The 65,754-nt window shown below is 41.2% G+C and overlaps 7 protein-coding genes across 9 annotated transcripts in view; 5 read left to right on the top strand and 2 right to left on the bottom strand.

Annotated features, from left to right (window-relative positions):
• LOC125303617 (solute carrier organic anion transporter family member 1C1-like) overlaps positions 1–2,475 on the top strand; it is a 24,963-nt gene extending 22,488 nt beyond the window's left edge. The window contains 2 exon segments of the mRNA XM_048257461.1: positions 353–470; positions 2,206–2,475. Coding sequence (XP_048113418.1) covers positions 353–470; positions 2,206–2,434 — 347 coding nt within the window. The 3' untranslated portion in view covers positions 2,435–2,475.
• Positions 2,476–3,657: 1,182 nt separating this feature from the next.
• Positions 3,658–8,772, bottom strand: LOC125303618 (B-cell receptor-associated protein 29-like). Of its 2 annotated transcripts, XM_048257462.1 has the most exons (9): positions 8,676–8,755; positions 8,403–8,569; positions 7,815–7,933; positions 7,517–7,617; positions 7,224–7,371; positions 6,893–7,028; positions 5,033–5,129; positions 4,714–4,814; positions 3,658–4,570 (listed from the first exon to the last, which is right to left on the bottom strand). In XM_048257462.1, exons 2-9 carry the CDS (start codon positions 8,403–8,405, stop codon positions 4,529–4,531), a joined length of 747 nt encoding a protein of 248 aa, XP_048113419.1. In that variant the 5' UTR covers positions 8,406–8,569; positions 8,676–8,755; the 3' UTR covers positions 3,658–4,528. The 2 variants fall into 2 exon arrangements, with proteins under 2 accessions (XP_048113419.1, XP_048113420.1); XM_048257463.1 differs by having other exon boundaries at positions 3,658–4,567; positions 8,403–8,772.
• Positions 8,773–28,614: 19,842 nt separating this feature from the next.
• c11h12orf73 (chromosome 11 C12orf73 homolog) lies at positions 28,615–29,571 on the top strand. The gene is made up of 3 exons (XM_048257633.1): positions 28,615–28,770; positions 29,127–29,269; positions 29,375–29,571. Exons 2-3 carry the CDS (start codon positions 29,162–29,164, stop codon positions 29,462–29,464), a joined length of 198 nt encoding a protein of 65 aa, XP_048113590.1. The 5' UTR covers positions 28,615–28,770; positions 29,127–29,161; the 3' UTR covers positions 29,465–29,571.
• Positions 29,572–30,792: 1,221 nt separating this feature from the next.
• nt5dc3 (5'-nucleotidase domain containing 3) lies at positions 30,793–38,657 on the top strand. The gene is made up of 14 exons (XM_048257860.1): positions 30,793–31,576; positions 32,005–32,189; positions 32,371–32,445; positions 33,325–33,380; positions 33,557–33,647; positions 33,987–34,124; positions 34,995–35,055; positions 35,263–35,365; positions 35,467–35,568; positions 35,873–35,954; positions 36,155–36,241; positions 36,375–36,515; positions 36,708–36,772; positions 36,888–38,657. The coding sequence occupies exons 1-14, from the start codon at positions 31,270–31,272 to the stop codon at positions 37,129–37,131; spliced, it is 1,737 nt and encodes a 578-aa protein (XP_048113817.1). The 5' UTR covers positions 30,793–31,269; the 3' UTR covers positions 37,132–38,657.
• Positions 38,658–39,031: 374 nt separating this feature from the next.
• Positions 39,032–41,210, top strand: LOC125302810 (pinopsin-like). The gene is made up of 4 exons (XM_048256129.1): positions 39,032–39,365; positions 39,910–40,238; positions 40,499–40,744; positions 40,918–41,210. Exons 1-4 carry the CDS (start codon positions 39,032–39,034, stop codon positions 41,050–41,052), a joined length of 1,044 nt encoding a protein of 347 aa, XP_048112086.1. The 3' UTR covers positions 41,053–41,210.
• A 963-nt stretch (positions 41,211–42,173) lies between these two features.
• On the top strand, positions 42,174–46,139 carry LOC125303808. Its single transcript, XM_048257737.1, is given in 3 exon segments — positions 42,174–42,451; positions 42,453–43,514; positions 45,436–46,139. Coding segments are annotated over 3 exon segments (1,476 nt in total). The 5' UTR covers positions 42,174–42,193; the 3' UTR covers positions 45,592–46,139.
• Positions 46,140–47,705: 1,566 nt separating this feature from the next.
• cax2 (cation/H+ exchanger protein 2) lies at positions 47,706–59,454 on the bottom strand. 2 transcript variants are annotated; one of them, XM_048258022.1, is made up of 20 exons: positions 59,304–59,454; positions 58,228–58,377; positions 57,933–58,039; positions 57,322–57,430; positions 57,026–57,142; positions 56,862–56,923; positions 56,328–56,480; positions 55,666–55,854; positions 55,483–55,582; positions 54,409–54,550; positions 53,742–53,925; positions 53,342–53,441; positions 53,065–53,195; positions 52,812–52,849; positions 51,534–51,646; positions 51,249–51,394; positions 51,055–51,149; positions 50,876–50,954; positions 49,977–50,085; positions 47,706–48,281 (listed from the first exon to the last, which is right to left on the bottom strand). In XM_048258022.1, the coding sequence occupies exons 1-20, from the start codon at positions 59,386–59,388 to the stop codon at positions 48,208–48,210; spliced, it is 2,283 nt and encodes a 760-aa protein (XP_048113979.1). In that variant the 5' UTR covers positions 59,389–59,454; the 3' UTR covers positions 47,706–48,207. The 2 variants fall into 2 exon arrangements, with proteins under 2 accessions (XP_048113979.1, XP_048113978.1); XM_048258021.1 differs by having other exon boundaries at positions 58,228–58,380.
• Positions 59,455–65,754: the final 6,300 nt, after the last annotated feature.

The raw sequence follows: 65,754 nt of genomic DNA on the forward strand, positions 1-65,754 counted from the left end.
AGCCATTCAAAGTCTTTGACATTTCATCAAGCTTTGTAAGCATTGTCTCATACTTAGAATTTCCTCTGCCAAAAGCTACACTAAATTTAACCACCGAGGTATGTACAATGCCTGTTGTGGCGGCATTGTTGCATGCATCCATGCATGCAGAATTATATACAATCATGAATAAATAAATGCAGGGAATACACTCATGCATACATACAGTACATCATCACTTGTCAGCTTGTCACTTGAGTGCATCTCCTGACCTCCTGGAGACTCCATGCTCCCCTGTGAAGTCTCCACTGTAATGGTTTGAAATGGGGGACTTGTCCTTACCTTTGCATGTGTTGTCTTTCGCCCTGTACAGCTGGAATACCTGCCCCCATCTATTTTGGTGCCATTATTGACACCACCTGCTTGAAGTGGGGACAGAAACGATGTGGTGGCCGTGGGGCGTGCCGAATATACAACACAACAGCCTACAGGTACTCTTAACACCTGTCACAATGACACATGCCGAAAATACAACACGACAGCCTACAGGCTATTCTTAACACCTGTCACAATGACACATGCCGAATATACAACACAACAGCCTACAGGTACTCTTAACACCTGTCACAATGACACATGCCGAATATACAACACAACAGCCTACAGGTACTCTTAACACCTGTCACAATGACACATGCCGAATATACAACACAACAGCCTACAGGTACTCTTAACACCTGTCACAATGACACATGCCGAATATACAACACAACAGCCTACAGGTACTCTTAACACCTGTCACAATGACACATGCCGAATATACAACACAACAGCCTACAGGTACTCTTAACACCTGTCACAATGACACATGCCGAATATACAACACAACAGCCTACAGGTACTCTTAACACCTGTCACAATGACACATGCCGAATATACAACACAACAGCCTACAGGTACTCTTAACACCTGTCACAATGACACATGCCGAATATACAACACAACAGCCTACAGGTACTCTTAACACCTGTCACAATGACACATGCCGAATATACAACACGACAGCCTACAGGTACACTTAACACCTGTCACATTGAGAGAGCCCTCCGGTTCTCTCTCTCGTCTCTGTTTTTTTTTTTTTTTTTTTTTTTTTGACTCTGAAGAAGACACATGGGCGTCGAAACGTTAGTCAGTTTGCTGTTTGCTAGACCTTGGATCTCCCTTTTTGACTTCTGCGTCCTGTTCCGTGAGCACCAACCAGGCTGAAGCCCAAGTGACCCCCTTCTACTAAAAGATGAAAAGGATTCAAATCAAGAAGAATTGAAATGTATTATTTCACTTTTAATTCCAAAGAATGGTCATATCTTATCACATTCCAATACATTCTAAGGACATTCTGGAACTGCCTAGTAACTCCCATGACCTTTACAAACCCACAGACTGAAAAGCACGCTCAGTAAATCTATACATCTACACGTTTCCTATTCCACCAATGTTTTTTTTTTTTTAAATGAGCTTGAAAATATTTTGTAGAAAGAATAACCAAGATAAGTAAGCATATGCAAGAACAACATCATACTAGTGCTGAATATCGTTGTGGCCCTCTGATGGATTCAGTCAGCACTTGGGGACAGGCCAGAGGTCCCAGGCGCATGGCACCATTTGTTATGAAGTAGTTCGCTGCATGGCTACACCAATATTGTGCAATGCAATCTTAATCTTTGGGTTAAATATTTATGAAAGCCTTGTGGTTTGAATTAATAAATAACTTCTTCCTGGAAGATCATGGCTCTGTTTGAATTCTATATGAAGCCATGACCTATGTTAGCATCTCCCAGTGCATGGACCGCAAAGGCCAAAGGCTGGATCATATGAAGCTTAGACATGGTTGTTAACCTTCCATATTATGTTCATATAATATGCTCATCATCGTAATTATATAGTTGCACATAATCGTCCCAAAACAGGTAGTTGTTACTGTGTTTTTAAAGCCTTTTTAAAGAGACGCCTTGCTCTGATTAATGTAATCTGGGGGTATTCACTTTCCTCTGTCATGCATTATGCTGCATGTTCTTATCCTCACACAAACAATCTCATTGCCAACCGACTTACAATGAAACAATGACCGTGGCTCTGGGTCTCAGGCATAAGTCAATTCTTCCTCTCCCCTCTCAGTCTCTTCTCTGTCTCTCGCATTCTCTCTCTCTGATGTTCTTTCTTTTTCAGGATAGTGTATCTGGGCCTGACGCTGGGTTTGCGGACCGTCTCCTTCTTCCTGTGCATCCTGGGCTTCATGCTGCTGAGGCGGCACGTGCGACGCGAGGAGCAGCAGGCGGCGCTGACCAATGGCGGTGCAGAGACCGAGTGCCTCAGGAAGGAGGAGAACCACACGCTGCACTGCGAGCAGCTCCTGTGGACGCTGGACTGCAACCCCGACCGGGAGACGCGGCTGTGATGGTCAGCATGGTTGCCACTCGTCCATGTAAATCTGTTTTTTTGGGGTTTGTCTGTATGTTTATTTTTTGTTTGTTTGTTTCTTTAAAAAAAGCCAGTGGCCATTCTGTACACACGCAGAGCAAACATTTTATATATTTGTACCAGACCCTTGTAGATTTATGTGAAATAAACAAACAGTGTTTTTAAAATGTGATTGAAATTCTTGAATGTACTGTATATGCTGTATTTTCAATGGATTTACTGCCTATTTTTTTAGCAAACAATTAATAACGTGATTTGTTTGTTTTTGTTTTGAGTATTTTTTGTAAATGTGTTTGGTGTAGATGCTGATGTTTTTTATATTTGGAAGACAGTGTACAGGGTATAGTGTTTACTAAACTTACTAAAGATGCTCTGTTTTTTTTTTCCTTGGGTATGTTTCTTTCAAAGATACAATTCATGCAATAGTCTGCCAAATATCTCCTTACCATGTAGGTCATAGTCTGTAACTGCTTTTCCAGTGTTTCAAAGTCTTAAATGGGGTATTAACACCAACAAGCTTAACAGGACAAGAGTAAACTGGGTGAGTCATAGCTACTCTCTAATCTAAACACACAAATTACATCATCTGGCAATGGAGACACAAAATGCTAAAATTACATTGGATGTCTTCTCATTCAGCCAACACCGTATGCTTAGCTCAAGAATATTAGCTAGGTGTGAGAGGTTCATAACTTTTAATGTCGGGGTGGGAGGTTTGGGTCTGTTTACACTGATTTATAATTGGGAGCATTCTCCTATATTATGATGATGCTTACTGGTGTGTTCCCATTTAGCCCTTCGGCAAACACTGGTAAAGCTTGGAGCATCATTAGTAACAATAAGACAACCTTTGAAGTATTGCTAAATGTACGTGTGTGTATGTGTGCGTGCGTGCATGTGTGCCTGCGTCTGTGTGATGGAGAGAGATTGAGAAAGATGTACAATGCGATGTAATCAACATGCACTAACAGCTCAGGAATCCAGTTCATTTTCCTGTATAAACACTACTGTTAGCTATTATGGGATGGTTTTGCTTCATCTCAGCTCCAACAAGAAACTAAATATCTTGACATTACTATCTTGTCAGGATTTGCCTAGCAAAGATCTCTTTACATATTATATACACATACACATATTGTACACACATACACATATTATACACTGCAACATGAGTGAGGTTCATAACACAAGACATAATAACTTTACAGGGCATTTTAATGTATGTTGTTTTCTCTCTCTGTTCCTTGTTGTTTTTATTTTCTCTGTGTTTTGCAGATGTACACTTCTGTAAAAGGCTACAGGATTGTCTTTGTGTTCTTCATGCACTGTGTATGAAAACGCCATTGTTTTTTTTTTTATCGGCCCATTGCAGTAATTTTTGTATTCATTTACTTGATTTTACAGTATGTTGAACCACCGTTATGCCTAGTTGAAATTCCATTTTTAATACAATACAGTCTTGCAAAAGGAGTTACCCTGTTCTTGCAGTTCTTTCATTCCCTATATAACATCATCTCAGTGCTGCTAGTTCCTGTACACTGACAGGACATGGCAGGACTCACAGGCTCTGAATGCGTGCCATATGCAAGTTGTTTACAGCTTAATGCAAACAGGCATTGCTGTTTGCGCCATTGAACATTGGACAACTGCTTCTGGACAACTACACTGAACAAACAATTTCTGTTTTAATTACACTTCAGTACAGTCATTGATTTGAAAGCATTATTCACTTGGTGAAGCATAATGACAATTACTCTGATAAGGGCTATGGGGCTGCCACAGAATAAGAATCAAACATCACAATGATTCGTACAGAGAGGAGGTATATCATATATCACCTATATTATAGGTGATTTAATATATAACCACACACAGAAGCGTTTAGATTAGAATATCGCAAAATGTCTGATGATACAAATGGCACCCAGAATGGGATGTGGTCTACATTCAAGTGTTTCCCATGCTAACCGTTAATGTGTAAGAAGATAGTATACTCACTGAAAGAAAAATTGGGTTGTAACAAAAATTAAGAATAACTTCCCAACATTTGTGGTTCACTAGGGTTTCTGGCCTATTGATCTTTTTTGTCTTCGGATCCATTGTAAAGATTCTGCTGTAAGAGAAGGAAAATAATATAAACATTTGCTCTCTCTCTATTTCTTCTGTCTGTCTGTGAATGTCCGTGTTTGTGTGTGTGTGTGTCTGTGTACTTCATGCTTGAATTTAAATATTAAATCACTCTATAAGCCACTGCACCTGCAGTATCTGATGTTCCTTCAACAGTCGATCATACTCTCTAGTGAGGCCCTGAGCTTGTTTCTTCACTGCCTCCACTTCAGTGCGAGACCTCCGCAATGCTGGGGAGAGAACATTTAAATCATTCAGATCTTTCTGATGAAACCAGCCGTCCACTGACGTTGCATTTGACTCCTTCATTTAAAGCTTTCATCTAGTGGCATAGATGAAAGTGTATTGATGGATGATAAAAACATATTGTTTAGTTTCTGCACATCAGAGCCAGGCCAGCAGCAGCTGTATTTGGTCATGCACCACCCTGAGTCAGAGAAACACTCACCGTCATCAGCAGCTTTGAGGTCTTTCGTTGCGCTCTCCACTTCCTGTCTCATCAGCTGGGCTCTCACGGACTTTGCACTCTCCTGTTCCTGCAGGGACTGTTGGGGGAAAAAAGGGGAGGGGGGGCATGGGCGGAGTGGCAATCTGGCATACCGGGCATTTTCCCGGTGGGCCGACGCACCTTTTGGGCCGATAGAATACGCTATATAATTATTATTTTGGCCAACGATCGGCCCATTTGAAGGACAATCAGCGGCCCATTGGTTACATTTCTATTGACACTGGACTGATCCAATAACAGCTCACGTCAGGCCCCACCCCTCCCATTTTGGCTCAGAGCAAGGATTCTGTGCGCATCAAAAGTTAATCAAAGTTGCCTACACGAAATTGCGGCGGGTGCCGGTAGTGACAATTGTGAAAAATGAACACCAATGTATAAGCTTCAAAAATACCATATTGCAAGTAGGCTAGCATATGCAGTAACATGTTGAAGTTCGTTGAGTTTACAGAGCAGAGGGACAGTGAGCAGGTGGTGGAGAGTGCGAGCCTATTGAGGCTACATGATAAGAACTCACTCACTGGTGGAGCAGGTAGGCTATGTGTGACATGCCATGCTGACGATGATGATTATGATGACTTATTAATTGCGATAATGTAATGATATGGTAATGATAGTAAGGCCGTGCTGTGATTACAATAACAAATAGTGCAACTTACATTTTCTAAATGAATGATTTGCAAACCCGGACAGCAAAAGAGTGTCAAATCGACGTTAATTGTATGTCAGATTGATCAGTTTCCGTCAGACACCCAAAATTCAACATCTGCATGAGTGGTGGATGGTCTCTCAAAGTAGAGAAGGTTTCTATCTTGGAAGGGTTATCATGTAACCCATGGGCTAAAAGACTGTAGACTGACGGAAATGTAGGCCTAAGCTACAAAACGTAGTCATGCACAAGCCAACTAAGCTAGGCTATACTATACGATAGGCTACTGGAACTGGAGGACACTAAAGATAATTAGTTCATGTAGCTATAGCCTACTGTTCCAAAATGTAGCCTACCAGCAATGTAGGTAGGTAGTAAAGCCTACAGCAGTGGTTCTCAAACTGTGGTACGGGTACGGTACGGTACGGATACGGTATTTTAATGTCGGTCATAATGGTGGTACTTGGAGAGCCAGTTGTTTTTGTGGGTGGTACTCATTATGAAAAGTTTGAGAACCACTGGCCTACAGGAATAAAATATTTCCAGCCCTGTTTATTTTGTGTTGTTTCATTTGTCCTACAGTGATAACTGGTATAAATTACATTAATGTCTTCGACAATCTGGGTAATTTAACTCTTTACACATAGGCTTCAGTATTTTTTTGGTGATGCTGTCAATTGAGCATTGATTAGTTTAAATGTAGCCTATTGAATAATTTGAAATGATACTTTGAATTCAAGCAGAAACTCTTCTTTAATAATTGCTTGTATGGCCTACTTAAATATGGAGATCATGGATACAGGTGCGTTGGAGAAGACCAGAAGTTGACAACCATGGAACTCAAAAGACTCCAGCACACTTTACTTTATTATAACTTTATTTATGAACTATACATTTCGATCCTAAGGGGCTTGGGTCGCATGTTTTGGTTGGGCTTGTTTTCAGAGACCCCTCTTGCTTGTTTTTCTTTCGAGATCTGTCAACACTACATGCAGGCATGCTAACACTTGCACTGATGTTGTGGCACAGGTAGACTGCGAAAAATCACATGAGCACAACATCAGGCTGCCTCTGCACAGTGGCACTCATGTGCCCTCACTTAAGTACAGTTGTAATGTAAAGGCAATGGGACCGACTCACTGAGCCAAACTTACGTCTTTCAGTTTCTGGTTTTCCTCCATGTATTTCTTGGCAGCCTGGTTGGCACCTTCTGCCTGGGCCTGCAGTGCAGCTCCGGTGCCCTCAGCTAGCGCCACCTGGTGAATCAAGGTGATGATGCGCCGCATGATGCTAGAGCAACACCAAACATCAGGACCATATGTCAGAGATTGCCATGGAAACAGTATGTTGTGGCTAGCCAAATAACTGACAAATTGCACCACTCTGTAAATGTCTGGTTTAAAAAGGTATGGTATTTCCGAGGCGTACTTGTCGATGATACAGACTGTATAAAGCAGTGGTGTGAGTAGCATCTGAGTCACTCACAGCCAGTGAAAGAGGGAGAATCCAGAGATATAGAGATTCCTCTGGGCCCTAAAGAGCATCATGTGCACATGGTCTGAGAAGTTGGGGTGCAGCTGGGAATCTGTTGACGCCTCCTCGGCTGAATACTTCCTGACTTCTCTCAAGGCATCTGAAAGGTTGATGATTAAGGTAAAGGAAACAATAGAAGGGCTCAAGATAAATATCATCAACAGACAAATTACTGTGAACACACCAGGACACACATATGCCAGACAAATAAATTACTATTTTGAAACAGTAGGTAGGCTACTTACCAAGAAAAAGAACTATGAGGATCAATATCATGGCAAAAAAGAATCTGTTCCAATAAGGTGACATCACGCTCCATATGTTCCACTTAAATATTTTCTGCCATCTATATCAGAAGTGATAAACAGCAGATATTGATTTGTAGGCCTCTGACTTTGCTGAGATATTACAAAAATATTGTAGGCTATGGTTTAACCCAATATTTCACGAATGTAAACAAAATATTGCAGCACAAAACACTACAAGCAATGAATTAACAAGACAATAGGCTATATGAGCAATGAATAAATAATCAGACAGGACCTCTGGGCTGATAGGAGGGGCAGGCAGAGGATGAGAATGAACGCTATCTCAGCGTAGAGGAAAAGAGCCACCGCTGTCCATTGTAGAGTCATTCTCTTATACACTCTGAGCCCGAACCACTGGCAGAAAATTGCGACATGTCATTAAGGTTAGGTTGGATACAAGGTGAGAATGTAACTTTCATAAACACTGACCGAGCCCTCAATGTGTAGCCTAAGGCTACGCGTTAGACCACCTGTTTGCAACGTTTCACTGTCCATGGTTATTTTTAAACCTAGCCTACCATGCAATCATTTTGTGTTTTAATATTCAACATAGCTTAAGCCTACAGCCTAATATCTGAACGAAATCAAAATCAAATAGGCCTAAGTCTGATCTTTCTTTAGGCCTAGGCTACTTTACATTTGAGTTGACCTCCTCAAACGTAGGCAAAAAAACGTTCGTGCAGTCAATAGGCTAATCAAGAAATCGTAGGCTATGATTAAGGTTTAAACCTTCGTGTAGCATCACTTGGTGTCTAATAGGTCAACGCCATCTAACAAAGTCAGATAAACGTGACATAACAGCCTAAACCATCTAAAGTCTTACCATATATAATGCGCCGATATGAAGACGGTAGGAAACAACTCCATTCAAGTCACACCCCCTCGGTCACTGCGACGCGCGGCAGGCAAACGCAAATATTAGTCTAGTAGTCCAGTAATTTAGGATTTTAAAGGTAACTTTATCCAGCACATATCAAAGCAACCCAGGAACTGAATGATAAAAAAAAACATAGAAAGCCTCTTGTTATACTACTGCCTAAACAATGAAAGTATGCTACATAGAGTAAAGTGTTAAACTATTGCGTGAATAACTGACCGACAATATAAACATTTCTTGATTGATAACCTGATATACCTGACTATAGCCTGTCTGTAACATTCTTACATTTTAGTCTACATGTATTAAGCTTTGATTCTATAATGGCCACTAGATTTTCACTTGCACTAAATATAGCAACAACATCCCAAGCTTCTTTAAATAGCCTAACTTGTGAGATGTAGGTCACTCCACTTGGTCATCAGAGCACTGCAGTTGCCATATTTATTTCAATGAATTATTTATTTGATGCAAATAGGAACTAGATGATCATTATTTCTACATAATTTGAGTGTAGGGGCGAGTAGTTCAATGATGTTCATTGAGATTGAGCTAGCCCTCAGCACAGAGGCTGGTTGTGGTTGTAATTTAGGCTGCTGTTGATGTCAGGTTCCTCAAAAATACTCAAACACTATCAGGTCCCAATTGTATATGAGCCTAGCTAGCTGATTTGGTCATATCTGACTAGTATTTCTGCCACTGAGAAAGAGTTGTTTGTTGAACAAACCATATTCACAACTATAGGCCTACCCAATGCATTTTCCACCTTTCTGAAATACAAAGCTCCAGAAAAATTGATGGTGTTTTTAGACAGACTGCAAGTGGAAGCAAAATACTGCCACCTTGTGGGGGGAAAGTAAGACTTTTGACCAGGCCTGTAGTTTCCATAGCCTGTTTCAGCATATGCAAAAAAATAACACTTGCAGTATCCAAAATTATAATAGTGTTTCATTTCCTGTAAATACAAAATCATGTGTTTTCATGAGTAGGCTATGGAGTCCTTTATGGAAGCAAGCAGGCCTTTCCATGGAGTCTGCCATGTTGCATCATCATCACCTTGCTACAGGCTCAAAAGGACAACATAAAACACTGGGTGTAGAGGGGACCTTTCACTTTTTTGGTTAAGTTTAGCTTTACTAGCCATAAAGAATTAATTTGCGAGCTCACACAAAATAAAAAATAAAAAACAGTAATAGCTGTCATGCAGTTGCCACCAGTGCTTTACCCATTCAGAGTGCAGAGTATTGAAATGTTAACAAAAACATTTGTACTGTAATGTATATTGTTGCCATAGTTGAAATTATACCATGATATAGATTTTAGGCCATACAGCACAAGTCCCAATATGTGCCTATGTTTCACATTCCATAGAATATGCTGCCTACAGTTAGGCTCATAAGGTTTTGAACCCATGCTAAAATTGACTAAAAAGAGGAATATAAAAACATTTTTTGGGGGAAATTGATCTTAATGCCTTAAGTAAAAAAATGAGGAAATATCCAACCTTTAAGGACACCAGTTTTCTTTGTGAATGAATAATGTATCATAAACAAATAAATGTTCTTCCTTAAAATACAGGGGTCATAAGTATTCACACTCCTATGTTAAATTCCCATAGAGGCAGGCAGATTTTTATTTTTAAAGGCCAGTTATTTCATGGATCCAGGATACTATGCATCCTGATAAAGTTCCCTTGGCCTTTGGAATTAAATAGCCCCACATCGTCACATACCCTTCACCATACCTATTGGCATGGAGTTGTTTGGTGTTGTAGCCTATTAGCTGGTTTGATGTAGCCTGATTAGCCAGACCCACATTAAAATGACCAGACCAGACCATTCGCAATGCTCAGTCCGAGGGGCGGGATAATCGGTTGTCTTTCAAATTCCCTCTGCACGCAAATGGATAGCGCTACAACTCATGAGTCCCATGCGTTTTCCCACCAGTGGAGCTAGTTGGCTAGTTCAAACTTTTGCCAACTTAAAAAAAAGCTTAACTCGTGTCACGCTGTTCGCCAACAGCAAAATCCACCTTCTTTGTTTTCAAGCAGCAGGGAATTCACGCCGAAGTGTTTCAATTCTGCCATCAATCATTATGTTAAGCCCGCCTAACAACTCTATACACGATGTGATTGGCCCTATCGAAGTTTAATTTTTCCAGCTCGCAAGCCAATGGAGAGTTGCTAGACTAGCCCGGTCAGCAAATTAAATTTGCTGCCGCTAGGGTGCGTCAAGACAGAGACTTTCTAATGAGGAGACACAGCGCTCAAAAAATCCTCCATAGAACTGCATGGGGTTAGTTTGTAACGCCAATATGGCCGTTGGTCTACACATATCCCACCCCTTCCTCTCCAAAACGTCGACATGTGTATACATTGAGCCAATCATGTGGTGTGATGTGACTACATTGAGCCAATGTACTATGTACTGTGTTGTGCAGACATCGTGCCAATCATGTGTTGTGAACTCGCCGCTGGAGCAAGATTGGTGTCTGAAGCCTTGTGCACGCGCATTTCTGCCGAATAGGATGCCCGATGAGTACCCAAAAATCGTTGCAATATGACCGCCGAGTGGAGGGACTTGCCTAAAAGGACTTTGGTCTAGATTTCTAGGCTAGGTTTGATGCTCATTGACCTCAATGCAAATCCATCACCTCCACCATACTAGGTCATCCTGTGAAAGCCTCATCAGTGATCATGCTAAGGATCACTGTCCCCAGCCAATACCCTCAACCCCCAACATGGACACCACCTGGTCAGGAAATGCTGAACCTGCATTATACCCCTCCCCCTCCATCCCTTCCACTTGTTTGTCTGTATCCAGTAGCCAGGTGAAAATGCAGCTGAGGAGACTTAACCAGAACAAGGCTGCAGGTTCGGATGTTATCAGCCCAAGGGTCCTGAAGGTCTGTGCGGAACAGCTCTGCGGTATTCTGCAGCACCTTTTTCACCTCAGCCTTAGCCAGGCTGTGGAAGACATCATGCCTTGTTCCGGTCCCGAAAAAACCTTCTCCATCTGCCCTCAATGACTACAGACCGGTTGCCTTAACATCACACATCATGAAGGTAATGGAGAGACTGGTTTTGGCCCATTTGAGACCAGGTGACCACCTACATGGACCCATTACAATTTGCTTATTGTACAGAGGTGGGTGTGGAGGAATCCTTAATCTTCCTGCTTCATAGAACACATTCTCATCTGGACAGGGCTGGCCAGATTGTGAGGATCATGTTCTTTGATTTCTCAAGTGCTTTTAACACCATACAGCCTATGCTGCTACGTGAGAAGCTGCAAAGGATGCAGGTAGACACCTCCACAACTTCATGGATTACTGATTACCTGACTGGCAGACGACAGGTTGTGAGAATGAAAGGGTGTGTGTCTGAGCAGATAGTCAGTAACATAGGAGCAGCACAAGGGACTGTGCTGTTTCCTTTTCTTTTCACACTGTACACCTCAGACTTCCAGTTCAACTCTGAGAAGTTCTCAGATGATTCTGCAGTTGTGGGGTGTGTCAGTGATGGTGAGGAGTATAGGCAACTGATGGACCACATTGTGACATGGTGCAGAGACAACCACCTTGTCTTGAATGTGGCTAAGACAAGGGAAATGGTGGTGAGGAAGTAGAAGTTGTTGTGAACTACAAATATTTGGGGGTTCTTATAGACAATAAACTGGATTGGAGGTACAACACTGAGGCTGTGTACAAGAAGGGTCAGAGCAGACTCTATTTCTTGAGAAAGCTTAGGTCATTTAATGTGCGCAGCAAAATGTTGCAGATGTTTTATCAGAGTGTTGGTGCAAGTGCAATTTGCTTTTCTACCATCTGTTGGGGCAGTAGTGTTACAGCCAGGGACACTAAAAAACTGAATAAAATCATAAGGAAGGCTGGCTTTGTGTTGGGGACAGCTCTAGAGCCCCTGGAGTTGGTGGTGGAGAGAAGGATGCTGCACAAACTGTCAACTATTGGACAATACCTCACATCCACTACACAACTTACTGGTCAAACAAAAAAGTGTTTTCAGTTAGAGGCTACGGCAACTAAGATGTAAGAAGGACAGATACAGAAAGACTTTTTTACCCACTGCAATCGCTATCAGCCAGCGCAGCTGATGAGACGGCCCAGGAAGAGATTCCTGGAGCCACAGATTCCAATGACACAGAAACAGAGAGCAGGGCAGTGAAGAAGGACAAGAGTGTGAAGAGGAGAGTTTTTGAATGGGTTAATAAACAATGGGAAGAGTCCTGGCAGAAGAAGGAGGCCAAAAGGGCTGAAAAGAAAAAGATAGAAAAACAAGAAATGAAGGAAATGGAAGAGTCACTGTGGTTTGCCGAGGACATGGGTTCAAGAGGATTTACACGGTTTGTAATTAGTCTTCATTTTTGTAGAGCTACAATATACAATAATTTGCCACATTTGAAGAATGTTTTCTGAGCAACAACTGCTTGATGGCAGTTAACATGTACACATGTTTGAGATCAAATCTTCATAACGCTTTATAAACTAAAGTCTTTCTTCTTATTTTAAGGAGCAGTTCAGAAATACCCAGAAAGACTGCGCTCCAGACAATACAGAAGGTCTATAAACATCGGCATTTTTATGATTCTATCTGATTATCGTAATTTTTTATTACTTTTACTTTATTACTCAAAAATTACAATAAACACTATTTTCACATCATTTTTTGGACTGGTTTTATTTTGCTGTCACATCAGGATACAATCCTGATAAATGTTCATAACTGTTCATGTGGGTCCATACAAAGTGTGAAATAGCCAGCTTGAACAGGCCAGGACAAATGGCCATAACACTCAGAGGGAGTGTCAAAAGGTTGGCAAAAGCTCCCAAGACACAACATAGATCAAGGAACTTGTTATACAGTCTGACTGGAAACGTCCTAAAAGCCATTTTCAAGAGAGCACAAAAAGAGCACACAGCCCACCTTATGCTAATGCCACTTATTCATCCTCAGAAAGTGTGAATCCAGTGAATGAATATATCCAACACCTTTAAGTTGACCCTTTTGCTGGCCACCCTAACACAAAGATAGATGGACAGCTCTATAATCCCCATGGGGTAGTTTTCAGCACAATCACAAGGCACTTTGTCGTAGGGACTTAGACATAGACATCAGACATATAATCACACGAGGGTCATTCTCTTGCATGCCAGAGGACATTCTTCCCACCCACACATACCAACACCATCCACCATAGGTCTGCCTAGGCCAGCTAGACAATTAGCTTATTTTAACTGCCTATACAAAATTTGGATCTATTTTTTGGTCAGAAGAGGTGGGCAAAAACAGTGCCTATGGTAGCAATTTAAATGAAGAGGCAACCCTCATATGAAGACTTGCAATGCAATTAAAACAGGAGCCTGTTCCAAATTTCTCTCAGGTCACCTTGAGCCGTTCAACATTCACACCAGAGGGGACACTGGTCATGGAAAACTGAGTTGTGGCACCATCTAGTATGTCGGTGTAGTGGATGAAGCATTTTCTGAGGTCTCTTTTTTTCCAAAACTCTTCACACCTTTCACACAGCTGCACACAAACACATGTACAACAGCACACATCTTGCATGTGTCCAATCACTACACTCTATTGTGATGAATAAAAAACTCAAGGCCTTTTGCAGCGACAGTATCAGAGTACATTGTATAGAGATATCTGACATAACTGGTACAATATATAGCTTACTGTAAATGCATAAATAATATGCTCAAATGTGCTTTTCAGTCGTCCAAAACACTGTACACACTGAATGTGCCTTTGTCATGTTCAGTGCTACATGCCCTGATTGGTAGAGAGAGTTGTCAACCTTTTTGTGTTTGAAAGGGGCTATGTAACAAAAAATATATACGAGCATGACGCCATTTAAATCCAGACATCTTTGCTCGGCCTTGATATATTCTGTTAATTTAGAGACTTAGCATTATTAGTTATGCTCCTCAATAAAACAAATAAAAGGGTTCTTCACTCCATTGTCATTCAAATCATTGTCTAGGTGTAGGTGATCATAAATTGAATAGGAATTAACTTAAACGATTATTTCATAGGCTACTGTATGCCATAAAATCTCTCTACCAATGCATTTCTCAAATTATTTGAAATGCAATGCACCAGGCTAAAATGTCTCATTTTATCTTCACTTTGCACATAACTGATTTGACTAGGGTCTGTTTGTGGATAATAACAAGTGTAATTTCTCATTTGGGACCAAACAACATCAATTGGTGCAGTTGGTCCATGGCCGACTTCCTGAAGAGCTCCGTCAATCACTGAAGAAGAGAAGATCAGTTAATGAACCCTTTGAACAAATCTGCACAAATGAGGATGCCAGCACTGTTGCTACTTCAAGGTATGAATCTCTGTGACACTGCAATCGTCATTGAAAAATCCATTTCAGCATCATGATTGACATTTTTTAGCACTGTACTTCATGGATTTTAATATCATGAAACGTTTTGCACTACCTACAGGGCTGAGAGCTCAAGTACACCGAAAAGAGGCGAAAGGGGTGGTGTGGGCCGAGCACATGGCTATACTGTGAAGCCAAAGGCAATGAACAACAAGCAGGGCAGGCAAATGGACAAAAAGAGGCAACAACCAAAGGACCTGCCAGACAGAGGAAGGTTCAAGGTGGCCGACCATGTAGACATTCACCTGCAGTACCAATCTGACAGTGACGAAGAGTCCATGAACTGCTGGGGATGCTGGATCAAACTGAGGACTCTGCTGAGACTCAGAGAGGGAAGGAGGCAGCCAGAGGAGGGCTGGTACAGGATGGGCATGAGGGCCCAGGAAGAATGGGAGCTGCAGAGAAAGATGGAGGTGGAGAGGCAAAAAGAGGTGAAGAGAAAGATGGAGGTGGAGAGGCAAAAAGAGGTGAAGAGAAAGATGGAGGTGGAGAGGCAAAAAGAGGTGAAGAGGCGGCAAAAGGCAGCACAGCTGCTGGAGATGAGGAGAAAAAGGGAGAAGGAGATGGAGAAAGAGCTGCAAACACTGAAACAGGTAGTGCTGCAGGAGTGGGCCAAGACAACCAGTCAACAGACCTGGAGACTGACCAAGGAAGAGATTGAGGAGTTGCAGAGGCTCTGAGAACAGGAGGGAACACTTCATCTTAAGATCCAGAGACTGCCAGATAAGAAGGCCAAGGCTGAGGTGTGGACCTCCTCGGACAGTGAGGACATGAGTGAGGATGAGAGAGAGCAGCAGCAGGGACTGAGGGAGAAGGAAAGAGAGTCCCGCCTGAAACAACAACAACTGGCGAAAATGACGGGCAGCGAAGCTCTGAGCAAGCCCCAAGGTCAGCCCAACTGGCTTCTCACTGAGCTGAGGAGATTTTGGGAACAGCAGGACAGGATACTTTTAAAGTTCCAGAGACTCAGTTCAGCAAAGAGAGTGAGGATGGGAGAGGAGAAATGGAGAGGCTGACGCAGAGAGAAAGATCATCCCACCTGGAAGATGGAAAGCTACTGGGAGACGTGCAGCATCTAGGGAAACCAGTCACAAAGACCGACAAAGTAAGTGTAAAGCCATTTAACAATAGCGATAGAAAATGGCTGTTGAGATGTGGTACAATACTTTATGTTATCATTATATATTTTCTATATTAAAGCCACAGACTATATGATTGTTAAAACATAATATGGATTACTTTATATTTTAGGAACAGATGGGGAGAATCGGCAGCAGTGAGATCAGCAGAGAAAGGATAAGCAACTTCTCGCTGGAGGGAAGGAGAGAAGTTATGGCCGAGGCAGACAGAACTGCTCAGCTGGAGAAAGTGAGAGAGATGGAGAGGCAGAGAGAAACTCTGAGATATGAAGAGAGGATGAGAGAGTTGGAGAGACTCATTGACATTGAAATGCACCAGGTGAGAATGAGAAACATGGAGAGAATGAGAAAGATAGAGAGGAAAAGAGAGAGAGAGATAGAGGAAGAATGGATCAGGCAGAGAGAGAAGAAGCAAGAGGAAGAAAAGAAGAAAGATAAGGAAAGGGAGTGGTATCAGAGACAAAAGGCACTGGAGACACAAATTGAAGAGCATCAGCTAAAGATGCCGCTTAAAGACATGGAGAAACACTATGAGGAAAAAATGGAAACAGAGAGAGTTTGATGAAGAAACCCAACAGTTTGAGGCAAAAATGTTGGAGAAGGAGCAAATACTCGAGAAACAGAGAGCAATGGCTCAGAGAAGAGAGGAGGAACTCTTGGGACATATTGAACACTTGGACAAAACTCACATGAAGGCACTGAGACACACTGAAACAAAAATGAAAAAAAAACCCTGGATATTGGATCAGAGGAAGAGAGAGTCAGACAGGCTGCTATGAGGGAGAGAGAGGGAGAAGAAAGAAGGCTGGAAAATGAGTGTGAGAAAGAAATCCGACGAGAACAGAAGAGACAGCAAGAGCTGAGGGAACAAATGGAGCAAAACTTTGTGATTGAGAGAGAGATGGACAAAAAGAGACAAGAGGAAAGATGGAGGGAAAATGAGGAGAAAAAACAGAAGGAATGGGAGGAGAAGACCAGAGAGCTGGAGAGAAAGCTAGAGGCCAATCAGGAGATGTTGAAACTGGGAGAAGAAGAGCACAGCAGAAATAAAGTGATGGAAATGGAAAGGCAGAGAGAGACTGAGAGGGATGAAAGAAGAGCAACAGTGGTGGAGACACACAGAACAACAGAACTGGAGAAAGTGATCGACAAAGGTAAAGAATGGATGAGAGAAATCAAGCAAAAGGTGGAGAAAAAGAAAGATACAGAGAGAGATTTGCAAGAGGGAGAAAAGAGGGAAAGACAAGTGAGAAAGAGGGAAATTGAAAATGAAGAAAAAACATCAAATGAGGAGAGGAAACCAACCGTTGAAGGGATGGACTGGCTGAGTGACATGAGGCAAAAAGCAGACAAAAACAAAGATGTCACCCAGCAAGAGGAACAGATATTTCTGCAGGATACCTCAACAGGAAGAGCAGAAGACTCTGAGGTAAAACCAATGGAAAAAATGACATTTTAACCCAAGGGATGGACTGGCTGGGAGACATCAGACAAAAACAGGAGAAACTGGTGGATTCAGGAAGTGAAATAACGATCAAGGAAGAAAGAAAACAAAGAAGAACAAGTAGAAGAACACTCACAGAGGGAAAGAGAGAAACTGAGCGACAACACGGGAACTGGAGGATGACTGGCTTGGAGATGTGGGCCGTCAGAAAGGTGAGGACAAATGGAGTGAGATCAGGAGGAAACATCAACAAAGCAGAGAGCAGAGTAGACAGGAGCTGGAGAAGCAAACTGAACCAAATAAAAGCACTGTGGTGAGAGCAGGAGGACGACGTGCGGCACAAACAGATGCTGAAGAACAAAGACTGACTGAGGTGAATAAAGCAGAAATAAAAGAGGTAAAGAACGTTGGAGATGAGGGAATGGACTGGTTCGATAAATTAAAACAGAAAAAGGAGAAAGGAAGGAGAGAGAATTTGGAAGAAGAACAGCAAGTTATAGGTGAAGAACTATTCATTCAGAAGAAACGTATCCATGTCAAGAAAAACAAGAGAGAAAGAGATGGGGATAAAGAAGTGGAACAACAGCACATGAAAGGAAAATCAGATGACAGGCGTAGAAATATTGGCAAAAATGTTGAAACAGAGAGAGTTATAGATCAAAACAAAAGTGAGGAGAGGAGTGAGCCTAGACAAAATCGTCAGAGGAAGTTCAAGGAATCACAAGAACTTGAAAAGCAGCAGAGGCAGGAGGCAGAGATGCAAGTGACTAAAGAACCAGAGCTGGTGAGACAGACAGAGGCAGAACGCAAAGCCACAGAGAGAGAGCTGTGTGAGAAAAAGGCACCGTCCATCAAAGAACACACAGAGACTCAGAGACAGAGCCAGGCAGAAAAGCAGAAAGAGAGGGAAGAGCAGCTTGAAATGGAAAAGCAACAAGAACTGTTGCAACAAACAGAGATGGAGAGAGAGAAAGAGATTGCAAGGCAGAAAGAGAAAGACAGACAAATAGAAAAGCAGCTTGGAATGGAAAAGCAAAAAGAACTTGAAAGACAAAAAGAGATGGAGAGAGAAAGAGATTGCAAGGCAGAAAGAGAAAGACAGAGAGAGGCAAATAGAAATGGAAAAGCAGCTTGAAATGGAAAAGGAAAAAAAAAAAAGGAAAGACAAAAAAGGAGATGGAGAGAGAAAAGAGATTGCAAGGCAGACAGAATAACATGGAAAAATATGGACCTGGACCAACAAAAGATGACCCTATTCCCAGAAAATTATAAACTTGTGGAGTTCACTAGGCAGAGATCTGAATGCCAAAACACAATGGATAAAGGAGCAATCCCGTACCCTGCAAAGGTGAGAAGACCACTTTATCAGCCTGTCGTCCAGCCTACAATTAATCGAAAGCCAAAACCCCACCGCGGGAAGCCAAACAATCCTGAACAGTCACCTAAGGCTCTGCCTGTTACTGAGCCAACACCTTCTACAAAATACCCAAAACCGACCTGTCAGGTAGAAGATCCCAAGCAGAATGAAAACACTGGCATGCCATCAGCGTCTGCCACAGTGAGTGAGAGGATGGAACAACTCTCAGAAACAAGTAAAACTACAGGTCAGTTGGCACAGGTTGAGGAGGACAATGAAGCTCAAGTTTCCACAGAAGATACGCTATCCCTGGGCAGCTGGGGTCAGTCGAGTCACACATCAGATGTGAGGGATGAGGAGGAGCAGGCTGAAAACGCTTCACTGAAAGCGCTTAACTCAGCTGATGAGATTCCAGGGGAAGCAGAGACTAAACAGAAGGACAAGAGTGTGAGGAGGAGAATGGTGGGGTGGGTTAATAAAAGAGTCAAAACCTACTACCAGACAAAAATTGATAGGACACATGAGAGAGAAGAGAAGGAGGGAGACGACAACTTCTATGCATGTAAGATATCTAACATGTTTATGCTGTTTCACTTGTGCATCCCTGAAGAATTTGTCTGTAAAGAAATGCAACATCTTCAGAAAGAATCACTGTTGTTTTGTGTAGCTACAGTACTAACCTTTTGTTCTGTGTTCAGGGTATCTAGATGCACCCATTTCCAGAGCAGAGAGGGAGAGGCAAAAGAGAGAGGAACTACTGAGATCAGAGGAGAAACGGCAGCAGAAGGAAGAGTCCTGGAAAAAGTGGGAGGCTAAACGGGCTAAGAAAAAGCAGAAGGAGAGGGCTGAAAAGCAAGAAAAATTGGAGAGGAAAAAGGCTAAAAAACAAGCATACCAGCAGCAAAAGAAGAACATATACGAAAATATGCGACGACGCGAACAAAAATTGCAGCAAGAGGCTACTCGTAACCAGGTCTGTATTCTGTTATTTTCTCTTTTTTCAGATGTTCATTTTATAGCCGGGCCGGTTGGTGTTTTTATTACTAAAAGTTCTTTTCTCATTTCAGTGAGCAGTTCAGAAAGACTCACCCTCAAAAAGGATGTAAGCTTTTCTGATGAGACAACAACTATTTTTTCAGGGACTTTATTTTTCTTTCATTCATTTATTTCCAAATCATAATATTATGGCTATTGAATAAAACATATTGCAAGCAAAGGGGTATTTGTTGTTTATAGCTGGTTGAGTGTTGAGTATTATTCTTCTAAACTCGTTCTTACTTTGAGTTGAAATAATCAATTGAATGGAATCAATAATAGTAGACAAAACTAGAAATGTAATGCCAGAGGAATTACAATAGTGGATGGAAAGCTGCTGGGTTAATGTTGGTGGGGAGATTCCTGAAAAAAAAAACATTGAATCACTTAATCTTTGAGTTCATACAAACCCTTTCCTCAAAGAGTTGGCAATGGCGGAAGTTAATAAAGCAATTCAGTCCGTGCTGGCTACACTTCCAAATATTCAGTCCGAACAAAAGGAGTGTTTAACACATTTTATTTTGGCCAAAGATGTCGTGGACCTACTCCCTACGGGATTTGGGAAAAGTTTGATTTGTATCGCGCAGTAGCCTCAATATTAAATTAGCCTACCGCATGTGTGGCAGACCCGGTAGCCTATGAACGAAGCGGCGTGTTTTCAATGATCACAGCTGATATTGTAGCGCCGAGGCTATTTGCTCCCGTGTTGGGCTTTCCCCTGTGTCTTCTGTTTTCCCGGTGTGTGTGTGTGTGTGCGCGCGAGAGTGTTTGTGTCTCCCTCTCCCTCTTGTGTCATGAAATGTGTCAATGAGTTCTGATGTGTTTTGATTGGGGGGAGGTGTCCGGTAGGGAATATTTAGGGGTTCAGATAAGTTGTTGTTGGCTGAGTGTGAATGACGAGTGATTGAGACCGTGATTTATCAGCGATCAGTTTGTTGTTTTGTAGTGGACACCTCCTGTTGCCCATGGACTAGCCTGTAGCCTACATCTATAGGAAATAAATGACCGGAGTTTTGGAATGATATATCAGCCTCCCCTTCTCCTAACTTCTCATCGGCGTTAGGCCGACAATATGTTATCTTCAACCTTACTGTTGAATAGTAATCTGCAATTTTCTATTCTTCCACTAACTCTTAAATTTGTATCGCAAAGCCAGCATCGGTCATTAACATCCATCTGGTTCGCTCTGGTGGGGAATGGTTGTTGTATACAGCAGCACACGCAATTTCTGGTGAGCGTTGTAGTGTAGCTTACTTCACGATCGAGCTGGCGCATAACATACGTCACGGCCAAAACGTTAGCAATTGGGTGAAATCAGATCCAATCGTTTCAAACTTCTACAGAGTCCACGCATCCAGCTTGCAAACGTTCGTCAATAGCCGAGATCCCAGACCCTTGTAGAAGCGAAGCGTACCAAGGGGATGGCCAATGGCCAGGCGAGCACGTATTCAACAGTGGGGTTTATTTTTAGGTCTTTCCGACATTGCCCTTTGCATCTCGCGCAGGCCTGCCCCCTAGTGGAAGCTCGCGTACCACCTGTGGTACGTGTAGGGCCTACCACAGTTTGGGAATTCCTGGTTTTAATTTGGAGACCTGTGGAAATACTTGGTAACAGATATTGTTATGTTAATTCAGTTACTTATGAAGTGATACAGTTGCCTCTACATCCTAGATAACATTCACTGACTAGGCCTACGATGTAGGCCTTTGTTAATCATTCTAGGTATATGACACAGTTAATGGCAATATTGATGTATTAATGATGCTGGTCTCTTGTAGTTCCCCTGTCCTCCCTGCGTCTCTGAGTGTCACCACCGTGGCTGCTCTCAGCCATCATGTGGCAAGTGGCAGAGCAGTGCCAAGTCAAGTACTATACCAGGCTGGAGGAGTTTGTCTGTGTTGTTTTAGAGGTGCTGCCAGATCTCCTGAGTGCTAAGAAAAGGGCTGAACTACTTCTTGGTCTCAGAGCAAAGGTGGAAGAGAAGTGAGCATGTTGGGTGTTGCATTGCACTCTTGTCTATTTATTACTAATATACTAATAATTTTGTGGGAAACTTCCTTTCTAGAATGGTATACAATTTGGTATAATAACACATCTCTTACATATTCATTAAACAAATGCACCCAGAGAATTCAGAAGAAATCAGATAATGTAGAGGAAGGCTACATGACCAAAGCCTGGCATAAAGCATACATTTTCTGGTCCCATTTATTCATTCCATTTGACTAACAAACATTTATGTGTACAATATTGATTATGCCCTCTGTGGTAGATTTCAGGCAGTGATGTTTGAGACGATTGAACTCCCTAAAGTCACAAAGATCTTACCTTATTTTGCCATTACAGGTAGCTTCTTGATTTGATGAAGACCCCTTACACTTGGAGGATTCCCTAAAAATAGAACCAAAAGAACTTCAGAATTTGTTGCAATACGTCAAAAATGGACTTTTGGATCCAGGTTAGTACAAAACAAATAGAAAATGCCAACCACTGTGTATTATTTTATTCTATCAATCACAAGTGTGTAAAGATAGGGTATATTCTGGATTTAAAATTAGTTTATTAGTTGTCAATTAATAATTAGTTGTCAATTAATTATTAACATTTTAATTGTTCGGGTTGTTCCAGGATCCTCATCTTCATTCAGCCATCAAGCCAAATACTATTCTCTCCACACTGTCTGTGTCCATTACTTGGCCCGGTGAACAATTAGCTGACTCTGAGAAAAGTGTGTCATTGTCCAGTGACACCCAGCCTTCAGTCAATGAAGAAGATGGACAAAGAGCTGTGGATAAAAACATGGGCAGATAGATGATGAATGATGACGATCTAGGTGAAAATCTGGATGAAGAAGACATTCTGAGATGCTTAACCCTTAAAGGTATAGGTTTTTGAACATTCTAAGTTCCACAACAATTGAAGGTTCTAAAATTCTATGTTGAATTCAATGAACCCAGATATTCTTTAGAACGTTAATTTCCCAACATTCCCGTCACACCGGTGTGATGGTACTCCTTTAAGGGTTAAATGAAGATCCACAGAGAGACTCGCATGAAAAACATTTGAATGAACAGAAGGTGGAGATGACTGGACATAATGGTGAGATTGCTGTCAGAGTAATTTCTCAATGAAACCAATCCAATCATAAGTTGGCATTCTATTCCTGATGTTTACTGCCCAGAAGACATATTGGGCAGCCGTGGCCCACTGGTTAGCACTTCGGACCTGTAACCGGAGGGTTGCCGGTTTGAACCCCGACCAGTAGGCACGGCTGAAGTGCCTTTGAGCAAGGCACCTAACCCCTCACTGCTCCCCAAGCGCAGCTGTTAATGCAGGCAGCTCACTGCCCTGGGATTTGCTGTGTGTGTTTCACTAATTCACGGCTTGGGATAAATGCAGAGACCAAATTTCCCTCACAGGATCAAAAGAGTATATATACTTATATTCGTACTCGAGGCTTAAAATGAATAAACATGCAGGTTATACGAGTAATCAGGAGAGCACCAGCAGGAGTGAGAAGAGGGCCCCAACATCCACAGGAAGTGATACCGGAGGATCCTCACCAAACAGCAGCTCGCCGGGGACGGTCTCTCAGAGGACTGACACAGCTGTCAGCTGTCCACACTCCCATCCCAAAGAGAATTTACATGTCTCAGTCACTTTTGGGAGGAATCACTTGTGCAAAGTGTGTGGATTTGGGTTTGCAACTCTGTTGGATCTCAAACGGTATCAGACTATTCACCCAGAGATGCTCACGGTGCAGCGCCACCTCCTGTGCTCCTACTGTGTTGGTTCACGTTGGATTCCCACACACGTGTGCACACAGGGGAACGACCATACAGCTGTTCAGTCTGTGGGGGAGAGATTTACCCAGCATTCAATTCTGGCCTCGCACAGGCGATTGCACAGGGGAAAGACCCCACATGTGTTCTGTCTGTGGAAAAGGCTTTGTTACCTCAGGGGCTCTGATAGCTCATTTGCGGCTTCATACCGGAGAGCGCCCGCATAAGTGTGAGTTGTGTGGAAAAGCTTATAGGATGGCATGCCATCTGACTGTACACAAGAGATTCCACACAAAAGAGAGAGCCTATCCCTGTACTGTGTGTGACAAACGATTTAGCACACGTAACCTGCGGACGAGACACATACGTACACATACAGGGGAAAAACCCTATCGGTGTCAATTGTGTGAAAACAGATTTTCAACTTCAACCACTATGAAAATACATTAGCATGTGCATGGGTGAGCTAGTAAGCTGTCAGACATCAGAGTTTTTTTTTTAATAGTTTGCATTACTACGATAGTGCCACAAATCTCAGTCATGGGTATAACTTTTGTGACTAATATAAAAGCTTACTGAATTGTGTATCAAGCAAGCATTAAGATGAAAGCAAGCTGTATGTTTATAAGCAAGTGTTTCCTTCTGTGTCTGCTGTTAGTTTGTTTTCATGAACACAAAGTCACTTTGTCTTGTCAACAAGTTCCCATTCTTGGACGGTTACATTTAAGTATTCTAAAATGAACAATTCTGTTAAAATTGGTGATTATTCCTGTAATGACAATTGTATAAAAAAGATAAAGTAGAAATTAAAAAGACTTTGTATTGGGTTTGGGTAGCATTGGCACTGGGACATGTGTGGTGTATGTGAATGCACAGCATGTTCCATACGTGTGTATTATAGTCTCTCTTTAATAGGAATCGGCTCTAGAAATGGATTATTCATGAAAGTTCTTTACAGCCCCCACAGACTCCTTCTTAAATAAATACAGGTGCTTAACATATATTTCAAGCTAATTTTTGTTTTATTCTTGATTGATTATATCTTACAGCTCATGAAGCTACTGTCCGACTGAGGCCATCCAGGTCAAGCGATGCTTGCGAAATTCACACAGCATCGACTGTTCTCATCCCAACCATAGACTTAGGCCCCCGGGATGATATTTGATTAGTATTAGAACCGGCCCGCAGGCCACAGCCGCCGGCTGCTGTTTTGCACGCACCAATACTCTGTTCCCCACAATGCAACGGTAGCCCACGAACTCACTGCGGCGCCACAACTGGGCCTCGGCTTCATTATTATGACCGCCGCGCAGCGAAGCGGCGGTGATATAGGTTTAGTCATATTTTTTTTTTTTTTCTTTTTTCTTTTTCGCATGCCCAAATTTCCGCCAATGATTCCCGGGACACTGAAAGACTGGGGTACACGAAACTTGGTGGGCATGTAACCCCACATGGATAGCATGGAACCATCGTTTTCGTTTTGATCTGTAGCCCCCGCTGGACTGGACCCCCGAAAGGAGGGTAGGGCAGACACAGTTTTCTGTGAATATCTCAAAACCGTAGGGTTTAGGAGGACCATTTTTTTTTTGTATGTTGATCTCAAGGGGCCATGTCAACCCATTCCATAACCACTCATTTCATGTATAAGCCACCTAGTTAAACACAAAAAAAACTAAAAATGAGGTGTTGTAATTGAAGGTATCTGTGACCTAACATAGTCAAAACTGCACGAAATTAGAAGTGTAGGATCATTATGACACCCTCTGTATGCACGCCAAGTTTTGTGGAATTCCGTTCATGGGGGGCCACACAATAAATTAATTTATGTTACTATACACCAACTGGCCTGTAGGTGGCCGGAGACAGTTTTCTGTGAATATATCGAGAACCATAGGGCCTAGGAGGTCCACCTTTTTTATGTATGTTGGTCTTAAAGGGGCATGTCAACCCATCCCATTACCACTTATTGTATATGCCACCTAGTTAAAAATTAAAAAGCAAAAAATTAGGTGTTTTCATCACAATATCTCTGGCTGACAAGGTCAAAACTGCATGAAATTAAAAGTGTAGGATCATGTTTGCCTCCAGGGGTCATGTTAACCCATTTCATGTGCACACATGTGCACAAACAGATACACACACACATACATTCACAGTAATCATACGTATGACACATGCACAGGCACATACGCAGGCACACACACAAGCACACACAAGCACGCACACACACACACACACACACACACACACACTCACACACACACACCCCCACACACATAACATAACACAAACAATCAAGAATTTCTCAGAATTATGAACAGGCAAGATGGAGGTGGGGTTGTATAAAATTAATTTTACATGTGAAATCTATGAACTAATCATGTTTTGGTACTTGTTGTCTAGCAGATACCAGTGAGAATTGAGTGTGGATAATGCAATTTAGTGAGACAGTTAGAATCATATAGGCCTTTCAGCGTGATTTCTTTTTGTGGAAAAAATGTGCTGGACTGGGCGGCGGTCATATTTTGTACCGCTCTGCGGTACATCTAGTTCATCAGTATTCAGTCAGTGCAAATGTCAACTTTCAGCTACCCCCCTCCCCAGTGTTGTGCCTGAACGCGTTCATATTTTGAGCCAACGTGAACTGAACGTACTGTATTACTACTGCCTGATGAACGTTACTGTGAACTCGTTCATTCTGGTGTCTGTGAACGGCACGCTCTTTCAGTTTAACTTCATTGAATAGGGTACCAGATTTCTACAGAGCCTTCCACGCGAAAACCCGGCTAAAACACACCGTAAAAATTCCTTAATATGGCAGCATGCAGGTCACCATTTGTCAAACTATGGGCCGCGGTCCGCAGTCTGCAGAGTGAAATTAATCCCGGGCCATCGTCTGATAATTTGCTGCGCAATTGGCCAAGGAGCCGCGGACAGAAAAAGAAAACAAACATTTCTGCAATTAGTAGGAAATAGCCTACTTGTTAATTTGGTGTCATCAAACATAGAGGCATAGAATTAAGTGGTATGGGCGTTTATTCAATGCATGCGTGTGCACGTTGGTAGCAAAGCTAAGCTTCAACTTATTGAAAGGCTATTTAATTATGAAACGACTTAGAACGTCACGACGTGGATTTTTGCAACTTCCATAAAAAACAGAGCACAGACTATATAACACACTGTTTGGCATTAATATTAAAGTCAGCCAAAAGCTATTAATTAGTCTTAGTTAAAGATAGTTAAAGATCTCCAGATAGGGTTGCCACCTGTGTCTGACAAAAATCCTGGACATTTTGACCATCCAATCGACCTTTTTGTTTGTAAGCAACGGCGCCTTTCGCACATCTAACCCAAGATAAAAACCGTCCTTCTAAGCGACAATTGTATAGCTAAAATGAGTAAGAATGACAATTTCTAGTTTTTTGTTTAGTTAATTGCTTTATAGCAGACCTTTATTATTTTGTTATATTTTCAACAGTTTTTAGTTGTGGACACCTGGGGGCAGTATTGAGAAAAAAGGGGGAATATAAGGTTCTAGGTTCTGCTTTTTTGCTTATGTGGAATAAACTTTCCTTTCTCTGTCTCTCCTTGTCCCACACACTCTCCGTCTCCACCTTACCATTTCTAATGAACCTCCACGGTGCGTGCCCCCACCACCACCACCCATGTTATGCTACGTCATTTTTGTAGAGCCAATAAGGCTGTGCATACGTTTATTGACGTAGGCACACTTCAATTAAACTGAAATATACATTTTGCGCATCATGTACAAAAATCCGGGACATTCAGATCCCTATCTCCCATTCAGCAACCCTATCTCCAGATCAGTGATTTACGCATGATCTGATCCGCCAGAATTACATTTAAATGTAATTAAATACCATATAAATATTCTATCAGTGTATAATGCTTGCATGAGGGAAACATCCCAAAACAACGGCACCCATATAAATGCTGTTGTTTTGAGAAGTATCTCATGCAAGCATCATGCAACAATGCAACAACAATTAAACTATTGTATACTATAGGCCTAATTATATTTTACATTAGTAAAGCAGTATACTCTGATGTGCATATTTTCACAAACTTTTGTGAACAATCTTAGCACTTTAAACATTGACTGTTTTGAAGTGCATGTATAGCAATATAGTATAAAAAATAATAATAATTGTGATATCATTATGATAATTAGATGGGGGGTGGGAGGAGGGGTGGGTTCATGTAGGTGGGCCCTATGACCCCAAAGTATGCCTTGACTGGGCCTCAGGTCAAAGAAGTTTGAAAAAGGCTGATGTAGACGACAAAGCAGCAAGGAGGCATCATATGATCATTTAAACAAGTTTTATGACAAGGTCGGTGAGGATGGAAAAAATCGTACATTTCTGTGCAAACTTTGCCTGCACTTCAGTCACAGTCATTATTCATTTAATCATTAAATAATAGGCCTACACGTCTTGGTTCAATAGGTTACGTGCAGTCATTTTAATATGTTTTAATAAACATTGAACCAGTCCGGCCCCCGGCTTGTAGCAATTGTTTTTTTTTTTTGCCCTCTATGTATTTGACTTTGACATCCCTGACTTAGGCTATTCCGCTCCAGGTCCCTACTACGCACCCGAACCAGCAGGTTCAGAGGAAACTTATTCCCTACGGCTGTCACCCTACTGAACACTAACTCTGTGCATCGATGACAACCAACCAACTAAGAGCAAGTGAAGAGGGCAATGTGTAATGCACTTCAAGCATCATTTGATCAAAATAATTCAAACTGAATTAAAGATCGCATTGTCACTTGGCTACATTTAACTACACATTGCACAGTGTATTTTCAAATTGCATGAATAAGTTGCTCGGTGAATTGCCAACTACAGGTTAGAATGCATTGCCATTTTCTGCCAATACCATAGTAGTATCGGATCGAAAAGAAACTTAGTGGGATCATCTAATTTTTTGCCTCTTCCAAAAGGTGGCGGTAGCGCATTACAGCCATATGCCAACAATCACTGACCAAAGAAGAAGATTATTTTTTACTGTCTATGGTTGGTTGTGCCCAAGGTGGTGTGGTGTTTCTTTTACAATTAAAGGATGTGCCTGTTGCATAAACTATTAACAGATTATTGACACAATCCGTGCGGTAAGTTTGGTCGTTGATTATCTGTGGTATCAGAAATGTCTCTAAAATATGTCGCTCTATAGCCAGTTAGTGAACCTAGCAAGTTGGCTAGTAATCCGTCATCAGAGTCAATGACTCATTGTTGTTTTGATGTCATTGACATTGCTAGTCAATATGTAAGAGCAGTGTAGAGACTAAGTAATTATTTCAAGTAAGACTATGTTTATATCGAAGGTAAGCTGCTCACGACGAAGCCTGTTTACCAGTTGTTCGCCCAGTGTCCATGTCCATGATGCAGCGTTAGCATGCAAAGTATTTTCTGTGATGTAAAAGGCTGCAGTTCTTAAGTAGGCTACTGTTTATGGTGTCTTTTTTAGATTCATCTAGCTGAATACCACCGCAGTCATTTAACATGCCAGCTGGGGTGTCATGGCCGAGGTATCTGCGAATGTTAGGTGCTAGTATACTGTCCATGTTTGCAGGAGCGCAAGCGGTTCATCAATACTACAGACCAGACCTGGTATGCATTATCCAATGTTGTACTATTTATTGTACTACTATACTAACATTGTTGTACATGATGTGTGCAACATTAAACTTAATCTGTTTTTACGTTTCTCTTAAGACCATTCCTGACATCCCACCCAAGCCAGGCGAACTGAGGACTGAACTGCTGGGGCTAAAACCAGCAGACAATAACACTCAGAAACAATGACATTTTTTCTTGATAATTTTTACATGTATATATGTACAGTACATAGAACTCTAGGGAATGATTATGTATGTCATCATAGGCTACCTCTATTAAATAGATGCCAACTATTTGATTGTGCACATCAAGCTCTTTTGTTCATCTTCACAAAGCTTTTTAAAAAAGTTATATTCTGTTATTTTGTTGTCTTTGCTAAAATTTGTCACATATTCAATAGCCTAACTAATTGAGGTCATGATTTCTAATCCTCTATCCTTGCCCCATCATTTCTGTGTCCCACTGGTCAGGTAATCAGACTTGTGTCTGAAGAGTGGCCGGTTTCATCCCTGGCTGGTAGGAATATGGATGGGATGGGGGAGTAATTGACCAGTGCAATGTTGAAAAGTAACAACTCAAGGTATACAGTACATTGACAGATATTGGAGGAGAAGCAATATGATGATGTTTTTCAGTGGTCCACAGCCTACTGATGGTCTATGAAGGTGCTCCCTGGGCCAGAATCAGTTGAACATCTCTGGTCTATGCAATGTAAGCGACAGCTTAATCAATATTGGACTCTTGTGATGACACATGCACAAACAGGGTAGGCTACTCTTGTATTGTGAATGTTATACGTTACTGTCAGGTTTGAAGAATGAGAGTAGACTGCAAAAAACTACCTTACAGACCGTGTCTGATTCAGCAATAGAACCTTATTGATCAGATTCTCTCATCAGTGCGGAACGTGAATCTTGCTGTGTTGTAGCTGAAAGGAAAACATCAATCTTTTGTCTGAATATATGATGGCACACTTCATATCACCACAGAGATACATGTAGACCTTCATATTCAGTTAAATTGCATCTGAAACACTGAGAAATTCAGAACACCAATCTGAAATAAGCAATGCTCTGAATACAATACTGCGCAAACGTTTTAAACACATTTGAAACAATGCTGAGGGGTATTCCAAGTATGTGGTTTAGTGGCAAACCTAGGTAAGTTAACTAAAAGTAAGTTGGTAAACCTCCTACATGAGCCCTATGGCATTGTTTTGTTAGGAGAATGAAGCCATACAGCTCTCCTATCAGGAGGTTTACCACTTACTCAGAGTTAACTCAGAGTAAGTGGTAAACCTGATAGGAGAGCTGTATCAGTGCTGTGGCTTCATTCTCCTAACAAAACAATGCCATATCTAGGAGGTTTACCACTTACTCTTAGTTAACTTACCTAGGTTTGCCACTAAACCACGTACTTGGAATACCCCCCAGCTACCCTGGCAGAAGGATATCATTGTATAATATATCCTTAAAACTGTTGCACAGTAGGCCTACTGCACACATGAAACTTTAGATCAGTTGTGAACAGTAGCCTAGGCTACACCGTAAACTAAAGTTTTTTTTGGATTACAGTAAACCAAAGGTAAGAACGAGTAAAACATAACACTGGGCTCATTCGACTTCATGTAGCGCTGTGCAGATCTGGCTGAACGAGATAGATGCTGGACTTCTGTACAGTGTATTCAGTCATCATGCGCAGCCTGATCTGTGCAGCGCAAGGGCTATGTAAACGGGCTCTGACTGAGCCGTCAGAATCTGGCCAATCTGCTGCGCGATTGGCTTGGTAAATCCAGGAAATGACGTTTACAGTTTACGACTCTGGCCAGTAGCAGGGCTCTGGTTTGTGGTCGTAAGGTGAACAAAATTTTGACTGGTGCGTCCCGTCCTCTTTTTTACTGTCTATGGTCCCGTCAAGAACTTTTGAAGACCAATGTGATGTGGGATCCTGGGCAGTTATAGTAACAAGCAGGGCTGTCTATCTGAAGAATCATGCCGCCCTTGGCGCTCCCCCTTTTGAAGCTTTTTAGATACAATAATAAGGATAATTTGCAAAGGCTAGCAACATGGTGCTGTGCCTTACACACAGATGGTGGAATGTGGTCACTTGGTAGCAACAGATCCTCAAATAAGGCTAATTTAATGGTGGCGACATTTGATTCGGTGCCTTTAGCGCAGACTGCTCGCAAAGTCTGGGGACATTTGTTAGCACCAAACATGTGCTACAGCTCCATCAGCAGCGAGGAAAGGACGAATTGGTTGTGGTCAATATACAACGAAAATAAAACGCAGATAGAAGGTGAGTTTGAATGGTGGTTTTTGATGATGTTGTCAAACTTGATCTTATATTAAATAATAATGGCATTTGTGGCCTATAGTGGGCCGCCGTATATTCCTTGTTGGTGGAAGGTTACCGTGTCATGTGTTGTGTCTTGTGTGCTTTCTGTGGTGTCCATCATATCATGTCAACGTAATGGAAAAGTCATGTCTACACACATGACATCCTATGTGTGCTATTTCGTCTTGATGACTTCACTGCGACAGGGTTAGCCAGAAACTTTTGTTTACATTAAGAGTGTAATTGGGCGAGTGCAGAGTGAGTAGGCTACTCAAGTAGGCAATAATTTGTCAATTATTGTTAATGTGCATAACGTAGCCTACTGATGATGTATGAGTAGCAAATTACGAGGTGAAATGTTGTATTATGTGTTTGTTCATTGTTTTCAGCATTGGTCCCTGGTATGTTAAACAGTTCAGTGAATCCTGACACAATATTTGCCAACAATGAAATGAGCCTACAAGACATTGAGATCTATGGTTTTGACTATGACTACACTTTGGCATTTTACTCCAGTCACCTTCACACACTAATTTTCAATATTGCACGTGACATCCTCATTGAACAACACAGAGTAAGTATACCCTCTTCATCCTATTTATTTGTTAAAATGAAATGCATTCATTTTATGGCACCACATGTTTCCAAGCCTTTTCAAGACACAAATAAATATTATCTTTGCTAGGATGTGTCTGGTTTTCATTTAGCAATTCTATGTTTGTAGTGATATTCATGTGCTTTTGACTTTGTTCCAGTATCCTGAAGGATTACGGGAATATGAGTACATCCCCAACTTTGTGGTGAGAGGACTTCACTATGATGTGCAGAAGGTAAGTGGAATTTTCTTTCTCAGGTGATGTTTCTCCTATGACAGCAACTATTTTTTGTGTCCTGTATACCATCACCTCCGATTATGATTGAATGTATAAAGCTCCCTTAAATAGACCTGTTAGTTGTAAAAAGAATAGTGGGCTGGTGGTAGCACAGGGGTTAAGGAGCTGGGCTAGTATGTAGTAGCCTAAAACGTTGTAGTTTCAATTCCTGGCTTGCACCATTGTGCCCTTGATCAAGGCACTAAACTCTTAAGATGCTCCTGGGACAACGGCCCTTGTAATATAACTGACATATGTAAGTCGCTTTGGATAGAAAAAAAACTGTATTTTTTTTTTTTAAGAAAATCAAACATTTTTCATTGGAATAAACTAAGATTAAGAATCTTAATATAGTGAATGTTTGTAATGGTTGATTTTGAATGGAATACCAATACCTGCAATACTTAACTACAAAAGTTGTGTCCTTGAAGAAAACTAAAAGTCTGGAAAAAGTTTGGAATTAATCATGTGGAAAAGGGCAAGCGCCCTATGATTTAGAGAGCAATGAAACGGGCCTCCTCGGGGCTATTTCTATCCTAGTAAACATAGTCAATGTTTTTGATTGTCCTTTTAAATAACGTGGCACCTATCTAACCTTAAATAGAAATATGGGTCTTCCTGGAAAACTTGTCACTTTTTAGGTTTACAGTATACCTACCCAAGAAGTGTACTATATTATGTGATGTGCACTTAGTGGAACTGCTACATTTGAAACTGTAAAGTTAGCAATATAAGACTAATAATCTTATGGAACAGTTCAGCATCAGGTTTTGTTTTGTGTTAACACTGTTAAAGCTGCAATTACAATGTTCTAAACTAATTATTTGTATGATCTAGGCTTTACTAATGAAGATTGATGCATTTCATTACATCCAGTTGGGCACAGTGTACAGGTATATTGATATGATATCAAACTGAAATTTACTACTGTGTTATGTGGTGTGTAAAGAATATATTTAAACCCTATTGACAATGATGGTGGTGGTGTAGCTTGGAGTGACTAACTACCTATGCGTTCACAGCGTTATTGAGCAGTAGCTGTAGTGCCATGTGTGTATTTGTTTTTCAGGGGCCTTCACCCAGTGCCAGATAAAGAAGTTATCGCAATGTATGAAGGTTCCCATGTGCCTCTGGAAATCATGAGTGATTTCTATGGCAAGGTGAGATGTTGGGTCAAGTTGGCTCAGAGGTTCTGGTTGGTTATGTTGGTGTTGGTTAAATCAGTGCCCTTTTATGCATGAAGTGTAACAATGCAATGTACGGTGGTTATATGATGTTGTCAAACTTGATCAAAGTTGTTTATAATAAGTTGACGTATGTCATTTCTTATACTTTATTTTGTAAATATAAACTGATTGCAAACCAATAGCCAAGACAGAAGTCCTAGAGGGCAAATGTTTTCTTAATGGATATTCACTCTCGTGTGAACTGTTTGCCTCCTGTTGAAATTCTAAACCACATTAAATTGCTGCTGCTTCCCTCTCTTCTCTCCTTACTAGAGCTCTCATGGCCATACCATGAAACAGTTCATGGACATTTTCTCCCTGCCCGAGATGAATCTTCTGTGTTGTGTTAATGATTACTTCATGAAGCATAACATCGATTATGAACCAGTTCATCTATACAAAGATGTGAAGGTACAGTAGTGATTATTATTGCATTGCAGTATGTTTAAAGGTGCTCTAAGCGATGCTGGGTAACGTCACTTCTGTTGACTTTCAAACAAAACAGAGAGCTAGCTCGCTACTTCCTCCCCCTCCCTCCCGTGCTGCTCCTGTGCAATTGAAACTCTCCTAAACGCGCATCTCTTCTGGGATTTGCTGGAACAGTTTGTTATGTTTTTATGGCCTAGGTTTGCCCAGGTTGTTTTTGTTGCCGTTTTGGAGCCTGGGCTGTCCACAGAGATCCCTTTTTTTTTTTTACAGTGTATTCAGGACACAGACAGCTAGCGGTTGGTTAGGTGATGTTTTGTTTGTAGTAAGTGACATAAGATGTTTTAGCCTAAAAAACGCGTGGCATCGCTTAGAGCACCTTTAATGTTGATGCTAACTGTTAACTGTAGCCTGTATTTATGAAATATTCAGATGCATTAACTTTAGATGATTCCCACAGTCTGTCAAGTGACAAATGACATTTCACTGGCTGCTTGGGGTCATACAAGGTAGTGCAGAATGTAATTTAGGGAGGGCTGGTCGGACGGCACCATCTGTCGGGCCCCTGGTGGTTATCAACTGTCTATAGGTCAGATGGGGTATGGGGTACAGTCAGTGGGATGAGCATTTGTATTTAGTGGCCTAAAATACTAAATTGATTTGCAAATGAGGCAGTGTTTCCTTGTTGTTGTTATAGGATTATTAACAAATTATTATTTATTGTATATATTGTTTATTGTATTTATTGTATTTATTGATTATTAATTATTAATTATTGTTTGTCATTGTTTTGTACCTTTCCCTCTAACAACAGACTGTTCTTTTTATTATGATTATTTATCTCTTGTTCTCTAGGAGGCCATAGGAGACGTCCATGTGAAGGGTATCATGTATCGAGCAGTTGAGGCTGATATTGGTAAGACTGCATTAAGACTTTTAAATAAAAGTAATTGAGTCACAGCATATTACATTTTAGCAATTCAGTGCACTCATGAGGAAACACAGCTAGGTCACGTCTCTCCTCTTGACATTGTTTCCCGGAAAGCAAACTGTTTTGATATTTATTTCTCCAAAGCAAATGACTAATTTGTCCTGTGATCTTTCTTTGATCTATGTTTTGTAGATAAGTATATCTGTTATGGTGAGCAGACCCATGCTGTGTTGCGAAAACTGTTTGAAAATGGGAAGAAAATGTTCTTGGTCACCAACAGTCCATTTGACTTCGTGTAAGTAAACGTGTCTGGTTTTTGGGTATGATAAGATATTCTTGCCTTAGGTGATTAATTATATCAGTCTTTCTCCTTTGTTGTGCGTCATTAATTGACAGTGATCGAGGGATGAACTACATCGTGGGGAAGGACTGGAGAGATCTCTTTGATGTTGTCATAGTGCAGGCGGACAAGCCTGGCTTCTTTAACGACAGGAGAAGGTATGTTTAGGTTTATGGAATTTTGTCCAAACCAACTTACAGTATATAAACATTATATTATTAATTCAAAATAATAGTTTCAAATAATGTCCAAAAGCCTACATAAGTATAATAATGTTAACAATTTTCACCCCAGGATTACATCAATTCTGGATAAAAATGAGTCATGAAGGCTCACAGAAAGGCTTTAGTCTATTTAATAAACATACTTAACTTAATAATTACTTTGCCCACCACAAAAACTGCATTGCACAAATAAATAGGGCCAAGCATGTTAGCTTGTATTGTGTCTGTTTGTTTGAAGGCCATTTAGACGTGTTACTGATAAAGGAGTGCTGCTGTGGGACAGGATTCATCGCCTGGAGAAAGGACAGATTTATAAACAGGTACTAAAACCGTTATAAATTCAATGGAAAGTGAACTTACTGTGTTTTTGATGTACAGTACTAAATGCGCACATAGTCATTGGCATGCATTTAATCATATGCTTAAATTATATATATATTTATTGATCTGTACTTACTATAAATACTGTATCATGGCAGGTTTGGGTGTGTGGGTTTAATGTAATGTTTTCCTTTTGAAGGGAAATCTGTATGAGTTCCTTAGACTCACAGGTTGGAGGGGCTCTAAGGTGCTGTATTTTGGTGACCACATATACAGTGACCTGGCGGTAAGAAATTTAAGATATATGTGAATAAATGAATCCATGTAAATGTAAATCTGTTGTTTCCCATGTTCACCCACACCTGTGTGAAGGGGAAGGTCAGTGATTCCAACTAAGCATGGCATCTCTGCCCTCTCAGGACCTGACTCTCAAGCACGGCTGGCGGACGGGGGCCATCATCCCAGAGCTGCGCAAGGAGATCAAGAAGATGAACACGGAGAAGTACGTCCACAACATGACGTGGCTCCAGGCCCTCACCGGATTAGTGGAGCGCATGCAGGTCGGACGGTCACTTCTTATACGCATTCTTATATCTTAATCAGTTGTTATCCAAAGGAACTTAATAGAACATACATTATGCAATTTATTATAAGGGTCAGTCACCCCGGAGCAACTCGGGGTTAGGTGCCTTGCTCACGGCTTGTTTGCCGTATACTGCTTCTTAAATGGCTTTGAACATTTTTTTTGACAGGTGCACCGAGATCCAGCATCTCAGGCAGTAGTTCAAGAATGGATCAAAGAGAGGGAGCACTTAAGGTAAACCAGACTGCACCACTCAACCTCTAACATACAAAGACCCCTAACAATTTATCAGCTTTGTGCAATATTGAATCAAAGTGGCATGGGATTTATGTTTGATTGATCCTGGCAGATCCCAAACCAAGGACATCTTCAACGCTCAGTTTGGGAGTCTCTTCCGCACCTACCACAACCCCACATATTTCTCCCGTCGCCTCTCGCGCTTCGCGGACATCTACATGCCGTCCCTCAGCTGTCTGCTCAACTACGACCTCCAGCACACGTTCTTCCCCAGACGCACTCCGCTGCAGCACGAGTCCCCCCTGTGGCCAGAGCAGGGCAGTGCAGGCGTTCCGTGCACTCCGCCCCCATCGTAGAGATCAAACGGACTGAGCACACCTCCCACATGCTAATCCCTGATTGGCATATTGCACCATGACTTTTTGGTCAGGTATGTTACCGTTGGAAAAGAAGCACTCTGTGATGTTAGCACTAAAGGGAACGTCTTTATTTTTTTAATAATAAGCAAAAAAGTCCAGAATATTGGCTTTGCACATTTGCTCGTCATATTTAATCTGACATTGTTAAGGCCAGTTTCTATATGTCAGTCTGTATTCACCGTTTAGCAGAAGTCATTGGTGCATGTTGAATTCTACACAGCCCTTATGGAAATAACAGATACAATTTATATTGTAGTAGCATGTCATTTTTAGGTTGGGGAAAAAAGAATAGTCTCTAATGTTATATGACTGGAACTTACATTTAACTTCTTACGTACTACATGGATTTCCTTTCTTGTTCAATGCAGGCATAAAAAAATGGAACTAATTCAGAATGGGAACACAGGATAAAGTTTGTGTAGTGTCAGAATGTACTACTAACTTGCCTTTGTGTCTGTGGTATCTGTGTTTGGAAATAAGGGAAGACTTGAAATCCTGTTAAGTCACTCAGGACTCCAGGGCTCATCTCTCTGTAATGCTGCTTAAGACCAAGCAGCCTGTAATGGAAGATGACTGGATCACTGCTGATGTGATTGTGTACAAGCCATTTGACCTTTTCCTCTGTAAATGCCTTATGCTCTCACAGAAACTGCACCCATTGCGTCTTGAGCATTGTAATAACCTATATATTTAACATTTAGTAATTTAGCTGATGCTTTTATTCAAAGCTTCTTCTGCAATCAAATCTTAAGCTCATCTGCATAGAGCTTTTGCTTCGGTGTCACATGTCACTGGATCACATTACACTCTTCTTATACATGAGTAAGGCCTACTACCTATTTTTATAGAATAGTTTTATTTCTAGAGTGCTGAAGTGGTGTGAATGTGTGTGTTTGTGTCTGTGTTTGTGGCAAAGGTTTCCATTTAAATGGATTACAGTTTCTCGCCCAGGAATTATGAATAAATAATATTGATTCTGAAATGCAGAGATGAGAAGTTCATGTGGAGCTCTATACAGAGGTGAGAGTAGGTATTAATAAAGGCTTGATTTGCAGCTGTAGTATGACTTATAGCAATGTTGTAAATACATGAACATCTCATGTACAGAGACTTTTGCTGTTTTGAACCAAAGTGTGTTACTGTAAAATCTGTTCTATTTATTTAGTGACGGGACTTGCACTGAATGTGGTCTGTTCAAACATCTTGCACATGAGTAAACCAGTATCTCAGTAAGCAATACGATTATACTAGACATAAGTCATGGTGTAGGAATCATGTTTTATTGAGACTGGGAAGAATTCTCTCAGGATATAAAACAGTTGGCAGTCCAGCAAATGTATTGTTTTTAGTGGAATTTAATATTGAAACTGAATGATAACTTCTGTACTCTATTTTACTTCAGAATGTAACTGGTCCTTCGTTGTATATTAAAACTAGTTTTGTTCTCAGTCAAAAATGTGAAACAGTTGTGTTGTTTATCACTTACGATCAAAATATACCACTTTTTACATGAACAACTGAAATATTACTTGTGAGATGTGTTATAGTTATGAACATTCATATGTGTGACAATAAACACTTGCTTCAGAGAAACAGAACATGCAGCTGAGATTAATTCATAGTAAACCCCAAAGCTACTTTGTCAAATTGGAAAGTAATCAATCAGATAGCACATAAGTGGAACCATGACAATCCTGTCAAAGACAAATCTGAGCCTTCCCCCTTCTTGGGAATTAAATATGGATAATAATCAGATCACTAGCCTTGAGCAGAGCAGACACACTGATGAGGAAGCCTAGTTCAGAGCCTAGCTGATTCACTGGTGAATGAATCCAAGATGAAGAGCAACTTCACCCCGGCAGACATGGACCTGTGGACTGAGGCTCCGGAAGCGCCCACCATTTTCCCCCGGGTGGGCTACAGCGTTCTCTCTTTCCTCATGTTCATCAACACGCTGTTATCGGTCTTCAACAACACACTGGTGATATCGGTGATGCTGAAGAACCCTCAGATCGTCAACGCTATGAACGTCATCATCCTGAGCCTGGCCACGTCTGACCTTATGATTGCTTGCTGTGGCTCTGCCATTGTGACACTCACCAACTACAAAGGCTACTTCTTCTTGGGGAAGGAATTTTGCATATTTCAAGGATTTGCGGTGAACTATTTTGGTAAGTTGCCCAAGTGTTTGTATTTTGTTTTGCAGGGCTCTGTACTGTACCTGTAGTCATAGAAATGCTAGTTTGTGTGGAAGGTGAGAGAAGTTGTTATTGTTATTATCAGTGTACTGGTAACATTAAGCTTCACACTGACTTCTTCATCTTGTCTATAAAAGACATTAGTCTCATTACACCTGTGGTATCCTCTGAAAACCCCTTTGAATTGGTGTCACAATATCACATCACCTCCTTAACACTTTAATGTCTTTTTCATCAACTTCTATTAGAAAGACATCATGCTCCTAACTTGAAAGTTCATTTCCATTAGCACATCACTACACACATTCACATGTATTCATTTAGCAGATGCTTCTATCCAAAGCGACTTATGTCAGTTACATTTCAAGGGACTATTGTCCCGGAGCAACCTGAAGTTAAGTGCCTTTGCTCAAGGGCACAACAGTAGAAGTTGGGAATTGAACCCACAACTTTTCAGGCTACAACATGCTAGCCCTGCTCCTTAACCACAACACTACACACACCTGTGTTGTTGCAGGTCTGGTTTCCCTGTGCACGTTGACGCTGCTGGCGTATGAGCGGTACCGGGTGGTATGCAAGCCCATGGCTGGCTTCAAGCTGAACGTGCGGCGCAGCTGCCAGGGCCTCATGTTTGCGTGGGTCTACTGCCTGTTCTGGGCCGTGGCGCCGCTGATGGGCTGGAGTTCGTACGGCCCCGAGGGCGTGCAGACGTCCTGCTCGCTGGCCTGGGAGGAGCGGTCCTGGAGCAACTACAGCTACCTTGTCCTCTACACCTTACTCTGCTTCCTGTTGCCAACCGGCATTATCATTTACTGCTACAGCAAAGTCCTCATCAGCATGAGACAGGTGCCTCTCTTCTGTGAAAACTGCACATGAAATGGTTCTGATTCAGTTGACACCGGGTATTCAGTTGTACTCACTAGATTGGTTCACCTTACAATAAGAAAGATTTTTCACATGTATGTAGGCTTGTTGGCTTTTGAGTCTTGCTATAACTGCTTTGATTTTGTGTGCACGATGCATGTTATATCCCAGGAAACCTAATGACACGGTTGTAATTGTGACTGTAGATGTGATGTCATGACGTGAATGTCTTCACTCTCCAGCTGAACAGGAGTGTGGAGCTGCAGGGAGGCCGATCGAGCCTGGAGGAAAATGAGCGTGCCGGTCGCATGGTCTTGGCCATGATTGTGGCCTTCTTTATCTGCTGGCTGCCTTACACTGCTCTGTCTGTGGTGGTGGTGGTGGACCCAGAGCTGGAGATCCCTCCACTGCTCGCCACCATGCCCATGTACTTCGCCAAGACCAGCCCTGTCTACAACCCCATCATCTATTTTCTATCAAACAAACAGGTGGGACAAGATCTCTTCCTCAATGTTCTTCTCTTTCTCTCTCATTCACACATTCACTCACTCTTTGACACAAGCACACACACACACACACACACACACTGGGATTAGAATCACTATTAACATGCTTAACCAACTGAACCCGACCTCCTGCTGTGTGTGTGTGTCATCTGCAGTTCCGTGACTGTGCCCTGGAGGTTCTCTCGTGCGGCCGCTACATCCCCCGTGGCACCAAGACCGGCAGCCTCATGATGGCGTCCCTCCAGCGCAGCCAGATCACCAGCATTCCAAGTAGAATCCAGCCCGTCTGACCACAGTTCCATATCAGAACTCAGAACTTCACCATATATCCTGTAGCATGTTCCCATTTCCAGTGCACAGATAAAGTGTCTGTGGAGGATAGGGCTGATCCAAGGAAAAAATCTTTTATCACAATGTTTTGTTGTTGTTTTCTTTTGTAAATAAAAATCAGTTTGTGTACTAAACCATGATTGGTAGATGTTTGATGGAAAAAAAGGTTAGAGGTTAACAGCTGGAGTGGGCCTGTGTAAAGCCTGCTGCTCCTACTCATCCCATTACTGCGGATGACATGGGGACCAAAGAAACCCTTTAGTTAGTGGTCTGGCTAGTGTTTAAAGGCCTGAACCTTTGCCATGTTTTTTTATAACACTTTGTCCATTCAGTAGCCCATGCATTTGGGATGAATATTTTGATGATATTTGATTTTCCAACATAATAGTGCACCGTACAGGTATAAGTGTGCTTTGTAGAGAATGGTAATTTGATCTTTTTGACTGATTTCACAGCATTGTATTAATTGTTGAATTCTTGTTCCTTGCATATTCTTGTATTTCAATTAAATACATTGTGTACCTGTTACACACAACACATCAACCAGAAAGCTAATGTATGAAATGAAAGTACAGTATTAATCAAACATTTATTTTATTTCAACAAATATTTTAGGTGAATAATGGTTTGTATATGGATATACATGTGGAGCGGTGGGTTATCTAACCGCCCAGCTCAAACTAAATAATTGGTGTTGAAAATAACACAACTTACAGTACATGGAAAACACATCTGTGTCCAGATAGGGACAACACATTCGTTTAAGAGTGTGGAAGTGGAAGACGTAACCAAGAAGTCTTTATTGTGTAAGATGCAACTCATTCCCGAAGGAAAAGAGAACATCCAATTAAATTCACCCCATTCCGAGATAATTGCTATTATATCAGCAAGTACATACAAGACCGGGACCAAACTTACGAAATTCTCGAGGAGTTCCCAGGTGGTCTCCATTGCGCAACGGGGTGTTAATTGAAGAAGCTGTCACATCCATGTCAGAAACATGTGTGCTCTGTTCCTGTGCTCCCACTACTTGTGACTAACAAAATATTATCCATGTGATGGGTGTCATCGCCGTGTGGTCTCTTATTCTTTTAACCTGAAATGCAAGGAAACGTTTCACATGTACTGGGATATTTAAACATATCTGTACGCGCAAACTACGTTGATTTAGTTCTGACGGTATCCAGTTGCGCGTTATTGTTCTTCACTCTATTCGTTGGATTTGCAGCAAATTTGTTCGTGGCATGGGCAGTGCATAACCAAAAGTCTCTACAAACAGCCAACAATGCATTGTTGGTGAATCTCGCGGTGATAGACTTTTTACGTTGCGTTATCGACTGTCCGTTAATATTGGCCATTTTTTCTAAATGGAGAACGCATCGATAAAATTGGATTTTCATTGTGCAACGCACAGTTTGCCTCCTTCGCCATCACCTGTTGCGTCCAACTGCTTACTTTGGCTAGCATCAGTGCAGAGCGATACCAAGCTATAGCACACCCTTTTAAAACAACTGAGCGGCGAAAGCGGGTCAGGGTATGGATTCCTTCAACTTGGATAGTGGCAATTATTGTATCTATTATTTGCTCAATATTTGTGAGGGACTCTCCGGTGTATGTGAGGTGCAAAGGACTGGATGTAAAAGAACTCCCGTCGTACGAGACATTTGGAATGTATATTTTGATCCCACTGTGGGCTGCTTGTCTGGTGGTCATCACTGGATTCTATTCTCGCATCTTTATACTCGTGAAAGCCCATAGCAGAAAAATATTTGACAAAGGCACGACTCTTGATGACATAAACAGCAAAGCAAAGAGCACTGATGCGACTAAAGTGGACGACAGCACGATAAAGGATATTGTTAAAATGGTACCTGACGTTACTGTCAAGACGGATGTTTCTCGTGCGCAAGAGAAACGTGCTTTTACAGCCAACATTCTGGCAAGTGGTGGACACACTGTGTCCGCGCCCCTACAAGCAGCCGACCAGAATTTAACTTTAGACAAACATCTTCCAGAAACAAACAACACCACCAGAGTTCTCGCCGATACCAATAATTCGACACAACATGCGTCCCCTTCACAGAGCAGAACACTTGTACTGATAGACCTTGAGAAACGCGAGGTCGACAGCACACCCCACCCACAACCTTTGACCGCGCCCGGGACAGCTACTTTGGAGTCAGCTGAGGAAAAGCAACCTGGCACACAAACAGCACCCGTTCCGCCTGAACCTGAAGAAGATATAGCAGGTGCCGTCTGCATGATGCCACCGCGCTTTAACGCAGACAGGGCGAAGACAAATAAGGAAAACAAATTGGCAAAACGTTCGGGTTACATCATTCTTACTTTCATCATACTTTGGACACCTTTCATCTCGATGGTCCTTGGCAATTACGTTATCGGCTGGTCCAGTTCCACAAGAGTAAGTATTTATCTCCTTAGAAGGCCAGCAGACCTCTTTGTGGCCTAGGTAGGCCTACGTAGCCGGCCAGCCATGACGCAGAGTAATTGTTTGGCTAGTCATTCTTGGTCAGAATTGAATTTGAATGAAAGAGGGCGTATTTCAGTCAGCTAACTTGTAACATAATTTTGTTAGACACGATAGCCTACATCATGTTAATCAATGTAGGCTATTATCAAAAAGGCAATCAATATTCTAATTCATTAGGTTACACATAAGGGGACTTTGAAATTATATAACAAATAGGCGTATCTCTAAAAAGTAGAATATCACTGAAAAGTATTTTTTTCATTGTTTATGTCAAAAAGTAAAACTTTCATATACAGTATTCTAGATTAATTACACATAAAGTGAAATATTTCAGGCCTTTTTTGTTGTTTTAATCTTGATGATTAGAGCTTACAGCTCATCAAAATAAAATAAAAACATCTGCATATCAAAATATTAAAATAAAGAGTTTATAATACAGAAATGCCTTCTGAAAAGTCATTCAAATCTGACTTATCTGAATGAATGCACTCAACAGTTGGTCAGGGCCACCAGAGGAGGAACAGCCAGTCTCATACCCGAGCAGCACTCACTACAAATTGCTTGTGGCTGAAATGCTAAATGTATTTGCAAGAGAACTTGGGACCACTGAGCAATGATCTAGTTATTTTTTTTCTCCTTAGCCCTGGTAAGACCCTTCTAACATTGTCTCTAGTTCAGGAGTGGTTTGGCAAAAGGAATGCAAGACTTGTATCCCATTTTCTTGGATATGTCTGTATGTAGTGGCTCTTGATGCACTGAATCCAGCCTCAATCCACTTCTTGTGACGTTCCCACAAGTTTCTGAATATAGGTTTGCTTGACAATCCTCTCATGGTTAAAGTGACCCCTGTTGCTAAACGTTTTCTTACACATTTCCCTTCCAGTCAACTTTCCATTTAGCCTAGAAATCTAGACGCACCCTAGCGGCAGAAAATTACATTTGCTTCCAGGGCTAGTCTAGCAACTCTCCATTGGCTTGTGAGCTCGAAAAATTAAACCAATCAAATCGTGTATAGAGTCGTTAGGCGGGCTTAACATAATGATTGATGGCAGAGTTGCAACGGTTTGGCTTGAATTCCCTGCTACTTGAAAACAAAGAAGATGGATGTTGCTGTTGGCCAACAGTGTGACACGAGTTAAGCTTGTTTTAAGATGGCAAAAGTTTGAACTAGCCAACTAGCTCCGCTGGTGGGAAAACGCATGGGACTCAGCTGTCCCTATTATGTGCAGAGGGAATTTGAAAGACAACCGATTATCCCGCCCCTCGGACTGAGCACTGCGAACGGTGAGTGCCCAGACCCTACATTTTAATGTGGGTCTGGCTCGTCAGGCTACTTTCCATTAATATATGTTTTGATACAGCACTCTTAGAACAGCCGGCCCTTTCAGCAATAACCTTCTGTGGCTTACCCTCCTCGTGGGGGGTGTCAGAGAGTGTCTTCTGGACAACTGTCAAGTCTTTTCCATGATTGTGGGTGTGAGTACTGAATCAGACCGAGAGATTAAAGGCTTGGGAAACTAAAAAGAAAAAAGAAAAAACAAAAGGCTTGAAATATTTCACTTTATGTAATGAATCTAAAATACATTAAAGTTTAACTTTTTTTAAATTAATTATGTCAAAAAGTGAACTTTTCCACAATATATCTTTTTAGATGCGCCTATTAAAAAATCAAGAGTCAACATGTATGTTTAACATGTTAATAGAATGATAATGAGTTCAAACAGATGCATAAAATATAATAAAAATGGAATAATATAAGTTGTGTAAAAAAGTAAGACAATACATTAACATTTAAGAATTATTTGCATTTTGTGTATGCATTGTTTCACAACTTCACAACTGTATATTTCAGATGGAGATAGCACTGGAGTTGAAGATATTTACTATCTCTCTGGTCTGCATGACATCTGTCACCAATCCAATAACTTATGCTGTTGTAAATCCACAGTTTCGCACAGAATTTTATAGTCTTAGATCTAAATTTAAGTCAATGTGTTCAGCAAAATAACAATAACAACAAACACATTTTTTTATGATTATGATGCATCTTCTTGTACTTATATGACATTGCTTGCATTAGTGAATTAAGTGGGACCTACAGGCCCAGTTATCCCGATTTTGCCCTGGTGAACTCCCCACACCTCACAAGTGTTGATTAAAGCCTGGAGGTTTTCTGTGTTTTGGAATCCTCCTGAGCGTTCCAAGCCCAATCAAGCCTCACAATTCTTCTGGATTGCACACAAGATTAAATGCAAACCTGCAAAGCCATTTCCTCAGCACTAGATTACAAAGGCTCCTTTGGAAATAGTGGTGGATTATAATGCATTTTTTTCTACATCACTTGTCATTTGGCTGACATTCTTAGCCAGAGGGACATACAGCAAACTGACAGCAAGGACAGTCCCCCTGGAGCAAGTTGAGGTTAAGATTGAGACAACACACATTAAGGGTGAGCTGGAGATTGAACCCAGCACTTGACAGACCTACAGACCAGCTGATAAAACAACAAGCCCTAAGAATTTATCAGATTTAAAGGATTTATCAGATTAAAGAAAATCCATCATAAGGAATTGTATTTAATACATATTTAAGAAACACATCTATTATAATTCTAAAAGATAAGTAGGATGAGTTTTTTTTTCAATTGTCTGAGGAAAAATTATGTATAATCTTCCATTAATGTTTGTTTATAATGAAAAGGCAATCTTCTCCTTTAGCTGTGTATGTGACATTGGATTGAAAATTTAGGAACATCAAAGTAATTAACAGTGGTGTATGTCATTAGAAATAAAGTTATTTCAGAGTGTGTGGTGTGACGTCCCTGTGTGATTTGTGTCTGTTCTTGCTTCAGTTTTCTCTCTCTGTCTGTTTGGCTTTCAGACCATCCTGTGGGTGGATGACGCTTAATTGCTTGTTTTCCTGTGGCAGTGTGATTGGGGCCCCGCCATGTAAAAGGGCATCATTATGTCATGCTGGGGGATTGCGCACTTTTGGGAGATAGACTGTGGGGCCCTCTGTGTCCTGTCCATGTTATCACCGTCACAGAGCTGAGAGTCTGAGAGGAAGGGCCCGCTTCCTTGGCCTTGTTTTTGGACTTTGTTATTGGAGCCTTCATCTCTTAATCATTCTTCTTTTTTCTATTTTATTGTACAATACATACTTTAAACATTTACCATGGTCTTCTTGATTTATGTTCCTGATCCCTAGACAGGAACATGACATTGGTATGACTATGGCCAGAAAAGTCTTCTAGGATGTTCCTAGAGAAGGAACTGAAGTCAGACACTGAGACAAAGTGATTGCATTCACATTCCATGTAGGGCCCTGTATTTTGAACCCTGTCACTTGTACATTTATAGCAGTGAGTCGATAATAAGGCTTGTGAAAGCTATAATAATGCGTTCCAGTGTCCACATGCAAATGTTTTTGAAAACACCACCTGTGTGTCTATAACTGCTTTCAGACATAAGTGTAAGTCCGCAAGTTCTGCGCATATCAAGATGTTGGGCCTTATATCTGAACAACATATCCCGACATTTGGAACTCCAAACTTATGCGGTTCTTAACACTAGTCACCTCCAAGTATTTTCGACAAACATTATGCAAATGAGCACAGATCTGAACGAAGCGATAAACATGCGGGTAGGATTCACTCAGTGGCGTTAAGCATGGGCATTGAGGCTTTTTTCTTTTTTTTCCTTAGCCCCAAGATCTCTCACAACATTTATTTAAAAAAAAAAACAAATAACGCAGAATCTATTTATAGTTTGCATCCGATCTTGCATTAAAACCTTGATATGAGATGGAACTATTTATCAAACATCCAAGCAGGACACGGGTGTCCTCTCACTCTCCTTCATGCAGCAGATCTAACTTGAACGTTGCCTTACCCTAAAATATAATTTGGAATCTATAGGCTATTAGAGCACGCACAAGAGAGAGAGAGAGAGAGCGCGCTCCTATGTTTGTCATGTCATAATGAGTTACAAATGTCAACAGCTAATGTGAATTCAGCCACGCTAGCTGATTGAAACTTTCCTCTTTTGGTGAGACCAGTAGTGTGACACATAAGCAGATCAGAAGTCTTGGATGCAATGCACAGACTCATACAAATGATAACGGTTTAGTAAGGCTTAGTTTATGTTCAACAAAACAAAACAACAGACTGGCCCTCATACAGTACAAACATATCATGTCATATTCTCTTTGAAGAACATAATTGATACATTTAGTCAATATAATAAAATAAAACACACAAGTCAAATGACAGTTATGCAGTTGATGCGCTCTACCTTACAATTATGCAATTGATGATGCACTTGGAATGTGTCAGATAAAGGGTTTGCTCATGATGATTATTTAATTTCCTCGTCCCTCTCGTACTTTTGAAATCAACAACATATTTAAAACAACATAAAATACAGTACAGAAAAACAAACCAAAATGGTACATACAGTATACAGAATCTCAAAAGATATTAGAAATATCTGTCAATGAAGTGCAAACAAAGTCAAACTTTAAGGAGTAGGGATGATTCTGCAGAGACATTTTGGACCATCCATTTGTGCTTTTCAAGCAAGTTACTGTAACAGCGCTTTTGTTCTACTGTAAGTGACCTCATCGATCAGCAGCCTGCAGGGGAAGGTGCAAAGTAATACGTGGCCAACAGTATGAGATACACCACCACCAGAGAAGTACCTGCAGAGATCAATGAATCAAATCAATCAGCCAATCAATAAACCAATAAATCAATCAATTAGTAACACTTTATTTTAATGTGTCGCTGTTACAATATACCTACCTAATTAGGTACAGTGATACAACCTGTGTAACAACATGTACTATCAGGTACTATCATTGTACTTGCATTATGTATTTGTGGGTACCTACATATAATTGTTACATTGTAATACTGAGTGCTTTTACAAAACTTTGCCAATTTGCCTAAATTTTCATCAGAGGCAAAGAGCTGACCCGAGACCTGCTGGATGGGGTAAATCAGGTCATGATAGATTTGATATACAAACCATTCTTAGCTCCAGTCAAGGCCTCATTGTCTTCAGTGTACATGTAACAGCTGTGCTGCTACAACCTTGTTACTCTTTGATACAGTGGAATAAACCTATTAAGTGTACCAGTTAATTACTTACATGTACATATGACATGTATGTTGTGTCTTCAATGTCTTGGAACAGGTCTACTAATTCACTACATAGTACGTATATCAACTATGTTGGTACTCACTTATTGCTCTTTGATACAGTGGCATAAACCCATTAAAGTGAAGTGTACCAGGTAAGTACTTACATGTATGTTGTGTCATTGGTGTCTAAACATTTTGTTTACTATTTTCTGGAAATTTTCTTGGGTGACAACACCAAAAACAATTATTTTCATATACGAAGGTCGCCTGTACAGTTCTTATTTCATGAAGTAACACAGTTGGTCTGTTTATGCCCCTGTATTAGCACATTTCAAGATTTGAGAATGAGGACATACATGTAATATGGATGTATACTTATCTGGTACACTTTATTTTAATGGATTTGTTCCACTGTATTAAAGAGTATTTAGTGTGTACCAACACAGTTGATACATGTACTGTGTGGTGTAACAACAGACACGTTTTAACACATCAATTACAGAATGCATGACATCATTGACAGGATGTATATAATATGTACATGTAAGTACTTAACTGGTACACTTTACTTTAATGGGTTTATTCCACTGTATCAAAGAGTAGTAAATGTGTACCAACACAGTTGATACATGTACTACAGTATGTAGGGTAATGGCAGACATGTTCCAAGACACCAATGACACAACATACATTATGTTGGAACTGTAGAAGAGGTATAAAAATGACATGCCCGGGTCACTTCCAGGCTAACGAGTTTTGACTAAAAACGGTAAAATCGAACTTTCTCAAAACACATCCGAATGACATGATTTTGATGTCAACTCAACGTATGTACTCCCAATCATCCGTAAATTGATCTAGAATTCAATTCTAGAATTGAAGTGCATTTTACTCCGGATAATTCCTTTAAGAATGGTTTGTATATCAAATCTATCATGACAAAATTTACCCCATCCAGCAGGTCTCAGGTCAGCTCTTTGCCTCTGATGAAAATTTAGGCAAATTGGCAAAGTTTTGTAAAAGCACTCAGTATTACAATGTAACAACTATATGTAGGTACCCACAAATACATAATGCAAGTACAATGATAGTACCTGATGGTACATGTTGTTACACACGTTGTACCACTGTACCTAATTAGGTAGGTACACTGTAACAGCGACACATTAAAATAAAGTGTTACCGATTTCTCTGTAGAGGACATGGCCAGTGTTAACACACCTGAAGGCAGACACAACGGAAATTCTCACCTTGAAAATAATCAGACTTGCCATCCATGAAAATATAATTGACAAGAATCACACTGAAAATGCTTGCCCATAGATGGAGATCACTGAATATAAGTACAAAGCCGACATCCTACAAACAAAGACATACTTTGGTTACTGCAATAAATACAAATGGTGATAGAAATGCTGTGTTCATTCAGCAGGTCCAGTATAACATACACTAAATTCATGCAAACCCTAAATGTGATATTATGTGATTAAGGGCGCTTTCATACCTGGCTCGTTGAATCAGAACGTGGAGCGCTTCCCCCAAAGATCAGTTAGATTGAGATTGGGTATATGTGAAAGCAGCAATCGCACTCTGTTTCGGAACAAAACGCCTGCAGGAGGTTTGTCTCGGCTCGTTTCCAATTACAACGAGACAACTATATGTGCTTACATTTTTGTAGGCCTACACATTAGGCTACAAGTTTATTCAATTTTCAACAGAGTAGAGATCTAGCTAGCCTATGTTTTGAATTTCAAGCCAATGTGTAATTTTAGGCTAACTTTAACGGTGTTACGCACAAGAACGAGAGAGAGTGGGAGAGTAGCCTAGAGACTTTGGACATACACACACACACACACACTTCGGGATAGTGTCTTCAGCTGTGAAATGTGATCAGGGAACAATTTAATCACGCATGGGTTTGTTTGTAGACAAAAGTTTAATCTCACGTGGGTTTGTTATATAATTTGTTCCAATCTAAATGTTGCCATGTGAACACAAACTAACCCAGGGACAATGGAGAAAAATGTATAGATTCAGCCTGTGATTCAGAACAAAATAGGTATGAAAGCGCCCTAAGTGTCCCAACTCAAGTGCCTGCAAATGTCCACTTCACAAAACAACTAAGGTGCTGATGCTTTTTGAGACTTACATAGATTGTGTTGAAGAGAATCAACAAAGGGATTTGAATCATACACACTTGCACGGCAATGCAGCTTCCCACCTCCAAACTGTGGCAGAATAAGAGAGGTTCAATCAGCTAATCCATGTTGAGTGAAATACATTACAGTCCAAAGATAGGAATTTATCTTCAGCTGAGATTGATCTGACCTCAAACTGATATTATTCTGAAGTGCAAACTGGATGCCATTTACAATCTCTGGGATTTCAGGTACCATAGCCAGCACAGTGACACCAATAAAATACTGTCGGAAAAAAAAGAGCAACACGTGCAAAATGGGTCAGACGTGCACTTGTGTTATTGTTTTCGCTTTCATATCTCATACTGTCGAGTGTGGACTAACTTGGGAGATGCCGGGCTGACTGAGGATTGGCTGGATATGCTCTGTGGTCAGATCTGCACAGGCGGACATTAGCACCGTAGCCACGATGAGAATGAACAGAGCTCTCCTCCGAGACCAGTGGACCACCGCACCAAGGTGTCCGGAGGCTGCTCACAGAGAAAGGGGGAGGACACAAAGCGAGAGAGAGAAGAGAAAGAGGGAGGGAGTGACAATGGAACCACTTCCATGCTTTATGACAATGAATGACGTGACTTTATCACTTCATCTTGAGGCACCTTCCCTTACCGTTATTGTCACCAACATGGATGTCGTAGATGTGTGAGTGTGTCTTCAGAGTAAAGATGAGGCCGATGATGTAAGCCAAAGGTAGGAGGACAGAGACACAGTGCACCAGTGGCCTAGAGGACAGAGACACAGTGCACCAGTGGCCTAGAGGACAGAGACACAGTGCACCAGTGGCCTAGAGGGCAGGACACAGTGCACCAGTGGCCTTCAGGACAGAGACACAGTGCACCAGTGGCCTAGTGGCCTAGAGGGCAGGCACCAGTGGCCTAGAGGACAGAGACACAGTGCACCAGTGGCCTAGAGGACAGAGACACAGTGCACCAGTGGCCTAGAGGACAGAGACACAGTGCACCAGTGGCCTAGAGGACAGAGACACAGTGCACCAGTGGCCTAGAGGACAGAGACACAGTGCACCAGTGGCCTAGAGGGCAGAGACACAGTGCACCAGTGGCCTAGAGGACAGACACAGTGCACCAGTGGCCAGGGCAGAGACACAGTGGCCCAGTGGCCTAGAAGGGTTTACAGAGACACAGTGCACCAGTGGCCTAATTCACAGAGACACAGTGCACCAGTGGCCTAGAGGACAGAGACACAGTGCACCAGTGGCCTAGAGGACAGAGACACAGTGCACCAGTGGCCTAGAGGACAGAGACACAGTGCACCAGTGGCCTAGAGGGCAGAGACACAGTGCACCAGTGGCCTAGAGGACAGAGATACAGTGCACCAGTGGCCTAGAGGGCAGAGATACAGTGCACCAGTGGCCTAGAGGACAGAGATACAGTGCACCAGTGGCCTAGAGGGCAGAGATACAGTGCACCAGTGGCCTAGAGGGCAGGAAGGGTTTACATGAAACGTCACGTTTTCAATACAAATTCACAGAGACAGAGTGCACCAGTGGCCTAGAGGGCAGGAAGGGTTTACATAAAACGTCACGTTTTCAATACAAATTCACAGAGATACAGTGCACCAGTGGCCTAGAGGGCAGGAAGGGTTTACATAAAACGTCACGTTTTCAATACAAATTCACAGAGATACAGTGCACCAGTGGCCTAGAGGGCAGGAAGGATTTACATAAAACGTCACGTTTTCAATACAAATTCACAGAGATACAGTGCACCAGTGGCCTAGAGGGCAGGAAGGATTTACATAAAACGTCACGTTTTCAATACAAATTCACAGAGATACAGTGCACTAGTGGCCTAGGGCAGGAGGATTTACATGAAACGTCATGTTTTCAATACAAACCCACACAGAGCCAGACAGGAGGGTAGCACTTACTCAACATGGCTATGGAACATGGTGTAGTTGTTTTCACTCTGGGGAAAACAAAGGACGAGAGGTCAGCATCAACTTTGTATCACAGTTTGATTGAACACACTAAAAGGTTTCTGCATGTTTTCTGCAATTGCGATTCCAGTCCTGTTTTTAATAAGACAAATGGTAAATTAAAATCATCGTAGTCTGTAATAGTATATCTGTAACATATGTGATTAGTCCAAATGGTGCATTGCAACAGACAGAAGCGGCTCACCAAGTCATAGTGACAGTTGTGGCAAACATAAGGACCAGTAGTATTCGTGGTGGCATTGGTCCCCGTGGAACTGCAGCCTTCACAGGTAAGATTGCCGTAGGCTTTAGAGAACAATGTTGGCGCAAACACCCCTGCAATGACAGGCCGGCCAACAGGATTGTGAGAAATGCTGTACAAGTTGACAGCTTTCAGGACACATTATCGATCCCAAACAGTGTAGAGCAGGTGAAATACACTCAAAACATGCATGCATGCACCTATCACTACTTTTGCCCACCTCCAATGGATATGAAAAGCAATGATGAGCTGACTCCAGCAGAGCGACTGTTGAACCTTTGCTCGCTGTGTCTCAGTCCACCAATGATCATACAGATCCCCTGCAAAATAAGCAAGCCGCCAACATGAAATGGGAAAATGAACCAATATCATGAGTAGACAAACAAATGACCCCCTGCCCCCACACACACACTGTTGATTATTATATGGATGTCCAGAACAGACTCCTTACTTCTAAACCATATAGTACTTGAATCCCATGTAACGACAAGGGGCAGATCTAATACATGTTGCTAATACAGTTATAAGCACATTCCTGAAAAATGTTGCATGATGTTTCTACGTTTCTATGTAATAGAGCACCCAGCCTGAGCGGCATGCAAGAGCTCCTCAATACTGACTGGGATGAAGAGAATGCAGCCCAGAAGAGTTCCGGTGAGGGCTGCCTTGACTATCTCCTGCAGACACTGGTTTCCTTCGCGGTGTCCTCGGAGCAGAGCGGTGATGTAGAAGGTCATCTCTGTGATGGAGCCAAATGTGGCGTTCACAACCGCACCGACAGCAAAGTTACTCTGTGCTGAAATACTGGCAGGGATAGGGATAGGGAAAGTCAGTTTACTAAATTGAGCCATATACTCGGAAAACTGTTCAGTAAATCGATGCTCTTTCTGATTTAGAAAGAGCATACTCATGAGACTATATATGAAGAGTTCAGATGCAAAAGCCTCTAAACGTCACCTAAACAAATTAGATAACAATGGTGAGTGAACGTTCTCCATACATAGTTATAGCTCCATACATTAATCTAATAATTTCGCTAAAAAAAAAATATATATATATAAATAATTTCGCTTCAAAAGCTGCTAAATACCACTCTCTTCCTGGTCTGAAATATCAATTTATAGGCAAAAACATTTAGGAGCCTGATAAAAAAAAAATTGGAAAGAAAAGTGGTCAGGCGGATTTAGAGGGTTTTGCACCTGAACTCCTCATATATTCCAAAGCATGTACTAAATTAACGTGCCACAATACCAGTAGTGAGTGTATGAAAGTTGACCATGTCCTCACCTAGCGATACCCATACCGATGTAGTAGGACAAAGGAATGATTGAGCCGATAGCTGTGGCAAATTTGACCTCTGAACTAGCAAACTTATTGTCTTTGTCTATGTAACCAATCACCAGAGCAAAAATGACCAATGGTAGGAGGTCTAAAAATGTCATAAGTTAAGGAATGCAGTGGAAGAAAAAGTGGCAATAGAGAACAGCATCCTCTCTTTAGTTATTGGAAACTCACAGTACATTTCAGCAAACCATTGTACATACAGTACTCTATGCGCCTAATCACACAAGCAAATGTACATGCTCTATGCGCCTAATTACACAAGCAAATGTACATGCTCTATGCGCCTAATTACACAAGCAAATGTACATGCTCTATGCGCCTAATTACACAAGCAAATGTACATGCTCTATGCACCTAATCACACAGGCAAATGTACATACTCTATGCGCCTAATTACACAAGTAAATGTACATACTCTATGCGCCTAATTACACAAGCAAATATAAACACTTTTCTTCATCCATCTACTGAACCAATAATTGCCCTGCCAATTATGGTATTATGGCCAATTATGATCACTAACATCCGGACACCTGGACAATGTGAAATGGGGTTATTGTTCATTATTTAAAATGATTGTATTTGATTTCTAAACGTCCAGTCAGGTCAGCCGTGGCCTACTGGTTAGGGCTTCGGGCTTGTAACTGAAGGGTTGCCGGTTCGATCCCCGACCAGTAGGAAAAATGTGGGCAGGGGAAGTGGTTGAGCACTGCTCTCCCATGCCCACATCCATGGCTGAAGTGCCCTTGAGCAAGGCACCTAACCCCTCACTGCTCCCCGAGCGCCACTGTAGCAGGCAGCTCACTGCTCCGGGTTAGTGTGTGCTTCACCTCACTGTGTGTTCACTTTGTGCTGTGTGTGTTTCCCTAATTCACAGATTGCGATAAATGCAGAGACCAAATTCCTCCCCCCCCCCCCCCTCAAAAGACTATATATACTTATAAAAAGTGTGTGATAAAAAAACACACTGTGCTTGACCCATAAGTTGAATTGCACCACACTTTCCACAAAGGATACTGACAGCAAACACATTGATCCCATCCACTGTGTACTTGTAGTAGTAGCCATTCAGAGCATGGTTGCAGCACAGCAGAGCTTTATCCTCTCCAGTCTGAGGCTAGAACATGTATTGGTGTTAATGACATCACTGGTCAGTCAGTTTGGTCATTGATATTAATTTAACCAACGTTTACTAAATACCTCCTCTGTAATGCGACTGATGTGAACTTCTTCAGGTGGCAGAAGTAGAATTGAGCCCACCGCACGGGCGTTCATCTTGGCCACAGGTATGGTGACGACCAACAGCCAGGACAGCAGGCAGGCCAGTGAGTGGAAGATAGCCAGGACAGGATAGCCCAGCAGAAGCCACACATAAGTGCTCACACGTCTCTGAAACAGCACAACATTTGCAGAGGACCAGACCCACAGAGAACCAACCAATATCAGTAATGTGCTATAAATAGGAAACATCTACATCTACTCAAAAGATGTCTAAACGCTTAGGGGTGCGTTTCCCAAAACTATAGTTGCTAACCCGTTAGCAACTTAGTTGGTTGGCAATGGGAAATTGCATTGCTAACTTGTTAGCAACTATGGCTTTGGGAAACGCGCCCCAGACCGGTTAAACAGACGATTTCACAAGATGTCACCACTGTGTGTAAACAACACAGTCCACAGGAAAAACAGAAGCAGGAAAACATTTTCCCCTGCCTATTATGGTATCATTAACATCAACGAGGCCGGACACCTGGACAATGTGAAATGGGCTTATTGTTCATTATTTAAAATGATTTGTATTTGTATTTCTGAACGTATAAAAACAAAATACAAATCACATATAAGGAGCAGCTTTCTCAGCTCACCCAGTGAGAGGTTTTGTGTGGTGCCTGAGATTCTTCAAAAACATCTTCCACAGGTGTTGGCAGCAAAATGGATGAGGCTCCGTTATGTTCTTCTACCTCCTCAGTAAAGGTGTCTGGGCCTGCTCTTTTAGGTCTTCTTTCTGAAGCAATACCCTGTTAAATCCAAAGAGAAGGAAGTTAGTGCCTAATAATCAAATAAAACAGCAATCAGCACACACAGAGTATTTAAAATTCTACTTCACCACACTAATAATAAGTGATGCTTTTATATTAAAAATGCATTTTAGTTCATTCACTGAAAACTGAGTTACAATATGATGTCCAATAATTATGAAAACATGTCAGATTTCAATGCTGCAGTATATGGAGCACCAATGTAAGTGCACCACCACTGAAAACCCCAAAGTCAGTTAGCTCACAAATGCCGCTTTTATTGAGGATCAATCAAAAGTGGCAAATTGAAGAGCTTTAACTTTCAATAACACCATATGTTAGAAAAAAAAGAAAAACAAACAAACAAGCATCTAAATGTACCTCTGTTATTGACTTCCCAAATGGCCACAGAAAATAACCTGACAAATTCCAGCAAAGTTCCCCTGTAATAACACAAAGTAACCACCGCAGTTGCATTACATGTAATTCACAAACGTTTACAACAGACATTTGTCTGAATCTTCTTGAAAGAGATTTAAACTGACCGTATGGGAATCCAATGAGAGTACAGAACATCAGAAGACTGACCAAAGCGTACACTAGGGCAAGCCACCATCCAAATAAAAACACATACAAGACATTGCCACAGGAGATCAAGGAACCTGTAATTATAACACAGAGACATTGTTACTTAATTTAACGAAATGTAAGGATGTTTTTAATAAGAATGTTTATTTCCTGTGTCGCAAAAACTTCCAAAACAAACCTATTAGTGTTAGTGATGGTGGTGACTAAGGATATAACCTTATATTATATATCCTTGTGCAAGTCACTGACTTACCAGTGTGAACTTTGATGACATTCAGCTCAGAGTAGAGCTCCTTCACTACCTCTGATCTGACCTCAAAGGGTCGCTCGGTGATATGACTTTTCCACTTCCTGAATCCAAACTGAATGGAAAGAGACAGTGAGAGGCAGTGTCTATCTTTTTAATGAGTGTGTCACTGTAAGGATGGAATGAAAGCCCTCATAAACAGTGACCATATAAAAGCCAATTTTTGACTCAAACGCTGGTGGGGAACTAGCCTGGGAATACCCATATGATCTTCCACAAATTTGGGATTTGGTCTGCAGGTCTGTCTGGCCAAGAGGCCACTGAAGCCCACTTCCAATGTTCCTAAAGCACGGGCACACAAATACAATCGCTAATCCGGCATGGACATTTATTTATTTGGAATTGAGTAAACAACTGCATTTAAAACCTTTGTTTACAAGATTGCTTAACTTCTGAATAAAATTTGTAAGAGTTTAATGTACCAATTTAAGTTTAATTTCACTGCTAGTTACGCCCCTGCTGGAAGTCATAAGTCAATCAACCTTTTCCAGACCCACTCCCAATTGTACAATTGTGAAGGTTTGGGTGTTCCCAGGCTGGTGGGGATGTGTTATCACCTTATAATTGTTAGCCTGTTTCTGCGCCTCCACTTCATTTTCTGCACTTATAGTTGTCTTACAGCGGCCGTCGTCCCATGTATCATCAAACGCATGCAAACTATGACCTGGTAAAGAAAGGAAGGTAGCTTTCAAAAACAGCAAATAATAATCCAGTATACTATTTGCACAGACGTTCACAAAAATTGATGCCATAATAATAATGCATAATGCAATGCAACTGCCACTTAATGTAAGCACTAAAAAATAAGGCTTGGAACACAGCAATAATAATAAAAAAAATATAAGACCTTACTTCTTTGTCTACATAAGGAAGCGGATGAGTAGGGACCCAATGGCGGTGAGATGCAGGGGAGAGAGTGTCCATCGAGGCCCTCGTGGAGCAGGTGGGTCGCATCACAGCACAGCCCTCGACCTCTGGGGTTCTGCTGGCCCCAAGGTGGCTCTCCTTGGACAAAAACAGCCTTTTTCAAATAACTATTGCAGCTTTACACTTTTTTGAGATTGTATGTTGTGTTGCCTTCCCTAAACATGTTATTTATAAGTTAAGGTGTTATTACATAATTGCATGTTCACTTAAAAAATAAAAAAATAGGTATGCATCTGATGCAACAAATCCACTGTGCAGTCATTTCCTTCACATTTAGCAACAACATTCACCAAACACAACCATGTAGCCTATGCCACAAATAGCTTACAGCCAACAGCTGCACTCTCAGTTCCTCCATCACGCAGGGTCTACCCTACCTACATGCGTTTGTGCTCTCCTGTTCATGACATACTGAAACAGGTGCTGTTGCCGAGTGCCAACGACTCACATGTTCACACTTTATCACTACAATTAAGATATGCTGTGTCATGTTGGCTTTTGAGCCCACTGTGTTAGTTTCCACACAAGTAAACACATATAGTGTTAAAGTGGTTTTATCTATGTAGCTCAGTAAAATGTCTGCCGCTAGCTCTCACTTCCTCAGCCCTAATTCTCCGAGCTATCGGTATTTCATATCTTTCCTTATCTAGGCTGCTGAGTATAAGGACGAAAACACAACTTGAAGGTAGGCTTTCAACTTAATATTTCGAGTGAGACAGACATGCTCACACGCCGCCCCCCACAAAGTTCTGCAGCTCATTCAAAGGAATCAGATAACTTTTAATGTCATTGATATAATGCCCTGAAGAATAATCAAGTATCTTATACAACATAAACGCAAGTGCACATTCCAAACGTTTGAAAACGTTTAAATCTTAGAAATAACATCGGTCAGAACCATTTTGAATAGGCTGAGTTTCTCAACCTCAAGTTCAAGATGTGATACCGCTCCGGTGACTACGGAGTAAACAAGTCTTGGCTAACGAGTGTAACGCTTCTACCTGCTGTTTCATCTGGATTGTCAGCAGCAATCCTTCTTCTTCGTGTCTCACTGTCAGCTGACAAATGTACACTTTCAGAGGACATCTCTGTTATGCACAGTAATGGCTCCCATGTGATGATGGATAATTCGCGTTATCCCTAAGAGCGCAGTCAACGTGTGCGCTAGTGAGTGCGCAAGGAATCGTGGGAAATGTAGTGAGGATGCTTCCCACCAACGTCAATACTGTGTTGACCATACTGGTGGTTCTCAAAAAATTATGTTTTCCCCATTATAATGATAATGATATGGGTTATATGATAACCCATTATAATACATGTTTTAATCTTAAATTATTTTAATAATGACATTTATTTTCTGATTATTGTCAAATATTAGATATGATTTGTTTTGAAGTTACATATATGCCTTATTGATTGATAGAGCAAAACATGTTTGCATTGAATATTTAGACAGGGCCCCCCAAAAAGTAGATGCTATTGTGCATAAAAAATGCTATTGTGAACTATACGTAAAGTTAAGAAGATTATTGTTATTGTTTATTAATTATTATTATTGTTATTATTATTATTATTATTATTATTATTAATAATAATATATTATTATTATAATAATAATGATAATTATGATAATAATAAATAATAATGATTATTATTATAATATAATGTGTTATTATATAATTATTATTGTTAAAATTGCTTAAAAGTAGCCTAATTAAAGTCCCACAAAAATGATTGGTTGATTAATCAATCATTCAATAATGAGACTGTCACTAAACACAATCTTCGCTTCCATCTGTCACAGTCATTATTATCAGAGTCTTCACTGCTGTCTTTTACTGTTGCTGTCAACTAATTCTTCTGCATCACTAGGAGGCTGGCTGTCACTTGGTGGGAACTGGCTACATGTGTACCACACAGGAACAATGCCATGTTCTTCTTTTTTCCATTTCCATGTTTCATTCAATGGTGGATAATCAATAATTTGCTGTGTGCACCGATGCCATTATGTGCGCTTGATAACAACTCCGTATTAAATGTTGGATTGTACTGTTTTCATCTGAAATTATTCCAACACTTCATTTCACTTTCTGGTTTTCATACATTCGAATCCTGGTATCAACATGCCTTTCAACTTTTCTAGCAGAGTATCACAGTGGGAAAGAACTCCTTAGCACCAGACAAACACCCTAGATTTCAGATCCAAAGTTGCTCAGTAACTTGTAGCATTTTAAGTCAACCATCTTTTTCCATGGCTTTAATTTTCCAATACCAAATGGGAAAGATATCACAACCAGTAATGCTGTGGTATGCTGGAAATGGCACACACCTCTGGACCAAGTTTTGCACATATTGAGTCAATATTTATGAATGACTGTGTCCTATTTTCATTTGCCATTTTTGATTAAATGTCCGTTTCATATATGTATGCACCAGCAAACACCAAAACATCAGTATCTCCTTACAGGTGCATTCAATTTGTTTACCTCTAGGATTAAGCATGTGTCTGCTTCATAATTGTTGCAGATTTGAAGTTCTGATATGTTCCCACTTGAGATGAGCAAATGAAAATATGACACAAGCAATTTCCCTTCGTTTCATAATGTCCTCACTCAAACATGAAATAGGGACCACACTTTATTAGAAACAAAATGACAGTTTATTTGATTACATGAAAATCAGATGCAAGATTTCTCTACTTCGTCTGCTGCACCTTGTGGTGGTTTTTGTCATTGATTCATTTATGCATACAAGGTTTTGTTCTTTGATAGTGATCTGATCCTCCATGCCTCTTACACCAAAAAGACCGCCCCCACTACCACCACCACCACCACAACCACCACCACCACCACCAATCTCAGTTAAAGATCCAGCCTTCTTCCCCTCTTTGTTAGCATCCAGCTTGGCGTCCTTGCAAAATGGTGGTGGGATGAACACATTAGGATCTGCCCCAAGCATGTTGTCGAAGTAGCTGTTCAAAAGAGGATGAAGACATGTCAGATTTGCTATGGATGATAATAGACATTCATTTACTTGCTTTGCCACAAGACAAAGAGTACAAGGGGGACAAACAGGCACATGCACTGGAGATAACTGCAGGAAAGGATACAGGCACTGCACTGCAGTGATGTCTTCTCCATCTGGACAGGCGGTTAAGAGGTGACCAATATGGCAGTTATCTACACATATCCCGCCCCTTCCTGTAATCTAAGAAACCAACCTCATTTTTATCCGTCTAGCCTTATTTTAGTGATTTGGGGGCAGATTATTTTATATCATTTAATTCAGATATAAACACAGATTCACCTGATGTACTTTTTGTGTATATATCACCTCCATTACGTATGCCTCCCCATTCACTCGAATAGGAAAATAGCTACCCAAAATAATTGCCCAAGTGCATTACCAAGATGGCCGCCAAGTGGAGGGACTTGCCTATAAGGACTTTGTACTGATCTCAGACTTATCCATGTTTTATCATGCATGAGAAAAGAGACGGGCAGGCAACCATCATTAGTGACCGTCATCAGATATGAGCCTGGAGTGAGGAGAAAAAAAATTGAAACAAGGGAAATAGAATAAAATCAACCAAATCTGTTTTTATAAATTCGTTTATAAACTCTTTTTACTATACTGTCTGTACGTGTCTCACCACTCTTGTCAGGCATGTCTCCTGACCAGGAGTTAACCACAAGACCCTGACCAGGGCTGGAGGAGGTTCCCAGAACCACCTGGGACAGGAAATTGGCCCCCTTGGGGACCTCCATTGGGTGGAATTTGGACTTCATAATTATCTTCACGCAGGTTTGGTCATATGAGTTGATTCTATACATAACTCTCTTAATGCGACACGTAAAAAAGGAAAGGTTTGAGCTTGATCGCACAGAGCAGAGAGGCTGAGTTGTGTGTTCGACATTGGACACAACATCAACCAAACAGTATCGCCTTGTGTCATTATATGCATGAGTGCATGCAAATGGTGGTTGCAGTTTGCTACTAGATATGAGCTTATTCTATTTACCTCTTTGAAGAGTATCAGGCCATCATAAAAGAAGGTTTTGATTATCCAAATCCCTATTTCTTGCAAGTGCATGTGCTTGTTAATGGCATCATACGCATAATTCTGAATAGTACGTAGTTGTTTGTCCTGGGTTGCCTAAATGGGGGCAAATTACTTCCATAGTTATTATTGACATAAATCTACACACAGAAATTGCATTTTACTTAATAAATGATATTATGGGAAGATTGTGAAACTTACCAGAAGCATACGTCCAGTATACAGAGGTGGAGCCCCTTCAACACAACAAGAACACATTTAAGTTAGATCTTTGTAATATTTTCTGGCAGTTTAGTTTAGAAATGCAGAACTACAGAAATAAAGACACACACACACACACGCACCTTTCCCCTCACACTCAGACTCTCATTCGCTCACTATACCCTCCACTTTCACACTTACTGCAAGGCTTTGGTCTTTGTGCAGAACAGAAACCTGGAGCCAGGCACATCATCAGGGTAATCCAGTATGCTGCCTGCATGTTTTCAATTCTTCAACTTCACTCTGAACAATTTCACACTACTAAAGAGTTCTCCTCCCTCAGCCCTTTGCCTCCTGCAGTCCGTCTCTCCCCAATCATGTCCTTATTTATGCAATCCAAGACCAGTATAGGGTTGGGCTCTCATGTCCTTACCCCTCCACATTCCTTATTGATGCAATTGGGATTCCTGACCGTGCAGTAAACATTACCAGAAAAACTTATGACGAGCATACTTCAAAATAAGCATAATTCTGGAGCATTTCCCAAAACCACTGTTGCATTGTGAAAAGGCTGACAGATGCATTGCTTCTCACAGGATGCTGCCTCTGCCTGCATGGTACAGGAATTGTAGCCATTTTCATACACTACTGATCAAAAGTTCAGAGTCATTAAGACATTTCCATTCCACGCATTAGACAGAATAGCTGATCAGTTGCATTGTTTTTTAATCAGGGCAGCAGTTTTCAGATTACATTATGTGCTTACATAATTGCAAAAGGGTTCTCAACTGTAGAAATAAATGGCTGATCTTTAATGCAATATCTACATTGCCCATTATCAGCAACCATTCATCCAATTTTCTAAAGGCACATTCTGTTTACTAATCTGATATCATCCTAAAAGGCTAACTGAGAAAACATTGGAAGATGATAGAGTCCTCAGGTGGGAACGATAAAGTAGGGTAAAGTTGAGTGTTGTCCGCATAGCAATGATAGTCAAATCCATGGGAGTGAATCAGAATCAGAATCAACTTTATTGGTCAGGTTTGCAAAACAAACAACAACAAACAAACAACAACAAACAATTCAACTCTGGTTAATCTTTGCTCTCATAGTAGCTCAAACACTCACTTAACAAAAAAAAAAAAAAAAAAAACATCAAAAGAATAAAAACAGAACAGAACAGAACTGGGTGGGATAGGGTAATGCAATTGTCCAGAGGGGAAGTGCGGCTGGGGATGTCCACCTCCTTGTTGTCCCTGTCAAGGTTGCCATGGTTGTGAACACCTCAACAGGCACAAGATGCAATATACAATTGAAAGAGGGTGGGAATAGTGCAATATCAGTAGACAGATTTAAGATTGCATATAAATATAATGCAAGGCAGTTCAATGCAATGATAATGTATATTAATAACAATATTGTAAGATTGAGGTACACATGAGGTAGATGAGCAGAACAGTGTTGATTGACTTTGTTCAGTGTGAGGGTGGGGGCTATTTCTGAGGGTTCAACAGAGTGACTGCTTGGGGGAAGAACCGGTCTTTGTGTCGGGTGGTTTTGGCGAACAGTGCTTTGTATCGTCTACCAGAGGGAAGGAGGTTGAACAGTTTGTGACCAGGATGTGAGGGATCTGTAGATATTTTTGCTGCCCTTTTCCTGACCCTAGTTGGGTCCTGGATGGAGGGAAGGTCAGCTCCAATGATCCTCTCTGCAGCCCTAATTTTCCGTTGCAGTCTGGCCCTGTCCCTATTGGTGGCTGACCCAAACCAGACAGTGATGGAGGTGCAGATGACATACTGAATGATGGCTGAGTAGAAAGTGGTCAGCAGCTCCTTAGGCAGATTAAACTTTCTTAGCTGTGAAAGTAATTGTGGTGAATAATTACTTAATATTAACTTAGACTGGCAAAATTCAGGAACACTCAGGAATCAGGTTTATTCTGTTACAAGCAGAGAGGATAAAAAAAATGGTCTATGGTCTGTGTAGTGTGTGTGTGTCTCTGTTGGATCAACCTCTCCCTCTCTTCCTCAGTTCTCCATCCTTCTTCTTCACAGTTCAAGTTAATCACTGTTGTATGGGTTAACCCTTTAGGCGCCAGGTTTAAAAAAAAACATCATTCGATTTTTACATCAAAATTTCAAAAGGCCATGGCTTGAAAGTGGTCAGAGATAAAGTCCTACTGTAAATGTGAAAATCATTGAGTATGAACAAAAGTTTATGAAGGGTGTAAATTTACACATCTAATTTGCATATTATGACGTCACTGGATGACAACCACCTAGAATTATGCACATTTCAGTAAATACTGGATGTTGAACATATATTTGAGCAGTTTTGCTTACTTTTTTGTCATTTCACCCACATAACACCTGAACAGGAAAGCAGTCACATGTAAACCAACAATAGTAAACTATTACTATAACCACAAACCTTATTCTACTATACAATAAAGTAGCCTGGTCAAATCAGTTCCTATTGCGGGTGACTTTGTAGTTCTTCAGAGCCCTATTTTTACTACCCCTGCTGTCTTTATTACGTCCATTACGGACACTATCATCACCTTTACCACTGGCACCTTCAGCTACGTTGGGCAGAGGGTCGAAATAAGCATGGTATGTGAACACTGTCAGTGAACACTGGTAGTGAACACTGTCGCAAAGACGCCAAGACGCACCTCCATTCACAGACGCTCCGACTATCACTGCCAATAGACGATCGATCGTATCCTCCAAAATGCAGATTTTATCCTTTAGAATCAGAACAGATGAATAAAAGACCCGATACTTCATCACACGTGAATTTAAGTGGAAGTTTCAACATTCGGTGTATTTCTGCTTCAATTTGCAAAACTATGGCCCGCATTGCTTCCGCGTTATGGAGGAAACGCACGCCGCCTTTGTGTGTTTCTCGCGTTTCTCGCGTCGAAGCTCTGGGTGTCTGCCAACTAGTGGTGGAGAGTACAAATGAGATTTGTCACCGTACATGGATCTATTGTCTGTTTTAATCAGTGACGTTGTTTGTCGCAATTTTGCGACTTTGGCGGGTAAAGGGTTAAACAAAGAAAGAAATGGCGGCAAAACAATCCCACGTGGTTGGTTCTCCAGGTGGCATCAGACACACCTACTCACACCTACTTCACACCTATCTGAAGAACATGAGGAGAGATATCTTATATATCAGAAATATCA

The sequence above is a fragment of the Alosa alosa genome, chromosome 11 (assembly GCF_017589495.1).
Source record: "Alosa alosa isolate M-15738 ecotype Scorff River chromosome 11, AALO_Geno_1.1, whole genome shotgun sequence".
Classification (NCBI taxonomy): Eukaryota; Metazoa; Chordata; class Actinopteri; order Clupeiformes; family Clupeidae; genus Alosa; species Alosa alosa.

Excerpts from the sequence above, each read along its gene's own strand:
- nt5dc3 (XM_048257860.1), top strand. The coding sequence starts at position 31,270 with ATGCCGCCCTTGGCGCTCCCCCTTTTGAAGCTTTTTAGATACAATAAT. Across the intron at positions 31,577-32,004 it reads AAATAAAACGCAGATAGAAG|CATTGGTCCCTGGTATGTTA; the intron begins GTGAGTTTGAAT and ends CATTGTTTTCAG. Across the intron at positions 33,381-33,556 it reads CAGTTGGGCACAGTGTACAG|GGGCCTTCACCCAGTGCCAG; the intron begins GTATATTGATAT and ends TTTGTTTTTCAG.
- LOC125302810 (XM_048256129.1), top strand. The coding sequence starts at position 39,032 with ATGAAGAGCAACTTCACCCCGGCAGACATGGACCTGTGGACTGAGGCT. Across the intron at positions 39,366-39,909 it reads ATTTGCGGTGAACTATTTTG|GTCTGGTTTCCCTGTGCACG; the intron begins GTAAGTTGCCCA and ends GTGTTGTTGCAG. Across the intron at positions 40,239-40,498 it reads TCCTCATCAGCATGAGACAG|CTGAACAGGAGTGTGGAGCT; the intron begins GTGCCTCTCTTC and ends TTCACTCTCCAG.
- c11h12orf73 (XM_048257633.1), top strand. The coding sequence starts at position 29,162 with ATGCCAGCTGGGGTGTCATGGCCGAGGTATCTGCGAATGTTAGGTGCT. Across the intron at positions 29,270-29,374 it reads AATACTACAGACCAGACCTG|ACCATTCCTGACATCCCACC; the intron begins GTATGCATTATC and ends GTTTCTCTTAAG.
- cax2 (XM_048258021.1), bottom strand. The coding sequence starts at position 59,388 with ATGTCCTCTGAAAGTGTACATTTGTCAGCTGACAGTGAGACACGAAGA. Across the intron at positions 58,040-58,227 it reads TTCCTTATGTAGACAAAGAA|GTCATAGTTTGCATGCGTTT; the intron begins GTAAGGTCTTAT and ends TTTCTTTACCAG. Across the intron at positions 57,143-57,321 it reads TGTCATCAAAGTTCACACTG|GTTCCTTGATCTCCTGTGGC; the intron begins GTAAGTCAGTGA and ends TTATAATTACAG.
- LOC125303618 (XM_048257462.1), bottom strand. Across the intron at positions 7,029-7,223 it reads TTCTCCCTCTTTCACTGGCT|CATCATGCGGCGCATCATCA; the intron begins GTGAGTGACTCA and ends GTGTTGCTCTAG. Across the intron at positions 5,130-6,892 it reads AAAACCAGAAACTGAAAGAC|TCCCTGCAGGAACAGGAGAG; the intron begins GTAAGTTTGGCT and ends TTCCCCCAACAG.